Below are 72,089 nucleotides of genomic sequence, written 5' to 3' on the forward strand. Positions count from 1 at the left end.
AAAATACTAAAATTTGCCCTTATGAATTTTACCATTCCCTTTTCATTGCTTTCTTGCAATATCAAGCTTACTGTTTGTGTCATATATGGGCATATGTATGTAATCAGAATCTTCCATAGATTTTATTTCCAGTATATAAAATGGTAAAATATAATTTCTTTTTGGTGTATCCATGGCAACAATCTGCATTTATTTGTTATGAAATATTGCAAAAAGGGGGGGAAAGATGTCACATATTTCCCCAAAATTTGGCTAAAAGTAGAATTTCAATCGCTTGAAGTAATACCTTTTCTGAAACTGTGTACATATATCATTCAGCAAATCCAATGAAAATCATATGTCTTTCGTCTCATTTTTTTGTAAAATTGCGTCAAAAACTTCGTGTAGAAAAAGAGTGTTTGTAAACAGTACATTAATTTCTGGACCGATGACCGGTCTAGCTATGAAAATACGGACTGTCAAACAGAAAACAGCCCATAAAACATGTAAAAAATAATCTTGATGCTCTTATAAACCACCTTTGAAGGCTAAATTAGCACTCATCTGTCTAAAAATGAATTTTATTACACAATAACTTTCCTATTTGAAAAATTCACAGGGGCCATAATGCGAAACTAAACCCCTAACTGTGTATTGCTACCTTAATAGTAAATATTTTTTTCAAAGTCTCCCTTTTAACTTATTTTCTGAGTTCTGCTAGCTAAAACGAGTAAAATGGCCTTTTATTTTTGAAAATTGGTTGAGTAATGAATATTTTATGAAGGTTAGCAGTTGACCCTGAAACGCGACAAAAACTGATTTTAAGAAAGGTGCCAAGTCAAAGTGTAAAATCTTGTCTCTACCTCAATTTTTAGCCAAATCTTAAAAACTGTACCTCTTTTGTCAGTTTTTTAATGTTGAATATTATAATAAGATCTCTGATGATGCAACATTGTACAAAATTTAGCAATTTTAAGCATAAAAATGTTAATCTTTATGCTTATTGCATACAAAAGACTTGATTAAAAAAATTGTTGATAGGGAATCAATTTCTTACATCTGATTTAATTATACATTTAATATATGCCAAAATGTAACATGAAATCTTGATAAAAACAATAATTATATATATTCGCAAGAAAAAAACCAACGCGTTAAATACTTGGGCTACTACATGCAGTCCAATCCATCAGAAGCAAACGTTAAGCCGATAGAGTACAAATATAAGCCTAGTGTCAAAATGTCTAATTTTGGTTGCTAAGGACTGTAAACAATAAAATTGACACATATTGTCATTGTTAAACACTTAATTTACTCAGAAGTTGATTTTGAATCTAAAAATCAATAGATTTGTGGCATGAAAAGTCTTAAAGTATACAATTCTGAGCTTGGTAAGTATGCCATAAGGTAGCAATAAACAGTTAGGAAAAAATACTAAAATTTGCCCTTATGAATTTTACCATTCCCTTTTCATTGCTTTCTTGCAATATCAAGCTTACTGTTTGTGTCATATATGGGCATATGTATGTAATCAGAATCTTCCATAGATTTTATTTCCAGTATATAAAATGGTAAAATATAATTTCTTTTTGGTGTATCCATGGCAACAATCTGCATTTATTTGTTATGAAATATTGCAAAAAGGGGGGGAAAGATGTCACATATTTCCCCAAAATTTGGCTAAAAGTAGAATTTCAATCGCTTGAAGTAATACCTTTTCTGAAACTGTGTACATATATCATTCAGCAAATCCAATGAAAATCATATGTCTTTCGTCTCATTTTTTTGTAAAATTGCGTCAAAAACTTCGTGTAGAAAAAGAGTGTTTGTAAACAGTACATTAATTTCTGGACCGATGACCGGTCTAGCTATGAAAATACGGACTGTCAAACAGAAAACAGCCCATAAAACATGTAAAAAATAATCTTGATGCTCTTATAAACCACCTTTGAAGGCTAAATTAGCACTCATCTGTCTAAAAATGAATTTTATTACACAATAACTTTCCTATTTGAAAAATTCACAGGGGCCATAATGCGAAACTAAACCCCTAACTGTGTATTGCTACCTTAATAGTAAATATTTTTTTCAAAGTCTCCCTTTTAACTTATTTTCTGAGTTCTGCTAGCTAAAACGAGTAAAATGGCCTTTTATTTTTGAAAATTGGTTGAGTAATGAATATTTTATGAAGGTTAGCAGTTGACCCTGAAACGCGACAAAAACTGATTTTAAGAAAGGTGCCAAGTCAAAGTGTAAAATCTTGTCTCTACCTCAATTTTTAGCCAAATCTTAAAAACTGTACCTCTTTTGTCAGTTTTTTAATGTTGAATATTATAATAAGATCTCTGATGATGCAACATTGTACAAAATTTAGCAATTTTAAGCATAAAAATGTTAATCTTTATGCTTATTGCATACAAAAGACTTGATTAAAAAAATTGTTGATAGGGAATCAATTTCTTACATCTGATTTAATTATACATTTAATATATGCCAAAATGTAACATGAAATCTTGATAAAAACAATAATTATATATATTCGCAAGAAAAAAACCAACGCGTTAAATACTTGGGCTACTACATGCAGTCCAATCCATCAGAAGCAAACGTTAAGCCGATAGAGTACAAATATAAGCCTAGTGTCAAAATGTCTAATTTTGGTTGCTAAGGACTGTAAACAATAAAATTGACACATATTGTCATTGTTAAACACTTAATTTACTCAGAAGTTGATTTTGAATCTAAAAATCAATAGATTTGTGGCATGAAAAGTCTTAAAGTATACAATTCTGAGCTTGGTAAGTATGCCATAAGGTAGCAATAAACAGTTAGGAAAAAATACTAAAATTTGCCCTTATGAATTTTACCATTCCCTTTTCATTGCTTTCTTGCAATATCAAGCTTACTGTTTGTGTCATATATGGGCATATGTATGTAATCAGAATCTTCCATAGATTTTATTTCCAGTATATAAAATGGTAAAATATAATTTCTTTTTGGTGTATCCATGGCAACAATCTGCATTTATTTGTTATGAAATATTGCAAAAAGGGGGGGAAAGATGTCACATATTTCCCCAAAATTTGGCTAAAAGTAGAATTTCAATCGCTTGAAGTAATACCTTTTCTGAAACTGTGTACATATATCATTCAGCAAATCCAATGAAAATCATATGTCTTTCGTCTCATTTTTTTGTAAAATTGCGTCAAAAACTTCGTGTAGAAAAAGAGTGTTTGTAAACAGTACATTAATTTCTGGACCGATGACCGGTCTAGCTATGAAAATACGGACTGTCAAACAGAAAACAGCCCATAAAACATGTAAAAAATAATCTTGATGCTCTTATAAACCACCTTTGAAGGCTAAATTAGCACTCATCTGTCTAAAAATGAATTTTATTACACAATAACTTTCCTATTTGAAAAATTCACAGGGGCCATAATGCGAAACTAAACCCCTAACTGTGTATTGCTACCTTATACTTCAGTCTTATAAACTGGGTGGCCGGACATATACACGGACACAACCGGACTCCCGGTAATTTTGTGTTGCGGGATTCGCACAACGCTGATTATTGCCTCCCGTTTGCGACCAGACACCGTTATGACACGAAAAGTAAAAAAGTCGGATTACCATCCTCAATGATCTGGAATGTCCTATTATTGCCCGAGATCTATAGTATACGTTCGTAACATATTCCTACGACTCGGAGAGGTCCAAATGAGGTGACTTCTCGTAACATTCAGGCAAACTTGATTTTGAGTCCAGATTGCATGATAAAGTCTTTGACGAACCCGTTCCGAAACAGTCCCGTAATTAATACCGGACAATTACTGAACACGATACGACTGAGTTTAGACAAAGCCGGTTGCAATGTGGTACAGCAGACTGTGCTAGGATTGCGTTCCGACAATACCTGAACACAAAAAATATGGCGACAGCCTTTTTAATTTAACGGATATCTCCCGTCGGCGTCGGTTCACTGTCTGATGTCCGTTGGATACCATTCGACAGAAGAGGGGCGCTGTCGGGATAAATTTGGTTGTTTTTAACCATGGGAAAGATGCAAATCGATTAGAATCGGATTGAAAACGGGATATATATAACCGGAAGAAAAGTGACTTCAGGAACTTTTACTTTAATTTGCAAAGTGCTTTTTAGGAACTCTCGTTTTGAATTGAATATGTATATGATTTCTTATTTCAAATATCCAAAGAGATTATAGATTTACTATTTTACAACTTAATCCGATGGATGTCAAACGTGCGAGATATATAATACATGTATCTAGCACTTGAACTACAAAAGCAATTATCGCTATTTTACTAAGTTCAGCCGGAGGACAATAATCCTATTATTATTACATAACATTGGACAACTATATCTATATTTTATGAGAACCTTTTATAATGTTTTAATACTCTTATCTTTGACTTTTTATGTTTTGTAAACTGTTGCTTGGGCAGTCTTCCCCTAGCTTTCAAGCTGTAAACTTGTGAATAAATTTGTATATATATTTTATACGGTCTTGCGTTTAAAGCAGCCAAAGTGTCAATTATAGACCTAAAAACTTTAATGTAACCCGTGCCGAACTTCACGGACTCATGCCGCAAGTTCACGGGGTTATATATATATATAATTGGGATAAGTTCGGATGGAACCTGCTGAATTTGGACGCTTCTTGAACAATATCTGATTATTTTCATGATTAAATAAATGTTATGACTATCTCTCGTCACTAGTCAGCCATTTATCGTCCCCTTCGGAAGAATTATCATTATTTCTTAAGACCATTCTCGCAAAAAATTGTGTCAATGGAGAGCCGAAAATTCTGTCCCTGGAATTTTCTTCCCGGAACAGTGTATGTCGTTTGTTTTTGTGGTTCATAAGTGTTTCTCGTTTTTTTGTATATAGATCAGACCGGTACCGTTGGTTTTTTCCGTTTGGATGTTTGTTTCACCAGTAATTTGTAATCCCTTTATAGCTTGGTGTTCGGTGTGAACATAGGCTCCGTGTTAAGGACCGTACCTTGCATTGACATATAATGGTTTACTTTATTAAATTGTGACTTGGATGGAGAGTTGTCTCATTGTCACTCATACCACATCTTCCTATATATGTGAATATTTTATCTGCACACGTACAACCTTTCATAAATTAAGTCTTGTAGCGGTCATTTGTACTCGTGCATGTGCATGGTTAAGTATAGGAATCAAAAGCGATCGAGATTGGTAGCGTCTAATATAGATCAGGTTTGGATTTATTAATAGTGGTAATAGTCGGTTAGTGATCCAGAAGCATTGTTCGAGTAAATCCAGAAAACAGATAAAACACAGATTAATGGCACTGAGCTCCAAGTGATCGTATATAATTATTTATCAAGTACAAATCAAACTAATCGAGTACTGACCAGTAATATATGTAGGACAGAAAGTCACTAGACTAAAAAATGTCACAGACAAAAAGTCACTTGACAAAATAGTCACTATTTAGTTCTGAGATGAATTTTCTTTGAAAAAATCACTTATTCAAAAAACTAAATGGGGAATGTGTCCATGGGCCACATGCAGATAATGCCCTCGCTTGCATAAAACGTTACAAAGGCCCATAAATAAACAACATTTAAAGTGACTCTACCGAAGCAAGTGTGTTCCTGATGTGAGTTTTGTGGCATTAAGCATTTTTAAACTTCATAACATTTGGTTGAGGCAAACTCGAGTTAGAGAAGGGAAACGAAAAATTCAGCAATTTTGCCTGTAAAAGACATAACTCTAGAACGGTGAAATTAATGAGACCAAAATTCAAACTTGATATGTGTTATGTAATAATAAGCATTGTGTATGAGTTTCAAAACATTTGTTTAAGGTGGTATGGGAGTCTGAAATAAAAATGAAAGAATTTGTTCATACTTTGCCAAAATGTAGTATTTATTGATATATGTTGAAAAATACAATTAAAATGATAGGTCAACGCGCATTTTCTCAAGCTACAGGACGTGACAAAATGACACATTTTGTATGGATTATACAGGGGAAAAAAACATTTTGTGATTAGAAACTAAACAAAATGATAGAATTGTTAAATACTTAATGAAAATATAGCTTTCAGACAATGCTTAGAGAATTTCAAAAGATAAGATAGGGTCACCGTGCGTTTTTTCCAGCTAAAATACAAAATAGGAAAATTCCATGTAGAACCCTTTAGAAAAAGCACTGTTTTGGAGTTACCTCCCCTTATATTGCCAATTACTTTCTTCTTCTAAAAACAACCAAAAATAATCAACATTTGCAAAAATGTTAATATTTATAAGTTATATTCTTATAAATTGGTTCTTTTAAATGAAAATTCAAATTAAATATCTGCATTCCTGCATCAAATTTTGCTAACGTGATAGAAAATCTGGACCTTTGGTTCTCTGTTTTTTGCAAATCAAGATGGAGGAAGACACCAATACCACCTTAAGGCAAACCAAAGTTAAAGAACGGATACATTTTTTTGAACGTAAAGACGTAAATTAGTACATTTTTACGTATGCGTACACGATCGGACAAGGTTAAATTAAATGCCTACTCCGTAACGGCGTGACTGATTGTAAGTGTGACTGTTGGTTCTATCAAATTTATGACTTTCCATACCCGTAGCCAGGGGGCTCGGACGAGTATACACAGTTATTTCGTAGTGCATTTCTTTTAGACAATAAATGAAAATTCAAAAAATCCCACCTGCGCTTTCTCAATAATATTTTTACAGTGTGTTGTACTACTTTTGGGACAAATTATATCAAAATTATAGAAAACTTCATCAGCTCTTACTTAAAATATGGTCAATTTTATGTTAAGGGGGTATTGAAATCTGTTGACAACTTCCGAAGTGCTAATTTTTTACCTTTTTCAGCTGGACCTAATCACTACTTTACGTCAATATTTATGACCCAATTTTTTTTACAGCGTCATTTCATCCACCAACTTGCTATATGAGGCATAAAACATGGAGAAATAAATTTGGAAGGGGTATAACAAACATTGGCATGTAACACACTGTCCACACTAAGGACTATATTCGTGGACAACGAAAATCAAACGAAAATTATATCAAAGGACGATAAATGTGTACTCGGACCAAATACACATCCCCCTTTGAACATTCCTGGCTACGGGCCTGCTTTCTGTCTTGTGACTTTTGTCCTGTGACTTTCTGTCCGTTTACCTAAACTATATTTTTATGATGACCTATCTTGATCTCTCTCTGTATGTACTAACATTTCCCGACGAATATCTAGTGCATGAATTCTTCTTCTTGATCCCTATTCGTATTGTATTGCCTTTCAACAGTTATCGCACAGAAAGTTGAATCAGTGCCATGTAAGATAGACACCCGAACGTTCGTTTTCGTTAAAAGAGTAAAATCAAGTCTTCTGGTGGCTTAATCGATCTGTGTTGATTGAGTCTGATCGACAATGTGAACCTTACTTTGTTACTAAATTCGATACTTCTCTTTTCTAATTCGATGTTTGACTTTAATATTGATAGGAACTCGATGGTGGGCTCTGTTTTATGATGAACCCTACCTGGACTAAATTTTTAGAACTTTTTTGGCAGTCAAATCGGCAATTTTTTAAATAAAATGTAAGCCGAATTTAGCGGCCCAAGAAACCCAAATTAGTAGTTTAATTAACCACAAAGGTGGAAGAAATATTTTATAATGATAATCTTTTTTGCAAAACATAATACCCAGACGGGTTATTAAAATGCAAACATAATTTATGCATATAACTACACGACGATGTGGTTTGCTACGGATCGATAACGAAGCCGTACAGAAACATACATGTAAATAGATACATGTACAGTTTCGATCAAATTCTGTCGATCTGCGTGCATGCTGTCATTTGAAAGACCTATATATATATAGTTGTTAATGTCTGTGTCATTTTGGTCTTTTGTGGACATATCTTCTTTTTTATAATTCCTCTTATATATTTTCAAGGAATCCCTATTACGGGGCGCCGAATGGGACTCTTGTGGTTTTGTACAAAATTCAATTCTGTCATCACAAAATCATTTTTGTCTTACAAAACTATGTGCTACAGACTTGTTTTGTGAGAACTTCAATTTTGTGATGACAAAATTCATTTGTGTAGACAAAATTCATTTTTGTAGACAAAATTCATATTTGTCATGACAAAAGTCAATTTTGTCTTAAAGGTATGCAAATATAAATATATTTGCATACAAAATTGACTTTTGTTACCTGATATGGAAATTAAATCACAAAAGTCAATTGTGTACGGTAAGATTCAATTTTGTGAGACAAAATTGACTTTTGTGAAACAAAATTAATTTTTTGGGGACAAAATTGACTTTTGTGAGACAAAATTGACTTTTGTGAGACAAAATTGACTTTTGTGAGACAAAATTGACTTTTGTGAGACAAAATTGACTTTTGTGAGACAAAATTGACCTTTGTGAGACAAAATTCAATTTTGTCATTTTTGTTGAGACAAAATTCAATTTTGTCATTTTTGTTGAGACAAAATTCAATTTTGTCATTTTTGTTGAGACAAAATTCAATTTTGTCAATTTTGTTGAGACAAAAGTCAATTTTGTCAATTTTGTCTCACAAAAGTCAATTTTGTGTAACAAAAGTCAATTTTGTGTAACAAAAGTCAATTTTGTGTAACAAAAGTCAATTTTGTGTAACAAAAGTAATTTTTGTTTAACAAAAGTCAATTTTGTGTAACAAAAGTCGATTTTGTATGCAAATTAGTTCACAGAAACCAAACTAAACTAATGTAAATACAAAATTGACTTTTGTCGCTCAATTTTCAAATTAGGTAACAAAAGTCAAAGTCTGTGTAACAAAAATGAATTTTGTCATGACAAAAGTGACTTTTGTCCGCTGATAGATAATTTTGTATGACAAAATTTCAAATTTGTAGTATGATACAAATTTTGTTAAACTGAACTCATTTTTGTTGAACAAAAGTCACTTTTGTCCGTACAAAATTGAATTTTGAGTACAAAACCACAAGAGTCCCATTCGGCGCCCCGTACCTATTGCCAGTAAGATTTTATTGAAATATTAATGTTTATCATATAGATATCAAAATAAATAGACATTTCAAAAAAGTTTTCCCCAAAACGCCCTTTAATTTTGAATTTAATTTGTTCATTTTTTGCAAAATTGGTGCAAATTTCAAAATACTGCCGGAAACATCTGACACATTTCATATGACAAATGTGGTTTTAACCGCAACACAATAAATATATATACTAGCATCAAACACTTAATAGAAATAACCCTGACCGTTTTAAATTTCCCACCCTTTTCATATTTTAATGAAGCTTGAAAGACTTATTCAAGCTATCCCTATAATATTTGCAACTGCATAGTGACAACTCTTCAAAGTTTTGTATTGTATTTTAAAAACACACTTAAATTGACATTGGAAGATCGTGAAAGGGTTTAAACATGCTTGTGACTAAGAAAAGTTAACCCCACTGCTAAAGCAAATATGATATTCTGACCTTGTGGAATGTGCCGTTAAAATTATTTCTCTGCTTTATTACAAATGTCTATTTACTGAATTTGCAAAATGCTTTGTCTAGAATTAAAAAAAAAAGAATTAATGTGCATAACTTATTTCATCGACACAAAGTTGTCTCATGCCAATACAATTTCTATATATTTCCCCGGGTGCCTTTTCTTTTCCACGGGCGCTTTTTCTCTTCCCCCTGGCGCTCTTTTTTTTTGTCTCCGGGCTTCCCTGTGCGCTTTTTCTCAAATTCACCCGGGCGCCCGAGGGCGCCTTTTAATAGGACCCTTCTACCCTAATATAACACATGTTAGATTAAGGTATGTGTTTTGCACATAACTATAATGCAGTTAATTTTTTGTTTGATGTCATACGGACTGCTTACAGTAATGCCTATAGGTCTCTATCTATCATCATTTTTACGTATTATTTTAACTACATGTTTGCGCAGATCTTATTCGAAGAAGGAGAAAAGAATTGAGCTGATTTCCAGACTTTACACAAAACGTTAATAGTTTGCGGTTCCCATCGTTTGCGGAATTGATATATGAAAATGATATGAGGGTGTGTGTGTGTGGTTAACAGTAACTGACAAAACAGACAAAATTAAAGCAAAGATTCTCTAAATATATTCGAAATTTCAAGCATACAGAAATGAATTCAAGCGAAGACCCCCATCAAAAATTTCAATCACTACCAACAATATATCCAAAACTTCAATTAAATACACTGGAGTGGGTTTTTTCCGGTTTTTTTTTTTTTACATCGCTTGCTTACCTATACTAAGGTTCATGTGGACCCTATGGCTAAAATGGCTGCATTTTCACTCGAGTAACGTGCGGCGGAGGACATTTGAGCGCATTGATAGGACATTTTAGGGAGAACAAAAAAGGACGTTTGAGCTCCAAAGTCGAACCTATTTGAGCGCCAGAATTTTAATCCATTTTAGCAAAAATTAAAATTGCCGAAGCCCATTTTAGCGAAATATTTTTAACCCTTTTTAGTAAATAAATAATATATAATAAATAAAAAAATGTTATATTAACCCAAGACAGCACACAATAAAACAATATAAAACTTTTCAATTAAAATTATACAGGGCTCAAAGTCTAAAAGGTTAACATGGTTAAATCAAATGTTAAAAGTCTGTTCTAGCCTGGGATTTATAACATAGAGAACGCGCGTGATGGGCTCTAGATATACCCCCTGTACAATACTGTTGATAGAATTACCGTAGGAACTGCTCTTTCTCTTTCTCTTTCTCTTTTCTCGGTTGTGGTGCACATTCCTCTATACTTTGTTTCTTTATTTATGTTGTTTTTTTGTAATTTTATAGTAGTATCGAGGAAAACGTAAATTGCTGGGTGACAACTATTTCGCTAAAATGGGCTATCGAAAATACAGGTGAGCGGATTAATCCGGCGCTTGAATGGGCTCTTATGTCGGGACCCAAATGTCCCCTAGTAATTTTTTTTCTCTCGCTCAAATGTCCTGCGCCCGGTAACGTGACAGTTTGAATCACCAATTATTGTCAGGTATCTATTGTCCACCTATAATTGTCCACGTCAATTAATACAGCTCACTTCAAATATTACCTGTGGGGAAGTTCACAAATCTCTTTCCCAAGGCAACATAGTTAATTTTGGCACCTTCTGGAGGAATGGAAAAAAGTGCACTGCCCGCACTGCAAAATCATTTGAAAATTTTGTTTTTCTAATGACATGTAACAGATTTTAAATTTATTTATCTAGGGAATGCTATGCTTTGAAACTGTTCCAGATGCACATGTTTGTCTGTACTCGGAGCAAATTTTGAGGTGAAAATGCAGCCACTTAAGCCAAAGGGTCCACATGAACCTTAAATAACCAGCGAAATTATCCGCAGTCTAGCTTATTAGCTTATGACATTATATTTTACGAATTTATGACATAATGTATTCATAAATAGATTTTTTCCTTGCGCTTATATAATCAGAGAGATTAACGAGGACGTGTCAAACATAAGATTGTTCTTTTTTCAGTACTTTGGATTTAGAGATAATTTATCACGGTCTTAAATAACGTCCGTTGGAGCGAAATGAAATAATCGGTCTTAAGCTGTATTCTCAAATCAATTATCTCCCCTGATTATCATTTGGCTAGCAACCAGTTTTCCCCTTCAGCATCACTTTAAAGACCAGTTGAAGAGATGAATTCCTGACAATTTTCAAGTATGACATTATCCCCCAACCCAAAATTACTTTATGTACTTAGCAACATGTTTTTAAAGCCGATAACTAGTGTGAATGACCCAAAATGTAAAACCGGAAACACTTTCGAGGTCAAATATTTTCTATAGATACGGCGTACCTGTCGTACATTATTTGCATATGAAAAGCCACATGCCATTGTGTGAATTTGATGGAAGTTTGTGATCGCTGTTTTACTGGTTTAAATCATTTGTGCACATTCTTTTAATTCTGAATTGTAGATAATATATTTTCAAAAATGTGTTCTGCAGGCTGAAAATGGATTGAAAACAAATATTGACTTGTTTTGTTTATGTTTTCGGTGAGTTCTATATATATATCAGATTTGTTATTATAGGTACAAGGGATGAAAAACAATCTCTGAATTGTTGAACTCTGTTGTTTATTTTTGGCTAGATATGATTGAGGGGACAGGGAAAATTTAAAAAAAGGTATGATCATGCTGATACATTACATGTAGGATGCTCAAGTTGGGTTTCATAACCATGATGAATTATAGTTATCCCGTACCATTGTAAACTCGTACCAACGTCAACTCGTACCACTTTACAAAAACTCGTACCATTGCAAACTCGTACCACTGCTAACTCGTACCAACTTATTTAAATGCATTTAAATGGTGTTTTATGATGTATGTAATTTACTTTCACTCAATACCTCTCAAGTCTGTAAAATGTATATAATTTGAAAGTACAATGACCAATTTGTAACTTATGTTCCCTGTCTATAAAAATTTGGATAGATAATACCGTGGCAGATTTGCTTTGTTGTCTCTTATGAAAAGACTTTTTTAAACTTTTACTGATAATTATTGAATTTAATTTTTAATCATTCCAAAGTAATTTTTCATGAATGAAATTCTTACTTTTTATAAATAGCAAGTTACAATGAAATGTAACCGTTTCCTGTTCCCGAATTTTCCCGCCAAAAAGCACATGGCTTTCAACAATTGTAAACAAAGCATTCAATGTGTGATCATGGATTACAGCATTAATTAATTTAATTTGGACATAGATATTCAACTTAAGGTACAGTTAAAGCAATTTTTTTTCTTTCTTCTGGATTATAACTACTTTGAAAGATAAGCTTAAAAAATAAAGCTTTTTAGAAGAAAAAAAATCGTATTTTTTTCCGCTATAAAATCCAGTATAAAATTCAAGGTAATTCAACATTAGTTTTATTAAGTTTACAAAAAATATTCTTAATATTTTATATATTTTTGATGGTACGAGTTTGCAGTGGTACGACTTTCCTGTGTTACGAGTTAACTTTTTTGGTACGAGTTAACATGGTACGAGTTTCCGTTGGTACGAGTTAACTTGCTTCCACCATGATTACTACTTGACTATAATTTATGTTATTGTTGTGAAATTACATGGATGGTACTAACGATCAAAAGGCAGCGCTCTAACCAATTGAGCCAAGAAAGATCTTCCCTATAATATCAACTAGTTAGACTTCATTTATATCTCCAAGTCTACAACACTCTTCCCCCTTTTTTTTCGGACTGCATACCATCAATCCAAGCAACTTTCAGGTTCACTACTGTTCAACCCCAAGACTTCTACTCGGAAAGCCTCTGGCCAGTTCCCTAGACATGCTAGGTTATGTCGTGAATACCGCGGAAGTCAAGACATCGCGTTTTACTGTTATGTATCTATGGTTGACGTCAGGGAGACGTCGCCTAAGGAGTTCTGATATAATGAAGTAAACGTCAAACTGTATGGTTGTTATTGTTTTCTGTATACGATATTAGAAGTTAGCCTCGACAGGTTACACCTAGAGCTGTCATGGTATCCTATGACTGTCTGTTCAAACCTCATGACCAATTAATTCTAACATCTCACTGCCAGGCAATATCCTATGTACAATGTTTGTACCAGTAGCAGATGCTCACAGTGCCCTTGTTGTGAAAATACATGGATGGTTCTAACGGGATTCGAACCTTCAATCTCAGAATCTAAAGGCAGCACTCTAACCAATTGAGCCAAAGAAGATCTTCCCTAACTCAACTAGTTAGACTACCTTTATACATGTATCTCCAGGTCTACAACATTATACATGCTACAAATGTCCTGTTATAAATACTCATCACGTCACAAGAACTGCAGTTTGCTATATTTTGTGACGTCTGTTTTTATGACCATTGTTTGAGTTTCTTTTGCATCTTTTAGGTCTTTTGTCTTTTGTGACCATTTTTCCTAAGCTTGTTCCACATGTTTAATGGATAATCATGATAATTATAAATCAGACATTCATAACATGTAGATTGTTAGCTGTTTTATAACAGTCCCACTAATTATAGACAATAGCAACTAGAAGAAAAATCAGTTACAAAAAGACAATTTTAGCAATTTTTAAAAAGTTTATTTATACATGTTATAACAGTTGAAAATTTGCCCTTTTGAAAAGATTCAATTTTTATTAGATTAAGTAGGGCTACAGACAATATATTGACGGTTCTTGTTGCTATTTTATGAAACCTGTTTTATGATATTGTAAGTATGTACATTACGTGTAGATCTGCGTGTATTCATTCAGGCCACTTTTGTCTTGAGACCATACTGCATCTTTTATTGATTTGCTTTTGTGTCTGAAGCCTTGCATGTATATTAGCATAATTAACATAATAATTGTATTCTCCCTTTGCCATGGATGGGTTTTGAATTTGCTGTAAATGTCATTGTTGACTGCAGAGTAAAAAATGGAAAACAGCTGATGATTTTTGCCAATAATGTACAGTCTTCACATTGAACTATTAAATCTACAGGCCCGGAGCTCAATTTTTGAAAATTGTTAGTTAGATTCTGTTGGCCTGTAGATATGATTTTTACTTGCCTGAGAGCAATTTTACCAGCATTGGCGTCCACTCAGCGTGAAGACTGAATATAATTCCCAAATTTATGATTCTATACATGTATATATAGTATTGCAGTTCAATTCACTGTAAGTCATGATATACTAGTTGTTGTTTTTTAGAACTACAAAATTACAAGAGTATCTTTTCTAAAGGATCTTTTCAAAAGTTGAAATGTTTTAAAACCCTTAGTACACCATGTACACCACACAAGGAAGTCTGAAGCTGTAATTTCCTTGGTAGAGAACAATTTGCAATATCCTAGGCTGTGAAGACAAAAAAACTTTGTCTTCTTTATTATATTTACTTTTAGCATGTTTAGTTTTACAAAAGTTAAATATACATTTTGTACACAACAGCCCACGTACATGTCGATTTTGCTTTTTCCACTTGCATGGCCAGTGCCCATTCCAATTGTAAATGGGTGGACAAAAAAAGCCCCTGAGCTGTGGTGTATCTCTATATAGAAATATGACATTTTATTTTCAATTAAAAACATGAAAAAAAAATGAAAATACCTGTCTGACCAAATGACTTTTTAATCTGACATTTTGTAAGTAAGACATAGACTTCAGAGTTGGGGTAATTGTAATTGTAATCGTTAATCAGCTGTAATTGATTACATTTTTTCAGGTAATCATTGTAATCATTAATCAGCCAAAAATCTGATTACATGTAATTTAATTTAATCAATTACTTTTCAAAATACCCTGTAATCCTGATTACTTTATGATTACATTCTGATTACAATGAAAAAAAATCTTACACTGTGTTTATGGTCAATAAAGGAAACTTTTTGTTATTCTTTTTCAATTTATATTGAACATGTTTAATTAGATAGTTTGGTTTACTTTTTTTTTATAAAACATGACAATTGTTTTGTATACTTCAGTAAAAATAAACTGTTACAATCTTGAAAAGTCATCAATAGCCAAAGAAGAGACATATAATACAATTATATGTTTCTGGCCTTAGTCAAAGATATTGTACATATATTCACAATTTAAAGATGTACATATATATATATTTGATAATAACTGTTATATTCAAGTAATACTTTTCTTTAACCCTTAATTATAATCTTTTGTTAATGTTGTGATTTTTGTCATCTTTGAATTGACAGGTAGGAAACCAATTAAGGTTTGTTTTTATTGCAATTACCAACTGAGTATAGCTGTAGGACAATATATATGGTAAAAGATAAATCAGACATGTGATTATTTATTCAATTAGTACAAAATTGTATGTATTTGGACTGGACATGTAAAATGCAATGATTTTTAGCACTTGTAATTTGTTTACAATTTGATTAAACTGGTACAATTTCATCCATATTTTAACTCCCATAAACTGCACCTTGAAACAAATATAAATTAAAGTCTAGAATATGTCAGAAGACAAACAGCAAATGCTTTTTATAAAGCTATATTCTATTGAAGTCAAAATAATTCAGAGATTAATGGTGATAAAGTGCAATGGATTGTAACCAGTGACACAATGTTCATGTATGTATGAAGTGAACTTTTGAGGTTTATTAAATATATGAAGTTTGAAGTTATCATTTTATAATATAGCAAACACAATACTTTTAAAAAAATGCTATAGTTATATATTAAACATTTATTCATTGAATTCACATCATGCAAAATGGTTTTTTTTAATTCATTGTAATCAGATGTAATCATGATTACTTTGCCAATGTAATCATTAATTTAATCAGACACTCTCAGAAATGATGTAATCATTAATTTAATTTAATCGTACAAATGACAAAGTAATTGTAATTTAATCAATTACATTGAAAGTAATCGGACCCATCTCTGGACAGAGGTAAGGATATATTGCATTATGTCACTATTTGTTCTTCAACAATGAGCAAAACCCTTACAACAAAGTTTGCTATAACATCTCAAACTAGAATATATACTAAAGGCCTAATTTATGCACAAAACATAATGAATTAAAGACAAATATCATTATATGATATACAGCAAATAAAAACAAACACTGAGATACAGGCTCCTGACTTGGAACAGGCACATACAGAATGTTGCAGGGTTGAACTAGTTTGTTGGCACCAAACCCTACCCCTTACCTGGAAGAAATTGGTTATGTTCTTATAGATTTAAGCAAAACAATGTGCAAATTGAAAAAATATTACAGATCTTCTATAAAACTGATAGATATATAGAGGGGGGATAGGACCTTTATCGGAACTCCGGGATTGGGTGTTTTTAAGCTCAGGATTTTGGGATTGACCCTTTCCAGATCCGGGAATTCTTTTTTCAGATTTCGAGACCTCTGGATTTCGTATTTTTTAAGCCCGGGATTTCGGGATTTCATGTTTTTAACCTCTGGATTTCGGGATCAAGACCCCTCCTATCCCCCTCTATATACAAAATGTATTTAAAGATAAAATAATAAATAATAATAAATCATGTAAATGGAAATAATAAAAAGAACTGAAAAATAAATCGGTTTGAAAACATCTATTTTACCAGACATTGGGTCAATACTTTATTTATCATGAAATATGGAGGGGAATAGGTTTAAATTTAAGCTTTTTCAAACAAAGATATTTTTGTTAAAATTAATTAACACTGGCTGTTAGCCAATTAAATCATTAGTTCTATTAATGACCTGTTGATCAGTGACATATCATAATATCATCATGCACTGTTAAAATACATGACACATACTTTGTGTATTAATTCAGTACTTTGTACTGCAGTGAATTATTTATGGTTTCATCGGTCATGGTACAAATAATGTAGTTCAAGGGTAAAAAATCATGTTTATTTATATTTCCATGATGGACAAATAATGGGTTTATTCCTTGAATGCCAACATCCTTTGATCTACCGACAATTTACCTGTAAAATTATGTTGGCATTTGAGGAATAGGTGCAAGAAGTTATCATAACAAATGTTGATGCTTTTCAAAACAATCCTTCTAATTAATCAGAAAGGTTAATTCCAGGTGATATCCATGTTTGTAAAATTGTTGAAAATTCAGATTTTGCTGTAACTGCTTAAACCAATATGCTCCTTTCCAATTATAAAACTTTGAAATTTTCGTATCACTAAGTCTTTGGACTTTGATGCTTTTTCAATATTTCTATAGGTTTGTGTGCTGTATTATTCTCCTATTTAAGATGATGGAATTTCTCAAAACTTTGTATAATTCTCGCAGCATAACAAGAAGAAAATTTTGAAAAATATATTATTTGTTTGCCGACAGAGAACACAGAAAACAATACATGTAACACAAGTCAACATATAAGCAGATAAAATAGCACTATAATACTTCATATTTGAATATTGTTGGATAGTTGATACAAGTGATTTTCATTTAACAGTCTATTTCAAGTGAAAAATTTAATTAATTGTTCAAATAAAAAGTTAATACAATTTATATTTACTAATAAAATATTCAATATGAAATGGATTTAGTTAATCTTTTTTTTAGTTTGAAATAATTGTATTTAACTAGAATATCTTTAATATTTTTTTTTTAAATATATCTTATTCTGAGAAACATTTTCATTCCCAAAATATATATCTCTTTTAATAAAAATTAATAAAAATATTTTTATTTTCTTTATTTCTTTAGAATTCATGATATTTTATCCCCAAAATCTGCTATATATTCTTATAAAAAACTGATAAGATGTTTTATCAAGTTCTAATTAACTTTTACATTTAAATACCAAGAAAATCATTTAAATAGTTATAAAAGCACCTATTGTTCTTAAATAAACATCTATTGAAATATTTTTGTTGGCATTCAAGGAATAGGTAACATATAAAATGTTGGCATTCGAGGAAGACACCAAATAATGTATATCAGAAACACTAACAACAAACTGATTATAGATATATACAATTTAAAAAAGGAAAAACGTCTTTGATAACAGTGTAAACAGTAAATGAAATCTCTGTTAATTAACTTTCACAGATTTTTTTTTTTTTTTTTTAAAAAGCCATGTTTCACTATGTTTTCACAATGGTAGCCTAATATAGTGGATGGATTTATGCATGGGATACCAAATCTTTGGATTTCAGGTGTAATGCACATTTAAATATTCAGCAAAGTATACTTTTTCAATACTAACTGTAAGACTGTCCTGGCTCATATTCAGACTAAAAATCCTAAAATCGAATATATAAATCTTTTCATGCTAATATATCATGATTATTGAATTGTGATATATATATATATATCTATATTTCAGAGTCAGAAACTTCCTTAACATTTGCCCCAAAAAATTACCTGCATTAATAATTGAATCTATTATATGATCTTATATATCTTATATAGATATGAGTATGTAACAGCTTAATATTCACAATTGTTTTAAGAATAAAATACACATGTACCAATTTTATTCTTTACAGAATTTTGCTGTATTATCAGTAACTGAAAGTATATTTAAGAACATTTTTGCATTTGGTAATATATGAATGGTTTGATTTTGAATGATTAAATACTAATCTTTATCAGGGGTGTGAGACCAAGTAGTAATAATCTATAAACTATATATACATGTATTTTACTCTGAATATGTAATATCAATTAAAGTGGATTTATATATAGAAAAAGGGATGCAATAATTTACTCAAAGACAGGAAAGATTATTGTCCTTTGGTTTGTACAAATGTACATGTACAAAATTATGTACCTGAATAAAAATATGTAACTTAAATTTCAAACAGATAAATCAAGTGTGTCTCTTTATTTTGTAAAGGTAAATATTATATTATTTGAACTTCTCTGATAGTTAAATATGTTAATCCTATTTATATTAATAATTTTTCATGTGGACTTTTAAAGAGAATGGTGTGATACGTTAATAGCTGATTGTCTTGGTGCAGGTGTTTAAAAAAAGGGAGTTATCTCCCCTGTCATTGTGCAAGTGCTTATATATACATTGTATATCATCAACATTGTCATGATTGTTGTAATTTCAAAGGTAGATGGTATAATCCGATTGTTTTCAATTTCATAACTCACAACAGAATTTAAAAGATTTTTGTTATCGTCTTTACAATAAATATGTAGACCTAATGTATAGTTAAACAAGTTAGATAATAAGACCAAATTGATACAGTTTTAAATATATGTTCACATGAAAGTCATTAAACATTATATAATTACAATTCATGCAAATCAAATGGGAGTTTTCAATTCTCAGTAATATGTATACACATGCAACTGTATCAGCTTTTAGTATGCAGTTCCACCATATTTGGTATCAATTTAAAGTTTAATGATCGATTTAACAACTGGGTCTACATGGCCAAAAATGGTAAGTCTCTGGACTCCCCTAAAAAAATTAATGTACATTTCAGGCTAAATCAGGTTCTCTGGATGAAACCCTGGTCGATATGAAAAATGCCAATGAATTAAACTGTATCTTATCCTCTACCACGTCTACCATATATAAATGTTTACATTCACAGTAATGTTTCCATTAGTTGTTTATTAGAATTATTTCATAATAATTATGGTTATAGTCTAATTACACTTGTCCATATATATATAGGAGATAATTTAGTGTGATTTGGCTTTTGATACAACTCGGTCTACATGTACATGGCCAAAATCACCAGTCTGTGGACAATGCTGGACTCCCCTAGAAAATTGCAAATGTGCATTTCCGGCTGACAAATATTGGGATATTAATGGATGATATATATATTAACATGATTAAGGCCAATATGGAAAAGGACATGGAATTAACTCCTGTACTATGTTACAATACATACTAGCATGACTATTTTTCCATGAATTGTTTATTGGAATTATTTAATAATTATGGTTATAGTCTAATTACACTTGTCCATATACATGATATAGGAGATAATTTAGTGTGATTTGGCTTTTGATACAAACCAATATTAACACCTTACTTTTCACTGTGGTTAACCAGCCGTAGGAAGTTTGATGGCTCACATCCTATAGAGAATAGTAAACAAGTAATAATTGATGAAAACTTCAATTAATTATTGATTAATTGACACTTGATTGTCAGGAAGATCCACCTAGTAAAATCTCACCTTATTCTTCTATGTAAACATTAGGAATTTTATAATGGTTGAGCACTTTAAATGATCACTTGTTACTGGGGTACTTTATGAATTCAGGACATTTGAAGTAGGAGAATCATATGGAGCACCATGCAGGTGTGTTATTGTTCAATTAACTATTTATTTCTACTGTAAGTTTACTTTTCATATAATATTCATATCTTTCAAGTACTGTGACTGTGAGCACCTGTATACATGATATCATGTATAATACATGTAATAAGTTATTGGTATATTCGCCTGGTTTAATACTAGATGATGGCCGATATATCCATAAAATAAGTTCCATTTATTTATTGGAACATTGTCCCAAGAGACACAAAATATTTACTTACACAAAGTGCAGAGAAATAGTCTGTGAGGGAGCCTTGGACAATTAACTTGCTATTTTCTGAATAGCCAGCAAATGAGTTTTTATTATAAATGTACAGAAAATACGGGAAATCATTGCATGAAGTCAAATTTGTAAAACATTTTTAAAACTACAAGAACAATGTACATGATGTACAAATGATGAATTGACTGACCAGTAGAAATGTTTTTTTTTCAGATAATTTCGTAAAAATATTAAATTTACATTGTATTTGTGTATTTAGAAAAGACATGCTGATTTTTTGTCGAGCCTTCGACTTTAGTCGAAAAAGCGAGACTAAGCGATCCTACTTTCCGTTGTCGGCGGCGTCCACAAATATTCACTCTGTGGTTAAAGTTTTTGAAATTTTAATAACTTTCTTAAACTATACTGGATTCATACCAAACTCGGACAGAAGCTAGTGTATGATCATAAGATGGTATCCAGAAGTAAATTTTGTAAAAATAAAATTCCATTTTTTCCATATTTTACTTACAAATGGACTTAGTTTTTTTCTGCGGGGAAAAATTTTATTCACTCTGTGGTTAAAGTTTTTAGAATTTTAATAACTTTCTTAAACTATCCTTGGTTTGTACCAAACTTGGACAGAAGCTTGTTTATGATCATAAGATAGTATCCAGAAGTAAATTTTGTAAAAAAATAAATCCATTTTTTCCGTATTTTACTTTTAAATGGACTTAGTTTTTCTGCAGGGAAACATTACATTCACTCTGTGGTTAAAGTTGTTAAATTTTAAAAACTTTCTTTAACTATCCTGGGTTTGTACTAAACTTGGACTATTATAAGATAGTATCCAGAAGTAAATTTTGTAAAAGTATAACTCCATTTTTTCTGTATTTTACTTTTAAATGGTCTATAATTTTCTTCCAGTTAATATTACATACAGTCTGCAATTAAAATTTTCAAAACATTTATAAGATTACTTAACTATCCTAGATTTTTACCAAACTTAGACAGAAGCTTCTTTCAATCAAAAGATAGTATCAAGAGGAATATTTTTATTGATTTTTTTCCTCATTGTTGTTGAGCCTGCGATTTACAACAAAAGTAGGCGAGACACTGGGTTCCGCGGAACCCTTACAATTTTTTTAATATATATGTTGAATGAACTCAATGAAGCTCACAATGTGTTGGTGTTTAAACAGTAAGCATTTGCTGAAACTTCCAGATAGCTAGACGGCTACCAACATACATTTTGTATACGTAGTTGCCCCTAACCTGAAGAAGAAAATGAAAACTGGATTCATTTATTTTCGTGGGTACCAATTTACGTCATGGATTGAGGAACACTTGTATTTTCATGGATATTTGATTTCTTGGTTTTTCAAATGTCTGCATTTAATCATACAGCAAAATTGCAATTCTTTGAACATTTAAATTTGTGGTTTTTGTACCCACGAAATCCATGAAAATCGGTATCCAACAAATAATAATGAATCCACAGTAAGGTCAATATTGAAATCAGGTCCAAAATGTGTAAAACTATTTCTATATATTTGTAGATTGCTAAATACTGAAGAAACAACCATGACAGATTGTGTAGTATGATAAAGCAAGGAGTAGTACAGGAAAAGATAGCTGATCTATCCATGAACCAGTTGCCACCACTCAGTAATCTACCGCAGTGGTCACGCATCAACACACTGGACAGGGGACGCTATCCAAAACCGTTTGTCAAGGTAAATTGGTATATATTTAAGGAATGACTGTAATATTTTTTCTGTCTATGGAAAATTAACATGAAAAATGTGGTTCACACTGAATAATGTGTGTAGTTATTAATTAACTATTGTGCACCACATTTGTTAATGTTATTTCAAATAGACGGAACAGAATATGACAATTATTCCTTATAATTTAATTCTTAATTCCATTGTTCGAGACATAAATAATTAAATTAGTGTTGATCACGTCACAGTCACATGACAAAATTATGTCTATGAGCTAATAAAAAAAAAATTCTCTCAGCCATCAGAAGATGTATTAGGTCCAAAATTTAATTATTTATATTTATGATATATAAATAAGGAGATTTGATATGATTGGAATGAGACAACTATCTACCAGAGACCCAATGAGGTGTAAACGAGTAATTTGTGGTCACTAAAAACAATAAACAAAACATATGAAATAAATCTCTACAATATAAAAAAGAAGATGTGGTATGATTGCCAATGAGACAACTATCCACAAAAGACCAAAATGACTCAAACATTAACAACTATAGGTCACCATACAGCCTTCAACAATGAGCTTAGCCCATACCGCATAGTCAGCTATAAAAGGCCCCAATAAGACAATGTAAAACAATTCAAACGGGAAAACTAACGGCCTTATTTATGTATAAAAATGAAGTTTGGTTGATAAAACTAAATGCATAATAAGTGTTGATGAATATAAGTTATTAAACATTAATCTACTGTAGAGTGTGTACAATTATTTTTCATCACAATGGGCATAATTTTAATATTTGTAATTTTTTTTTAAGGACAAACACAATCCAAATGTGGATGGAAAGAAGGATGAAGAAAGTGAAGAGGATAAAGATGTAATGGAGATGAATCCTACTCAGAGAATCCATCATCTAGAGAGGAGTATTGGGTTCCTTAAACAACAACATCAGGAAGTCCTTAGGTGTTTACATGAGGAAATAGAAGCACTGAAAAAGGAAAACAAAGGTATTAAAACAGGAAATCTTGTAGGAATGGTTAGGATTATTTTACACATACTTGTTTGGAAGTATTATACAAGAATACCAATAAATGTGCACCACATTATATATTATATTTTTAAATAGACAGAAAAAATAAACAGTTGTTTCTTATAATCTAATTCCAAATTCCATTCTAAACCAGAGTAAACAATGAAAAAATGTTGATGATGTCACGGTCACATGACTAAATTATGTCTATGAGCTGATAAACAAAATAACGTCAGCCAATCAGAAGACGTTTGCGTGTTACATCCAAAATTTAATTATAATTACATAAATCAGTCTTCACACGTGTAAAATTGCTCTCAGGCTTGTGAAATTCTTCTATACAAACCAACAGAATCCAATAAAAAATTTCAAAAATTGAGCTTCTGGCTTAAAAGTTCAGCATGAAGTCTGATAAATACATCATTAGAATTGTGGCACTTTATTTTTTTTATTTTCAAATTGATTTCATTATAAATGCATCACAAAAAATAATCTTGGAGCAAATGTCACCAAATTGATGTCCTCCTTTTTATTACAGATCTCCAGTTCAAGATTATAATGAGTCAAAAGAATCAACAACAGTCAGAAAAACGGAGTGCTAGTACTAATAGTCATAAAAGTCGGAAAGAAGAATCTCGTTCACGAGGTGGTGCTGGTATGGATAAAGGTAGATAACTCTCAGAAGAATGTTTGAAATTTTATGATTTTTAATTTTGTATTATAACAGCTGTAAGCCAACTTTAATTAGCTATTTATTGCAATAAAATATCAGAGTCTTATAGCTGTTTGTAGAACCATACTAAACTGATTGTTGTTTTTGGAGTTCCTATGAGAAATTCTGAAAAATAATTCAGACCTTGTTAATTGGAGTTGGTTTAGGCCACACCAATTTAATTTCTTGTTCTACGGATTTTTGGACTCCAAAAATTGGGGCGAGCGAGCGATTTGAAAATTTTAATAAAAAAATATTTAATTTGAAATTTTTTGAGGCGAAGCTTAAAAAGTAAAGGCGAGCGATTATATTTTTTTTTTGTAAACATAAAATAGTAGGTTTTGACTATATCAAAACTTCATTGATCACTTGTACCTTGACATTTCTTTAATTTATGAAGTATTTTTTCCCTGTTCAACAAGAACTAATTGATTAATTCAATCTGGTCTATGTATGTGTCACTGAAAATGAGACAATTCTCCATCCAAGTCATAATCAGGTTCAGAACAATCCCTTAATGTTATGATTATTAACTTATGAATATCCATTTTATGAGGTTATGAATATCCCTTTTATGAGGGGTCAATATAAGTTATAATATATTATTTTTGTAAAAATACTTTAAGTACAAAAGGGCTTGTATTTTCTCAAAGAACTATAATATTTGGCATTAAATGGTCAAAAAATGTCCAAGAATTTTGTAATATTCCTGGACTTTAACCATGTTAACACATTAACTTTAACAGTTTAATATTATTCAAAACAAGTGGACCCATCCCTCTTTTAGAAAAGTTGTTTAAAATGTATTTCTCCTCTTTTTGAGTAAAACATTCTAAGTTGTCAAAGGTTTTGTATAGTAGCACTATTCAAATCTTAAGTATTTCTATTTTCTTTTCTACAACAGTAAACCTGGTAAAATGACCCCTTCAAGGCCAAGTTGTCTGAGGGAGGGTTGGTCCCAACCTGATAATAACAAACATAGGTCAAAGTACGGCCTTTTACACAGAGCTTTGATCAAGACCAACCAGCAAGCTATAAGGGACCACAACTTAGTATTGTACACAATTCGAACAGGAAAACCAACAAACTAATTTATATTTCCAAACGGGAAAATACCAATGAACTACATCAACAAATGATAACTGCTGAACGACAGGTCCCTGAATCAACAGGACAGGTGCACAAACCTGCAGCGTGTATGACCGTCGCCATACATTATAATTACAGTTAAAGGCAAATCCTTCAGAAGTTCTTTGTACTTTATTTTAACAACGAACATTTTTTTTTGTAGGGAATATAAGTTAAGGGGGAAAGAAACCAACGTTTTGTTCTGTACTGGTATTTCCGCTATAATGTATTTATATCGGAGCACTCCCGCTTGGAATAAATTGGTTTCATGCTGAAACAAATATTCTCGCAGATATTTACAGTGTTGTGGGGTGTTGATAGGTTTAAAATCGCAATATAAAGGCAAGACTGTGATTTTAAAAACCGTGAAATGTTGCGATCTTTTTACAATCTCCCATACAGACAGAGTTATCGTCCTTTCCTCCTCAATAGATTGAGGAGGAAAGGACGATAACTCTGTCTGTATGGGAGATTGATCTTTTTATAATATTTACAAAAAAACGGTGCGGGAAATGGACATGTTTTCATTTCCGGATGCGGGAAGCGGGAATATAATAAAAATAAAAAAAATCTGTTTTGAAAAAAATAGGTGCGGGCGGGTCCGTCGAACAAGGAATCAAATTGGTGTGGCCTTACAGAATCTTTTACATTTTACTATCTAACTTATTTATTTATTTGGGTTTGGTTTATTTCTACTTTTTGTTTTATCTAATATATTATATAACAATCTGTACATTTTGTAAGTCATAAGCATACACACATAAATTAACTGTGAGTGTTCTAAATCCACACATTTTTATAAGCATACCACTATATAGCCATGAAGTGGTCTCAGTACCGTACTTGGAAATCAGAGTTACAGAGGCAAAATTGTATAATAAATTCATCCACAGGGCTAACAAGAGTACACCAAGGTTTTGAGATGGGACCCTACTCATGGCAAGTTGCATTTGACCTTAGCTTTAATTTGAAATGAATAGGAATAGTGCCAGTTTTTCTGCCAAATATTGTCTGTTTAATAGGGATATTCTGGGTTCATCTAACAATAAAACTAGCTAACACAATATCAATTTTTTTTTCTTAATAAATATGTTATATGTCCTTCATGATCAGTAAAAATTGCACAAATATTCCTTGAAAACACTTTTGAAAGTAGTGTAGCAACTTAACTGCATTTGCTGAGACTTTTAAAAATGTGTAAATTTATCAACTGTTTAAAATAACTCCCCACAAAAACATAAAACAAATAAGTTTTTGAGTGTAACACAATTTTAACTATTTAACTTTAACAATGACTGCCTTGACATTTTTTTTTATATCTAATCAAACAGTATTGTGGAAAATCTAGGATACTTTGATTATTATTACTTTAATTGGAATAATTTATTTAATTTTTATTTAATTTAATTCGTAAAAATGTATCAGCATATTTTCCACAGTTCTGTTTTCTGTCATTTTAATTTGTTTATTGATTATTTTAACTTTTTTCTAACTTTGCATAAAGATTATTCCACATGTACACTGTAAGAGACAATTACAACTTTTTTTTCTGGCTGTTGTGATCAACACCATCAGTATTTTGAATTTTGCAGCAAATTTTTTTTTTTAACAAAATGATGACAAAAACTGCTGTTGTCAATTGAGAAATTCATAAGTAACTAGTTTCAAATCTAGTGTTTACTGATTTCTTTCACATTTTATGAATAATTTTTGGGATTAAGTGTTATTTGAAAAGAATTTTTTTTGGTATATACTGAGAAAATTTATGTAAGATGTGGACTAATCTTCTAGCTAACTGTTGTAATTTCATTTTAAACAACTAATTATTTGATTTTCAGAATATTCCTCAAATTCTCTGATCTCACAAACTATAGAAATAACTAGCTCTGCTGGACGATCTCGGGGTAAGATTGTTAACTGTTCCTTTATATGCACATGTATATAGCACACAGTGTCAAAAATTCAAGGAACCCATTAGATAGTGCTAAGATAATTTGACTTTTTTTAAAGTAATATATTTTGTCTGTAAATTTCCAATACATAAGTTATTTTTTTTGTATTTAGGCTAAGATTGCAATTCCCTCTTGCAAAGTTAACTTCAGATCTATGGTTTTGCTGTTCTATTTAGTCCATTTTTGTTTAAAAGATTTAGAATTTTGTCTTTCATAACTTTTGGTTTTAAGCGTACCCAATAGGTTACTTTTATTTTTGTTGTGACCCATTTTTATTGAGTAAGGAAAACTTGAATATTTATGGATATTTAATTTCCTGGTTCACCTGTACTAATGCAATCAACGAAAATTGGAATCCCATGAATAATAATGAATCCACATTATTTCTCAAATATATCTCTTATCCACAGTAAATCATATCATTCCCTTTTCATCCTATTCAGCAAATGTGTAGATTTACAGTGTACTGTAAATTCAGAAATTATTGTGAGGTTTTTGGAAAGATTAGAACTTGTTCTCAATCTTTACTTAGGCACCATCCTCCCTAACAACAGGACAGGTTAGCTACTGTTACAAAATGTATTCACACTGAAATATAGTTCCCTATGGTTCTCATGTATGTGCACATAATACACATATAAATTGAAAAAAACTGGGTAAATTATTGGAGCAGTTCATTCAAGAATGTATGTCATTAATGTGTGTTGATATGAAGGCTTTTTAAAAAAAAAAATGGATTAGTTAAGTGGGTATTGATTCAACTAGTATGATTGACAACTGTCATTATCACTAAACAATCAGAGACAAGGTGGACCTTTAATTATTTATGGGAATAATGTGACTGTGTGAGTATCGCAGTAATAAGAACTTGCATTTTGATATCCAAAACATACATCTGTATGGTGATTTTCTTGAAATCACTTTGATTAATCACAGTTTTGTCCACTCTTGAAAAATTGCACTAATAAATGCATGCAATAATTTCTGGATTTACAGTATTTATTGAGCCTTTCTCACACATTTTCACAATAAAATCCTTTGTATGATAAATTCATTGTAATTAAAAAAAGATAAATAAAATTTTGCAATTGCAAGATACATGTATCATTGTTTTGTAGAAGAGTTTTGTTTTTCTTTAATTGCTACATTTATCTAAAAGCAAAATACACATTATGAAGGAGCATAAGGTTGATTTATTGTAAAAGACTTTCTTAAGGATACATAAATTTGCATGAATTTTGGCAAAGGATTCAAAATAAGGATCATTGGTAAGAAGTGAAAACCTTGAAAAAAAAGAGGAACTAAATATCTAACCAAGGCATATTTTGTGTTTTACAGAAGAAAGAATAGATGAGTTGAAGATTATATTTTTAGAAGAAGAAATCAAAGAATTAAAGCATGCATTACGAGAAGCAAGGAATCGTAATACTTATCTGACTAACTTGTTAGAACAAGCAGAGGATGTTAAAAAGAAACAGTAAGTAACTGTACATTACATTAAAACAAATATTCTGATATCATTCATGGATACTGAAATTTAAAAAAATTAAAAAGTAGAGATGGACTTATATCAAAGTTCAGATTGAGGTGATGATAAGAAAAATTTACATACTGCTGGCTCACAGGCTAAATATGTCAAAATGTCTCAATAAATAAGATTTAATTTTCTGATCGCACATTGGTTAGATATGTCTCCTTTCCTCAGCAAAGAGAATAATTCAAATTGAAGATGATATTGTTGTACACCAGACATATGTATGATGTTGTTTATTACTGGCTCATTGATATTTATTTTTTCTCTTGCAACTGTATTTGTCTTATTTTATTTTACCTATAGGTCACAGAAGATAGAAACTTTACAATATCAGGTCACACAAGGTGGAGGACCTTTAGCTGAACAATTAACTTCAGGGAATATAACTCTCTTCAATAATCCTCAGCGACCTCCAGCATTGTCTGAGTGTGAAGCTGTTATACGACATCTTCAACATGTAAATGAACAACAAAAACATGAGGTAAGGGCAAATAACTATTAACTCAGGGGAGGCAACTCTGTTTAATAATCCTGTCCCTTAGAAATAATGGTTTTATGGAAAATGGCCCTGTGAGTACTGTCACTGGTACACCTATTGACAGATTTTTATAAAACTTATACCAGTACTATAGGTTGATACCAGCAATATCTCAGACAAGTTCTAAAGCTAGGAATGGCTTTTTTTAAAAGAGTTATGTCCCTTGGAAATATTAAATAACAGCAAATGTGGGAGACATTTGAACTCTGTTCTTTTATATACCTAGATATGACTGAGTTTGTCGGAGGCTGCAAAAGATCAAACCGCTATTAAAAAAGAGGTAGAAATTTTTCTATTGCAGCTCAACTCCTTGAAGATGACCTACACTGACTCTTAAAAATTGATGTTTGAAATAATCTCCCTGTTAAATTTGCATTTTTCATCTCCTTATCTTTTATATTGATCTCCATATTACATATATGTTTTATTTTGCAGCTGGATTCTTTGAAGTCAGATCTGAGGGATGTTTTGTATTCCCATAAGTGGACACCTGATGCCTATCTCCTTGCCAAGGCCTATATAGCAGAAGACGATGCCAAAGAACAAGATAAAACACTACCTAAATTAACTCTTAAAAATCCGTCCAGAAAATTGTAAGCACAAATACTTAAAATTTCAGAAGACACCACATGCTTTTTTTTTTTTTACATAGCAACAGGTTTCACAGCATACAATACATAGATATTCTTGGATCAATAGTTAACAGACTGTCATATAGATATGAAAAAATGATATAATAGTGTTATATATATATAGGAAGGCTACTAAAGGATCATTGATAATTATTATGTATACAGTATTTCTATATTTTTATGGTTTCAACAATGAGAAAATGGTATATAGTCAGTTATAAAAGGCCCATACCTAATTTAAATAAAGTAAAACAATGACATTGGAAAAATTAACAGCATGATTTATGACAAAACAGTTCTTGAAATAAAATATAGTTATAAACAGATGAAAACCAATAAAAAGTAAAATAACAAAAATACCAAAATCTGATGAAAATTCAATCTGAAAGTCCATAACTAAATGGCAAAATCAAAAGCTCAAACACATCACACTAGTTAAGCGATGTAAAAGATTCTAAAGTTTAAAATTTGTTTGTTTCATTTTAGGCCAGATATAGCTTACATAAATCATGATTCTGTCGTCCTCCCAGCGCTAAAACAAACCGTAGGTAATAAAGCTGCCGAAAGGAGAAAGAGAACACAGATTTTACAGAAAGCCAGATTACGAAAGGAGGTGTTACCATAAACCATTGTTTGGCTGTGATAATGTTGTGTGTTATCATGTGTCCATTCTGTTTATGTGTGCAAGTGTGTGATTGTGTAGTGTATGACTTACATGTTCTTCATTTTATCATTAATATTTTTGTTTATGAAGTCCTATTATTATTTATGCTACATAAATGATCTACATTCATATATATAGCAAGAAACTAGCTTATTATAATCTTATTTTACAGTAGGGTAGGGCTATTTACTATCAAAAACAGAAAACAGATGTAATTGTGATAAAGATAACATTTATGATATCTTTTGATATCTATCATTCCGTCCTCGACACATTCCTTTATTTATATTTTGTTTGAAGGTTCTATGCTTTTTTTTATAATTTGTTTGTTCTATGTATATTTAATGTTAAGTCAATGAAATGCATGGCCTTTTTTATGAAAAAAAATTTGTCTTGTTTTGAATATTAAACAAGGAATCAAATTTTCATGTTTGTTTACAAGTCAATCCGTCCATAATTTTTTTTTTATATGTATTATCTTTGTCCAGTACAAATAATGTGGTGAATTTGACAGTACATTTTTTTTAAGTTATCAAAACTATTCTATGACCTTTGAACTTGCATTTATTGTATTGAAAAGGTGTGTAATGTGTTCTGTACATATATATAAGTGTACTGATTATATACACCAGGTCAATGCATTTTATTCACTTCATAAAATGTCATTCTCACATTTTTATGAGATTTTGTATATCCCTTGTCGGTCACATCAAGTGTGTTCCAAGAGCTTTTCTCTATAGTATGATTTTAATGAATGTATATATGTATAGTTCATTTTATATTTTAAAACTTAAAACAAAATGAGAACAATTCTTAATTCCAGAAACAATCTAGGCTGTGTATCACAAAAAAAACACCACACAAATTGTTTCTGAATAAACTGAATAATTTTGGCACAGGTCCTTTGTGTAGCAGGCATTTATTTATGATGTCAGTTTATTAAAGTATGTAAAAATTAAGATAAGGGGAAGCTACTAATAACATACTGCACACTTATTCTAGTATGAGATTGCCCTGACATCTTATGGTTTGATTTGAGGTCTTTTTGGGGCCTTCTCACAGTTCAAGTAACTCATCAGTGCAATTTCAGCCTTAAATATGTAGACTTAGAAATAAAATTGTCAAATCTCTTTGACTACAATAATTGATATACTCTTTAGTATTCATTAAGAATATAATTTTTCAGTACAATGTACTGGTTAGTTTCAAAATATTTAAGATGGACCTATTTTTGATATTTTAGGAACCTAACATAAGTTACCCTGTTCTAATTGTCATGAGGTAGTATGTGATGTTTGTCACTAGATTATGAAGCATCCTACTATCAATCCTTGTTTTTTCCTTACTTTTAAATCAACTACAATTATTTTGCTTGATTGATTGTTATGTATGGACAATTTTTAAAAACTGAATTTTTTATGCATTATATGCATTATTATCTGTAACTTGTTTTGGAAATCCTTTTCATTCGGTTTACTTGTTTGTAACTGTTTCATGAACTTTGAATGTTGTTTTTTTCATAATTCAAACAAGTGAACAAGTAAAATTGTGATTTTTATGTGTAAACTTCTAAGTCATTCTGTTTATAAAGAAAGATATTTTAATGATAGTACATTTATAATTGTACTTAATTTTTTTCAGTTAAACTTCAGTGTCAACTTTTCTTCAATCACTGGCAGCTTCTCATTTATATTTCAATATAATTTAAAACTTCCCTTGTCATCTGGTCGTCTTCTTCTTTGAATGAAGTTAAATCTCACCACTAAGATGTTTTTTTCTGTAAAAATAGACAAGTTTGATTTGTAAAAACATTGATTCCTTACACAAAATAGTGTGATTGGATTCAAATGGATGTTGATTGAAAAACAAATCTAATTATAAGATAAAATATGAGAATAAAAATAAGGTTCTACAGAAAAATTCAGTCACCTTTTCTTTCGAGAGGTCTCCTTTTTTGAAGACTTGAAAAGTTGACACTTATCAGTTTTACTGTTATTTTCAATGGCTTTTAGAACAATAATAAAAACAAAATTAGTTGAATTGTTTGTTTCTCATTACATCAGCCCTCTTGATTTATATATTAGTGATATTTAAAAATAAATAAATTGAGAAAGTGTCCGTGGGAAACATATGTCCTGCTTTAATGTACCATTTTAAAAAGGCAAACCTAGAGAACGGCAAAAGTAACACCACCTATATTAGAACTTGATCACTTTTGTGTGTAATAAGAATGTACAAGTGTACGGACGTAATAACACACAAGGGTAAGAATTATTGCCTCATCTGGTGACAGGACATAAATTTTAAAATCACAGAAAAAACTATAGCAAAAAGCAAAATGATGTCTATAAAACATATGTCAGAACACTATAAAGAAAGTGTTACAACCCATTAAAACAGGGGTGAAATTTGGTGATTCAGAAGTGTAAGAAGTTTATATAAACAAATCATTGGTTTAAACATGCATGGTTTACTTTTACAAATTGTGACTTGGATGGAGAGTTGTCTCATTGGCACTCATACAGTATCTATTTATATCTATGGTGTATTCATAAGTTTAAATTCTGCTTATAACTGCTTGTATTGGTTTCTCATTACGTTTGTCTTTTCTTTAGTAACTTTTCAAAGTGTAAATCTGATGAGCAAGCCCTTTTCAACAAATGTAAAGTGTTTGTTCTGTTGTGCTGTAATATAACGTTCCTAGGATAATGGAAAGGTTGAGTGCTCACTAAACTTTTTAACCTTTTTAGCTCAAATGACCCTCTTATTAGAAGTCCATGGGTTGTCTGTCATAAAAATTGAAGTTCAATAACATTTTTATGCCCCACCAACGATAGTAGAGGGGCATTATGTTTTCTGGTCTGTGCGTCCGTTCGTCTGTCTGTCTGTTCGATTGTCCGTCTGTCTCACTTCAGGTTAAAGTTTTTGGTCAAGGTAGTTTTTGATGAAGGTTGAAGTCCAATCAACTTAATTTTTAAGCCAAATTAAAATTTAGACCCCAATTTCACGGTCCACTGAACATAGAAAATGAAAGTGCATGTTTCAGGTTAAAGTTTTTGGTCAAGGTTGTTTTTGATGAAGTTGAAGTCAAAATCAATTTTAAACTTAGAACACATGTTCCCTATGATATTATCTTTCTAATTTTAATGCCTTATTATATTTTTTATCCAATTTCACGGTCCATTGAACATGGAAAATGATAGTGCGAGTGGGGCATTTAAGTACTTTGGACACATTCTTGTTAGTATGTAAAAATCAGGAGATGTGGTTAAGACTTTCAATGAGACAACTATCCACCTTCAATGGTTCAAATATAGCGGATAAAAAGTACGACCTTCAACAATGAGAACAACCTACATCATATTGTCTACTAAAAAAGTCCATTCATCCATTTAAACCTTCCTCACTTTTCTAAATTACTGCAGAACAGAATGACTTCATATTTGTTCAGCAGATTGAGTGATGAGCATTTTTTATAAATGTCGCAATCACCATTTCTCTTAAGTTAGATGACTTATTTATTTCAATATGTTGAATAAATTATAACTCATACAAGATATATGGTTGGTACCACTTCAACATGACTTTAAATTTGGTCAACAGCTTGGCAGAGATGAGATTTAAACGGTTGGATATCCATTACTTGATTCACTGGATTTTGAGTGGGAATATGTTTTAGTCTTTTTGTATGCATTCTTGTTTTATAAATGCATCATTATTTTCTTTGTTGCCAATCCCACTATAAGTCCGATGTTGTTTACCTCATTTATAAGGTTTCATGACTAAATCAAATATTCATTATGCTTCTATGACAAATCTTTATAGAGTTGAATTAGTTATATTTTCTGTGGATTTATTATTATTTGATGGATACCAATATTTGTTGATACTGTTGAACCACGAAATTCAACGAATGACACATTATTCTATAGGCTAGCTTGTACGCAGACTTTAGCAAAAGCACAAAATTTAATATTTACCAACATTATTATTCCTTTATTAAAATTGGTGCACACAAAAATAAATGAATTCACAGTAGTCTGTTAATGTTATCTTGCTCTGAACTATGACCTCATTTTTATGGTTGACTGCACCTGAATTTTTATGCCCCACCTACGATAGTAGAGGGGCATTATGTTTTCTGGTCTGTGCCTCCGTTTGTCCGTTCGTTCGTTCGTTCGTCCGTTTGTTCGTCCTGCTTCAGGTTAAAGTTTTTGGTCAAGGTAGTTTTTGATGAAGTTGAAGTCCAATCAACTTGAAACTTATTACACATGTTCCCCATGATATGATCTTTCTAATTTTAATGCCAAATTATAGTTTTGACCCCAATTTCATGGTCCACTGAACATAGAAAATAATAGTGCAAAAGTTCAGGTTAAAGTTTTTGGTCAAGGTAGTTTTTGATGAAGTTGAAGTCCAATCAAATTGAAACTTATTACACATGTTCCCCATGATATGATCTTTCTAATTTTAATGCCAAATTATAGTTTTTACCCCAATTTCATGGTCCACTGAACATAGAAAATGATAGTGCAAAGTTCAGGTTAAAGTTTTTTGTCAAGGTAGTTTTTGATGAAGTTAAAGTCACATCAACTTGAAACTTAGTACACATGTTCCCTATGATATAATCTTTCTACTTTTAATTCCACATCAAAGTTTTGACCCCAATTTCACGGTCCACTGAACATGGAAAGTTATAGTGCGAGTGGGGCATCCGTGTACTATGGACACATTCTTGTTAGCATATACATGGTGTAGGTTCATGAATCATTAGAAATATTGTTTACAGTTTACTTGATCATGCAAATTATCTGTTGAAATAATCTGGTGGAGAGTGGTCTCATTGGCAATCATCTTGTTTCTATATATAGAATTTCAATAATAACCAATGTCATCTCAATTAAACCACAATGATCATTGTGGAAAAATAGAATAAGAAAACAAAAGAACACAAAGTGCTTAAGATTATTTAAATGAAATTGTGCCAAACGTTTCAGAGGCTGTTGCTGATACAAAATTGGGGAACTACTAACAAATAAACTGTTGACACAAAATTCAAAAAAGAATCTGATGGACAGCAACATTGCTAATTAATTCAAATACCCGGGAGCATGACCTAGGAGACACAGCCTCCACATGGCTGACAAACTGAGAAGTACTGATAGTACTGCAACTTTGAAAAGCTAATTTAAGTCAGTCAATGAACCATGACCTAGGAGGTAGGATCTGGTAATAGTCATTGAACTAATCTGTATATGTATACTGATAGTAAACAATTTTAAACAAAATAGCATTGATCACAAGCAATTTCTATTAAACTGATTTAAGCAAAGAACATTGAAAATTCAGTCACTGGACCACAGGGGCTTGTTACCATTGCCGGGTTTACTATCCATACGAACCCCTAAAAAAACATGTTTTTTTAGGGGTTCGTATGGATAGTAAACCCGGCAATGGTAACAAGCCCCTGTGACTGGACTATGACCAAGGGGACAACACTAGTCAGCAAACTGAAAGTAATGCAACTTCATGCAAAATATCATTATGCTATGAAGACCATGTCAGATAAGAATTTCCCATCAGACTTTAAGCAGAAAACTAAATAATTGTAGATGCTGACACATAGATGGCTCACCTTAGAAAATGCATACAATTTGTAACTGTTTTATAAGTCCTTTGACCTAGAGTCAATTAACAATAAAGTGGTTAAAAAGATGAAATAATGCCAGGTTTAACATGCAATCTTCTTATTCAAATCTCACTGATTTGGCCATGGAATGTTTATTTCAGTTTTTATAAGAAGAACACACATAACAGGATAGTGAAACCAATATCACAATACAAAACGAAGCTGCTATTTTTTCCAATTTTCATTTAGTGAAAATTCAGAAATTATTGTGTGCACTTATTATTGCGATTTTGTCTTTTTAGACTCAAATGCGATTTAAATTTTTACAATATTCATATAAAATATTTCAAAATGCGAGTTTAAATTATTGCGATTATAACCCTGTTGATTTTTTCGCAATAATTTCTGGATTTACAGTACATGCTTTTATAGGAATAATAAGTAACTGTGTTTTACATGTTTTATTTATCACTAATCACATTTGTATAAGATTCCTTCTTCTCTGACATGAACAAAATTTACAAAGATAATCTCAGCAGTATTTTGGATTGTTTTGACAGTTGTACTTTGTATCATTCAATGTTCAGATTAAAAAGAACCACATAATAACAGTAAGATCTGATGGTATTCTTGAGTTTCAAGATGTGACGATTGTAAGTCTAATAAGTTACAATTTCAACTTATAAGTGATGGCGTTCCTGATTTTTTACACAGTCTAGCTAGCATGGCAGCCATTTGCAATAATGAATTTACTCCTTCAGCAATCCTCATATGTGTATAACCTATTTCCTGAAATGAAAAAGAAATGGTGCTAAAAAAATATTCATATTTATATCTATATATATATATAATTATCTTAACAATATTAATAAGACATTCTGATTTTAAAGTTACAAATATGAAAATTTGTACCAGAAGATCTATCTCTGTATGAAAATGACTAAAACCTCAAATAGAATGAAGATATCTTATCTGATGATTATCTTGTAAAAATTTCATCCTAATCAAATTCTAGCTTTAATGTTGTTTTTTGGTTTTTTTGCCAATTCAATGCATTAGCTTATACAGGGTGCACCGTTCACAACAAAACTGTCTCTTAGCCTTAGGTGGGTCTCATTGGGGTCTAAGCATGACACGGGATTGCCGATTTTTTTGTATTAAAGCGTGACACGTGAAAGTCAAATTATTGTGTCACGAAAACAGGAAATGAGGTCTTGCCTGACCCGGGAAATGACAAAAAAAATGAGAATTGCTTATGTATAAAGTGTAAGCGGGATACCGGAATCTGACAAAACAGTAAGCGGGATCAGGGATCGGAACCCCCTAATGAGACCCCCTCTTAGTACAAACTATTATTGCAAGGGATATTTTCTAGCATTATACGTATGAAATTAGTTATAAGTAAGTGAGGATAACAAGAAATTTTCCACTTGACAGTATTGCAAAGAAAAAGGACAAATATTGTACTGTAATAGGATTATCATTGCCCATGAATTCGAGTGTCTTATAATTTCAAGTAATTCTTAAAGCTTACATGTAAAAGTCAATGTTCTTTTCTGAAGCCTTAGTTTTGTTTAACAATATGAAATAAATTAAACAAAGGTTATTTAATCATCAATAGAGTGTTTAGAAGTTGTTATCAGATTAAGGTGTTAGTTATGCAATAAAGCTGTAATATTTGGCTTGTTCCCTTTTGTCCTTTTATCCTTAACAAGATTACTGTATGGACAACTGGTGTTATTTTAAAAATTTGACAGTGCAATTGAAATTATTTATGGTTAACTAGGTAAACATGCAGTAGAATAATCTGGTATTATTTATTCAATTCATTTAAGCTGCATATGTAATCTCATGTAACTAGTTTCATAAAAATATACCTACCAAGCATATGTGAAAAAATAAACTCTACAACTAAAGTAAAATTTGATTCACATAATTTGGACAGTATATGGTATAATCTGAACAAGTTGTTACATAAAATAACAGGCAAACTGTTATTTTGAGAATTTTGACAACAGTTACCTCCTCCTGTCTTGAATTGTGTTGAAATAAGACATGTCCGTTTATGTTCAAAGAAACGATGTCTGTAATTACACCTTTCAGTTATCACAGTTATTTTCATCTGTTGAAACATTAATAGGGTCAGATACTTTCAAATTTCTGTTAAGATTTCAAGTGTTTTTTTACATGTTTCCCTTTATATTATTGTTAGGGCATGTAGTGATTTAATACCAATTTCTTGTATTTTGATGATAATTTTATCTTGAATAAAGAAAAAATTGTAAAATTTATTTAAAATTTTTGGGGATTATTTTAGCACTTCTTTAATACTAATTATAAACTTTAATTTAAAAAAAAAACATTCAAAGGAGATAACTGTCAAAATTCCCACAATAACAGTATGCCTGTTTTTTCTCTAATAATTTGTTTACTCTTTACCCTTGACTACTGGCCGTTAGCAATTCTAACAAGAGATACTCTGGCATACTGGCATTCTTACATTTATAAATTCTAACTTGAGAAAATTCTGGTATGCTGTGATTTTTACCTTTATAAATTTTAACTTGAGAAAATTCTGGCATGCTGTGGTTCTTACCTTTATAAATTCTAATTTGAGAAATTCTGGCATGCTGTGATTCTTACATTTATAAATTCTAACTTGAGAAAATTCTGGTATGCTGTGATTATTACCTTAATAAATTTTTAAAAACTTGAGAAAATTCTGGCATGCTGTGGTTCTTACCTTTATAAATTCTAACTTGAGAAATTCTGGCATGCTGTGATTCTTACAGACTCTGAACACAATGGTGATGATATCTTCAGGAGAATAGCCAAGTCTCCATAAATGTGCCATTGTTTTGTAAGCTTCATCTATATTACCATTAACACAATGTTGTAACATGTCTTTGATGAGAACAGGATGGGGTTCATCACAAACCTGGAAATAAAGATGTGGTTACAATAAAGCAACAGTAAATTAATTACTGTGGATTGATTTATTTTCGTGGGTATTATTTTTTGTGGATTCCTGAAAACTTGCATATTCATGGATATTTGATTTCTTGGTTTTGACAATCTCTGTATATTTATAAGCCTATTATAAATATGCATTTCGTTGAAATTTGATTTTGTGGTTAACCCATACCCATGAAACCCACGAAAATTGGTATCTAACAAATAATAATGAATCAACAGTACTAGGATTGTTTGAACATTCTTCAGTGTCCAGAAACAGGAGGTATTGCCATTAAACACTTTTATTCAAAATATTGCAGAAATGAACAAATTGATAATTCTCTAGTTTTCTAGAGTTATGTCCCTTGAAATATGAAATTAAGAACTGCATTTAGTTCATTTATATCAGAACTTTTTCTAAAAACTGAAAAGAAACATTTTTATTGTAATTGTCTACACATCCCGATTGATTACAGTGTTTTTATTTTATCCATGAAAATAATGATTAATGACCGTCTTCTAACTGCATAAGAAAGTACACACGATTTAAACAGAAATTATGACATTATAATATGCAGCTTTTTCACAAATGATGGAAACCCCTGAATTAAGGCAGTTAAGTTTTTATAATTTCTGATGTGAAAACATCTAAACAGCCAAAATATTTTTTGATTTAAGCTAATAGAAATGTTTCAGTCGTTCATGATGAGGTGTCCCCATACCATTTCAATCCATAATGTACTCAAATGTTGATAGGACAAGGAAAATATAACAAATTAATAAAATATTATATTTGTTATGATTTGTTTGTACAAGTAACAGTGGTCTTCATTCTGATGTGGCGCTATTAATGAATCTTATTGTCCCAAGACCATTGTCAAGTTGTTTAAAATATTCAAAACTAATTACCAAAATTCCCCTGCATCTTTGTCTGCAAATACTTGCATTCTCAATTACAGCTTTCATAAGCTGAACAGGAAATAACACTTTATTACTGCAGTCTATGGTTGGACTTTTATTCATGCAAATTAAAGAAACTCCCAAGACTTCCTTCAATATATAAATCACTTACCTTGAAAACATTTTCACTATTAACATGACCAAAGCCTTGAAATGTTGATTGTATATTGTTTAATGCCTGTAAAGATATGTAAACATAATAATAATTTCTCTTGTAAAATCATTTTACTCAATATCTAAATTTTGCTGCTCCAAATAAGGTTTTCCCTGTATAAGTTAAGAATGTACTTAGGTGAGGTTTTGAAATTTGTGTCAAATGTTTGGACTCCTTGGTGTTTTCCATACAATACAATGTAAAATATTTTGCCCCATAACACCCTTTCATTTTTTCATATAAAACTTAATAGGTCATGAAATATCATTTACCAAGTTTTTAGAAGATTCTTGATTTTCTTTCTTTTGTCTTGAGACCCAAATAATACCGATGCAAATACAAGGTAAAGTCTGAGTCAGCCTTTTCCTGCCATATTTTAAATCTCATATATCTCGGAAAAAGAAGGTCCTTGACCCATCAATATTTTTAGCTTAAATCTTTATCCTTAATTGATGCTCTACCAACTTATAGTATCAATTTTAATTTCTCAATTTTCACCTAACCTCACCTAAGTATATCCTTAAACCAATGTAACTCAAACATTTTTTGTCAAATGAAGATATATATTTTCTGCAATGTATATTAGCATGTAATTCAGTGCTTCTCATTATTGAAGGTTGTATGGTGACATTAAAAGGCTTTTTTCTTTCTTATTTGAACTAAAATTGATAGATGAATCACACTACATCTGCTTATTGTTATATTGTAATGAAAGAATATCTATATAATTATAAGAATTTCTATGTGATTTAACTGTTGATTGGCTTTACACTGGCGTACTGAAAATACACATGGACAATGTCAATATTAAACAATTTATATGAGGGTCAAAGATTTTAAAGTAGAAAAAAATAATAGACTTTTAAGCATCTTGACCTAAATACACATGAAAAACCTTTTAACTTATAAGCAAGAAAATCTGTCTTTTTTAAATTTCTGTAACCTTGTGTGGCTTGTACATGTTGTAAATGTAAATATAAGAAGATGTGGTATGATTGCCTTAATGAGACAACTCTCCACAAGAACTCTTTTCAGGAAAATTTTACTGGTCCAACTATTTTTTTACTGACTCACAAGATAGGACTTGTTGCACATGATTAACTTTTAAGACTTTATATATTTGAGAATATGGGACAAAAAATGTTACTCTGTAAAAACTAAGTGGAATACAATACTAAATTCATTGGTACATTTACAAAACAAAAAAGATAAATTTGTTTGGTACTTCATCACAATCCAGCAGTTAAAGTCATAAGAAACGAGTGACCAGTGAAAAATAATGTTCTTCCAATTCTTGAACCAATGCATACAAACATCATAAACTTAGTCTTCTGTGCTCGAATTTATCATTTTTTTAATGTAAATTTCGTATAATTGTCAATTTTTTTTTCAATCGGTCAGTGTTGCTGTGAAAATATGGCAGGTAATTAAAGTTTGTGTTTTGAAGCCGAAGTTTAACGATTATCACCTGTTTGTCAACAATTGACGAAAAATAAACAAAAAAGCATGGAAATGGAGCACGTGTTTAACATGTAAATTCAGATAAAAGTTTATTTTAAGGACATCCATGCGTATTGTGGTCACCGGATTTTTACGAGATGGGTCACACTGAGGTCACCTTGCATACGGAAAATATGTCGGGGGAATTGCTTGCTGGAAGGAAGCTATTCAAATACAGTAAACTTCTTCTAAATATGAATAGTTAAAGAATTTTCTTCAGAAAAAAGTATAGGTACATAAGTTTTATAGTGAAAACTGTCCATTGAGTTATTAAAATCATATGCATTATTTTTTTTTGATTTGAGGTTTCTTATGACTTTAATACAACACATTATATTTTAAGAAGAAATCCTCACCTGTCTCATATCACCTTGAGCTGTAAACACAATGGCCTCCAATCCATCGTCAGTATAGCTGACTTTTTCTTCTTCACAAACTTCTAATAATCTTTTTAGCACCTGTTGATCTGTTAGTTTGGAATATCTGAGTACTGCACATCTTGACTGAATTGGTTCTGCAATTGTTAGCAATGTAAAATAACCATGAGAATTTAACAAACAGCTGGAAAGCTGAGGTTAATGAGTCTTTTATAACAGAAGCTTTCTTGCATTCTCTTATAACTTTCTCTAATTACTTAAAAACTTTTATCATTTGTGGGGCATCTATTTTTGTCCCCAGATTTGTTCCCTCATCATCACAAATTTCCAAATACAGATAGTAATAACCTTATACAAAAAGCTGTTAAATACCTGAAGTTGCAAGTAATATTTTCTTGTATAATTAAATTTGTCGGACTTTAAATTAATCTTAAAATTCTTGAATTATCTCCCCTTATGCTTCTACAAAAAACATTTGCCTTCAAAACATGCTGATTTTTTTTTCTTTCTGGTCTGCCAACTTCCTTTTTATAAAGGAGTAGGTCCAGTAAGACCCCTTTTTGGCCCCAAAATATAGCAGTTTTACAAAATTGTTAAAATGTAAACTGTTAGTTCTTTATTGAACAGTAGAATGTTTCCGCTTCATAAATTTGGGCTGTTTTTGACAATGCAATGCACATATATCGGGTACTAGCACCATTAAGTCATGCTAAGTTACTGAAATCTTCACAATTCTAGCATTTTAGTTAAATTTAGACGGTTTTCGCGTAAAACAAAAGTGGCCGCATTCGTGTTCATCCTTAATATTGAAATGTAAGTTGTATTTCATGATAATACATAACATATATAAAGGTTGAGGATGAACACGGATGGGGCCACTTTCATTTTTGACAAAAAACATCTGAAAAGTGACATTTTTTGGCATATTTGGTAGATTTTTCATATTTGAGCCGGAATAGGATCGTTTTTGATGACTAAATCCGTTAAAATCTTTCACATAAACTAATTGATTTAAATGAATTAGACACTTAAGTGTTCAAAAAGTGCAAAGTGGTAAAAATCTTTTGTCAAATGAACCTAACATTTGAGGCCAAAATGGGTCCTTACCGGACCTACTCCTTTAAGAGTACAAACCTTTACCTCAAGAACTTAAAGAAATATTGTGTGCAAAGGTGGTAAGTAACTACAAAGCCATACAAATTTCTGTGGAGTCATGTAAATAGGCAGAATTTAACAAAATTATTTCCAGTGCCCATGAAACTATACTTATAAATAGAAAGGATTCCTTTAAAAGAAATACAACAAAACACTCTATTAGAGCAATGTAATCATGAGAAATTCAAGAATGGAAACAAATTTCTTTCCAACTTGTAAAAGTTAAAGAAACCTTAATGACTATGGGAGATTGCTCTGCATCCAAAATTTATTACCTGGACATTCTTATCACTGTTAATAATTTAACATAATAAAACTACTTTCTTCTGGAATTAACTTTAAAATAAATTAAGTTTATACATATTTATAAAATGAGATTGATATGGTATACATATTACCTATTATTTTATCTGAAGCATTACAAGCTAAGGCAAATCTGGTTGTTTTTGAGTAAATTTCCATTGTTCTTCTTAAAGCTTGCTGGGCACCATCTGTCATACTGAAAACATATAATAACATATATATGCTTTTCTCAGGTCTTATTTGATTCAATAAAACAAGAAAATCATGTGGCAATTATCTTCAAGCTAAAATGCCATCAATCTAGTCCATCTTGTTTATCATATTATAACTGTTTGGGCAAAACAATGTGGAGACAGAATATATCAGTTCAAATGAGCCATTTGAAGATAGTTGTTTCAATGTTTATCAACATTGTAAAACTACATAGTACATGTGGAGCATACCAAAGCAGTTAATGTAAATAATAGTCATTTTTTTTTATTATCAATGACTTCAGATTTCCAACTCTTTCAACTTTTTTCATGAGTAATCAACATTTTATTTGATATTTTGTATAAGTGTCCTATAACAGTAAAAGGAAGGTTTAATGAGCACACAATCATTTCAATGTTGTAAAAGAAGAGTTCATACCACATAAAACAAGATGAGTTTGAATTAAACCTAAAGTTATTACAATTATTTTTCTCTGTTAGGTAAATTTTCAGTTTCTGTGCAAAGTCTTACCTATCTGCCTCATCCAGAATGACTATTTTGTGGCGACCTTTAGGCAAGGTTACTTTCTGTTGGGCAAACATTTTTATTTTGTTTCTCACCACATCAATTCCTCTGTAAAATAAGAAATATAAGTATACATAAAAATTTAATAGAAAAATATATATAGAAGATTCAATCCAACAATATGGTTCATATGTTACAATTCTGCACCAAAATATTGTTCAATTATTATTCCTTATATTCCAACATTTCTGTTTTCAAACAAAGTTTTGCAAGAACTTGTAAGTCTGAATAAAATTTTGATAGTCTTGGGCATCAGATAAGTACAAAAATGTAGCAAAATGTGCAGACTATTACTGTGAATTCATTATTATTGTTGGGATACGTCGTTCATGGATTTTGTAGGAAAAGGTTAACCACAAACTTAAAGATCCAGATCAATGATACAACATGTACAACTAAATGTTCTATTGTAGCCCTAAAAAATTCTTAGGTTACTTTCTTGTAGGGTTTCTGCTGGCGGTTGCCATTTTAGCAATTTGTGAAAAATAATAATTAGGGCGATTAAAATTTGTCATTTGCGAAAGAATTTGGCGAAAAAAATATTAAAGTGGCAAAAAATATATTGTTTTGGCGAAAGAGGTGGCGAAAAAAATACTTGACCCAGGAAACCATGCTTTCCTGTCAACTTTTAACATTAAATGACACCTACTCAATTATCAATGATTATGCACCTGTCTTTATTTGTACATTTTTGTACTGTAGATGTTGAATCCGTATCTAACTAAAGAACTCTGGTTGATGATTCTCAACAAAATCAAAGCTTTCTCTTTCAGTGTGTTTTTTGCTGTGCATGTACATTTTTGTGTCATGGATTATTTCAATACCCTATACCTCTTGTTTTTGTATTATACATCATTCAATCAAGTGAAGTAAAGGATTGAGAAATGGAGTGTCTTTTCAAAGTTTATTACTTTTCTCAGTTAGACAGGTTAACTCTTTGAAACACTTCCTTGGACACTAAAGGCAATCATTTGCTCTTTCTTTTCTTCATAAACATTACCTTTCATTAGATGCATTTAGTTCAAGTACTGCATCTCTGAATGAGGTTCCCAACAGGGCTCTGGCTAAACACAGAATACTTGTTGTTTTTCCAGTTCCAGGAGGACCCTGCAAATAGAAATATACTGACAATGTTAAGAATTGTACTGAATAAATTGAATTTCAAAAACATGTCATATCAAATTATTTAAAAACTTTGTTTTAAACAAGTTTAAAATCAACATGTTAAAATCTGTTTTTGAAATTTTTATATCATGAGCAATTTTACAGTTTACTGTTTGTCAAGGTGCCACTGTATGTAGGTTCATGGTCATGGTCCCACTGTACATTGTATGTGGGTTCATGGTCACAAGCGGCATGTTAATGGTTGTGTAAAAACAGATGTTCATCTTTGGTAGGAACATGTATGTGTTTTTAGATACATGACTCACTGATACTACCTTAACTGGTGTGTAAGCCCTCATACAGTCAGTCAGGGGTACTACTTGTACAAGTGTATTTTATTTACTTGAAGAAGTGAAAAAAAATATGCACATATAAGTGAATAAATAATGTTTGAATAATCTCCCCTTAATTTTCTGAAAAATTTACTTGTACAAGTAAATTTTTCTTACAATCCCACAAAAATCCTCAAGTTTTGAGATGTAAAATCATGCCTTTAATGATTTTTCCCAGGTTTGCTCAAATTTTTTCATTAAAGTTCAATGTTTCATCTCATTAATTCATCAAAGAAACTGATTGAGCAAAGATCTTGTATATTTGCACAAGGCAATCAAAAATTGCTCCTTTGGGGCTTGTAAATGAGCAGTGTTTAGAAGATAACCATCTTCGCTAGCCAAGGGTTACGATCCACTCCCGCTCTCTTCACCCTTGGCGGATTGAGCCAACATTTGTGATAACAATGTTGCGCCATCTATCGGAAGATAAAAATCACGCCAATTCCGAAAACATTAGTCTTGACCAATGGTAGCACTTGAACTCTTCAATTTGGAGGTAAAAGCACAGTTGCGTCTAGATTCTACACACTTGGTAAAGCCGGAAATGAAAGCAGACGTCAACATTCATGCATTTGTGCATGAAACTTACACAGGAACTTCTATTTGTTGATTAAAAACATTCAAGTTTTCACTTAATATAGTCGTATTTTTAGGGATGTAAAGGCTTGTTGCACAAAAAACACGTGGCAATTGTTTACAAACACTTTCTACATTTACACGTGATCATGTTATAGGCGCATTTTGATTGGATGCAGTGTGTTTTGACTGCAACCAATAACAATCCTTACCTTGTGTCTCCGAAATTTTAACTCTATACGCCAAGGGTGAAGAGAGCAGGAGTAGATCGTAACCCTTGGCTAGCGAAGATGGAAGATAACAGACAAATGGGACTTTCATTGTCCATGAAATTACACTTGAATGATTAGTAAAGACATCTGCAAAGGGTACACAATTTAAAATTCTATTAGAGCAAAGAAATCTTCAGAATTCAAGAAAAGAAGAAAGGATGATTTTTTTACCTATACAAGTAAAAAAATCTGAATGCAGAAGGGACATAACTCAGCCAATTTTTTTTTTTACCTATACAAGTAAATAAAATTCACTTGTATAAGTATCCTACAAATTTACTTATATGTGTATATTTTTTTTTACTTCTTCAAGTAAATAAAATACACTTGTACAAGTAGTACCCCTGACTGACAGTCTGATAATAACCAAATGTTTTTTTTCATATTCAGCATCCAATATATTTTTATTTATCACTTAGAAATCATAAAACTAATTACCGCTATTATTATGTTTGGCACATTTCCCTCTCTAGCAAAAACTTCTAGTCGGCTAATTGTTTCATCATTACCAACAATGCTGTGTAATTTGACTGGTCTGTATTTTTCAACCCTGTAAATTAAATAAAATTGGCCTAATTGTATAAAAGAAATAGCTTGATAGGTATTTTAGTAAAATGAGTCATACATGTAATTCATGTACATAATGTATATATTTGTAAAGAACAAATTTTAAGTTGATTTTTTTACTTCAGGCCTAATAAAAATAAATATTTGTAATTCTGCAAACCATTTTTAACTTATATTGTTCATTTACTTAAACCTATTTAAAAATGTGCTTCTCTTCCATCTTTGGGCCAGGTGAGCAAAAAAAATGATTGATTTGACCAATCACATTATTTTTTTGTAATGACAGCAACATTTATACCAATTTAACCTAACTGTAGCCTAACTGTAGCCGAAAATGGCTGTTTGTCACCACTGTCCTGATGGTAAAGAGAATTGCTACCCATGACAGACCCTGATGTCATTTAATCACTTCCACCTGGGATGTATTTGATACTTGTTCCTGTTGAATTGTTATATTCAAAAGTAGAATGATGCAAAGAAGAATATTTTCGGTGTTCTTGTATCTAATCCTCTGGTTAGCAGCCTTTTTTTTTGAGTCTTCAAGCCAGAAGCTCATTTTTTTTTTAAATTTTAGTTGGATTATGTTGGCTTTCAGAGAAGAATTTTACAAGCCTAACAGAAATTTTGCTAGCCAATGCTGTCATACTCTTGGTTAAGCTTGAAGACTTGGTTTTCATAGGGGAATACAGATCATCTCCAGGTACATTTTTTGTACATGTTTGCAAAGATCTCAATAATACAATTAGTCCAAGATTACTCTGACGCCCAACAGCTGTTTTGCCAGACAAGCTGGGGCCTTGGGATGTCAGAGCTCGTCCAATATCAAAAAGTGGATATTTGCCCACCCAAAATAGATGCGCTGCTTCGTCGCTACTGCTGCCGATTGACAGCCTTTCAATTATATAAATCAGGCATCAATCTGTTCATTTTTCATTTATCTCAGTTATCATGTTTATGTATGTTACACCTATTATTTTCTCATTCATTTTGGGTGGGCAAATATCCAATTTTGATATGGGACGAGCTCTGACGTCCAACGGTCCCAGCTTGTCTGGCAAAACAGTAGTCCAAATAATTATGACATCTTGAAAGGCTATTATAATTTTTTTCTTTGACGCCTTACATCGAAGTAAGGCGTCAAAGAAAAAAATTATAATAGCCTTTCAAGACGTCATAATTATTTGGACTAGCAAAACAGCCGTTAGACGTCAGAGTAATCTCGGACTATAATACAATATGCATTCAATATTATGTGTAATATTTCATAATTTTCTGTCTTACCAAGGCATTTCATATGTAGTTTTTGGAGTACGCTTCTGGGGAACTGCCTCTTCTGTCTCCATTTCTTGTGTTTCTGCCATGACTTATGCTTTTAAATGATACTGCACAAATCTGTTAGATCAATAACAATAAATTGTGGCCATAAATTGTGTGTTATAAAATTTGCCGCGAATTCTACCGGAAATTATCAAATTCTTGTAGTGTCAAACAAAGACGGTCATCGATAGTTTCCGGATTTAGTAATTTCTTCTTCTTCTTCATGGACATCGTTCATCCAGAGACATATATAATACATATAATTATATGTCTCTGGTTCATCTATTTCACGATTTATACACATATATATATATATCCATAATGGCTTTGATGCCAATCTGTAATCTGTAATATATATTCTGCCAATGTAGGCACACCTCTTCCGAGTATTGTTTTTTCACATCATGAATAAAAATATCTTCCACCAATATCACTATACACTATATACATTGTACATCATATTCTTGACGATAAAATTGGGCTTAATGTCAATATCATCAAATCATTAAATATTTTAAAATCTAAAATATTTATCTAAAGATATCACTGTTTAAGAGTATACAACCAATTGACACTTAGGATTCATAAAATGAAACATAAGTTCTTTCATTAATAGGGTTCATTCATATCAGTAAAAAAAATACTTTCTAAAAAAAGAAACCAGAGACATATATATACATATGTGTATAGTATGTCTCTGAAAAACCCGACTGGTCAAGTTATTGCTATAAAATGATCCGTGCGAGACATCAGGGACTTTCTATACCAGAAAGTCCCTGGAGACATATATAATACAATTGTATTTATACATGTTTAATATATGTCTTATTTATAATTAAAGTAAATAAATTACTTGGAAGAATATCTTAATAGAGGGGGGGGGGCAAGGGGTTTAACTGTTATGCTGTTACTGGACATTTTAATTCTTTGTTATCTGTTATTCTGAAAATATATTTACTGTTAGCTGTTATTGTCTTATTCTTTGTTAGCTGTTATTGGACTATTATCTATTTTGTTATCTGTTATTGCAAGGAATTATATATTTAAATATACAATTCCTTGGTTATTGTGAGAATCTATTTGCTGTTAACTGTTATTGAAAATTGGAATGTTAGCATTTTGACAGCCAATCTTCCGAAGAAATTGAAGATAATTGAAAATTGTGATTTGAATTGATAATAGTCTCATTGGCACGCTTACCATATATGCACATCTTCTTACAATGTATATATCTATTGGGGTCTTTCGGCTGGTAATATATAGGTTTGCCCTGTATTTGCAGAAGAATTTCAGTAACATACATCACATAAACATATCAAAATCAATTGGACCAAGGACCATTCCAGTATATATTATTATTATCCTTTGTAATAAATTCCGTTGTTTGTGAACATATAGCATTGTGTACAAATTATTATTCATTTATTACTTGTACAATAACTTATAGTATGGATTTTGTTATAAAAAAGCATTGGTACACCCTATAGATTTTTTTTATTCAATGACCACATAATAATCTTTATGTTGTACTATTCCACCACTGTATACGTAGGATTGGACACATACTGTGTTGACGCAGTCACATTCTGTATGTGTCTATTTCCAAGTCAGGAGCCTGGATTCAGTGGTTGTAGTTTGTTACTGTGTTAATAAGTTTCTTGTTCACTATTTTGTGGATAAATTAGGCAGTAAGTTGTCTCATTTGAATTGTTTTACATAACTAAGTGGTAGGGGTTCGAATTATGGCGTTTGGAATTATGCAACATCTTTTTGGTTTAGCATTTATATTACAAGTGCTACTCTCTTTCTTTTCATTTACATGATTTACATGAAAGAGAAACCTAACCACCATATTTTTAAAAGCTTTTTAACTGCTTCTCAGAAACCGTTGATGCAAATAAAGATGTGTTTTCAGTTTAATGTTTCGACAAATTCCCTTTTAAAAATCCTACAGCTTCTCCAATGATGTACCCAAATTTCCCATATTCTTTTATTTCACATAAGATGCATGATTGGTGTTTCACTTGGTGTCATCCAAATTTCCACTAGGTCTAATTTCTATTATACTATCAGAATTTTCACTTGAGTCAATTTCTATTATCAGAATAACCCTAACTCAGTAACTGGCAATCGTGTGTCAGTTATACATGTCCTGTCTCCACTAATCTGGGTATTTTTGTATTTTATAAGTAAGTTTTATCATGAGGTCATTAAATAAAAAAAAATATATTGTGTGCATCAATGTTTTTTTTATTACTTGTAAAGTATATATATTGCTTTTCAGAACTTGAAATAAACAATATAAAAAACAAATTGATAATAAAGTGTCACTGGCTTCACTACTTTCAAAAATTAATTAAAAAAACCTAAATCATCCAAAATTGATCCCTCAAATGCACTAGATTAAACATATCCCTATATCTTAAACAGAAACTAGTAATTTCGTTCAGAAATATTCAACATTCATACTAAACTTATTGTACTAGTTACGGAAAAAATCAACCAAGGCAGAACTGCCTCAACGTCCGAAACGTCTTGTTTACACAAAATACAATTTTCTAGGTCCATACCACAAATTATATACTAAGATCTACGAGTGATCTACTGGATTGGTCCTGGACATTTATTTTCATATTTCATTTACTGTTATCTGTTATTGTTCCTTTTCAATTCCTTGTTATCTGTTTGTCACCAAATCTTCATATATGACTAGAGGATTAACCGATGATGATTAGATACAGAGTAGAAATTGCTAATTATATCCCATGAAAGATTACATTTCGCTATACTCTATATTACATATTGTCTCTGATATGATCTCCATTCCTTTACATTTTTTTCTGTACATTTAAATCATTTCGTTGTCATGTTTAATTGTTCATACTAAAGCGAACTTCGATTAGTCGTTACACTAGTCATTGTTTGGGCCCTTATTACGGGGCGCCGAATGGGACTCTTGTGGTTTTGTACTCAAAATTCAATTTTGTACGGACAAAAGTGACTTTTGTTCAACAAAAATTAGTTCAGTTTAACAAAATTTGTATCATACTACAAATTTAAAATTTTGTCATACAAAATTATCTATCAGCGGACAAAAGTCACTTTTGTCATGACAAAATTCATTTTTGTTACACAGACTTGACTTTTGTTACCTAATTTAAAAATTGGGCGACAAAAGTCAACTTTGTATTCAAATTAGTTAAGTTTGGTTTCTGTGAACTAATTTGCATACAAAATCGACTTTTGTTACACAAAATTGACTTTTGTGAGACAAAATTGACAAAATTGACTTTAGTCTCAACAAAATTGATTTTTGTGAGACAAAATTGACAAAATTAACTTTTGTCTCAACAAAATTGACTTTTGTCTCAACAAAATTGACTTTTGTCTCAACAAAATTGACAAAATTGACTTTTGTCTCAACAAAATTAACAAAATTGACTTTTGTCTCAACAAAATTGACAAAATTGACTTTTGTCTCAACAAAATTGACAAAATTGAATTTCGTCTGAACAAAATTGATTTTTGTCTCACGAAAGTCAATTTTGTCTCACGAAAGTCAATTGTGTCTCTTAAAATTCAATTTTGTTGTTACAAAATTTAATTTTGTTGTTACAAAATTGAATTTTGTTGTTACAAAATTCACTTTTGTCTCAACAAAATTGACTTTTGTCTCAACAAAATTGACAAAATTGACTTTTGTCTCAACAAAATTCACTTTTGTCTCAACAAAATTCACTTTTGTCTCAACAAAATTCACTTTTGTCTCAACAAAATTGACAAAATTCACTTTTGTCTCAACAAAATTGACTTTTGTCTCAACAAAATTGACAAAATTGATTTTTGTCTCAACAAAATTGACAAAATTGACTTTTGTCTCAACAAAATTAACAAAATTGATTTTTGTCTCAACAAAATTGACAAAATCGAATTTTGTCTCACAAAAGTCAATTTTGTCTCACAAAAGTCAATTTTGTCTCACAAAAGTCAATTTTGTCTCACAAAAGGTAATTTTGTCTCACAAAAGTCAATTTTGTCTGTCTGACAAAATTGAATCTTACCTCACACAATTGACTTTTGTGATTTAATTTCCATATCAGGTAACAAAAGTCAATTTTGTATGCAAATATGTTTATATTTACATACCTTTTAGACAAAATTGACGTTTGTCATAACAAATATGAATTTTGTCTACAAAACTGAATTTTGTCATGACAAAAATGAATTTTGTCTACACAAATGAATTTTGTCATCACAAAATTGAAGTTCTCACAAAACAAGTCTGTAGCACATAGTTTTGTAAGACAAAAATGATTTTGTTATGACACAATTGAATTTTGTACAAAACCACAAGAGTCCCATTCGGCGCCCCGTACTTATTACATTGTTATAGCGTACTTTTTGGTGTGAGGCAACTTCGGAATCCGTGTTCAAGGCCGAGTACTTTGCTGGGTCTATAGTTGATAAAACTTTTTATACATATTGCCGACGTGAAATTGGCACTCATTCCACATCTTCTTCTTTTTATATTAAGTTAACGAATCTATCTAAATGATAAACTATGTTAGTATTGGAACGATGGCTTCCGTTGAAATTGAATTTGTGAGAAGGCTAGAATTTGAGCGGACTAGTGTAACACTATGCAGTGATCGAAAGTATTGAAATTATTAAATATAATTTCTAAAGTTTATAAATGTATGTATTATTGTTAAACTACAAACGTGACTTTCTATTTGTAAATGTTTTAGCTTAAGGGATATTCAAGTTTATGACAATTGCTTTTTCATTCAGCAACGCGTGGTCATCGTATTTAATTAGACTTTAATAGTTTGGCTTTAATTAACCCAACGTTAAGTATATGAGGCCAAAAGTAATGGTCACTTTTTAGAATCATTTTATTTGTGGCTTTGGGCTTTTTAAAAGTAAGTACCTGTCAAAGGTAGAAACAAACAACATTCTTTCTAAATTCAAGTCACGTTTAAGTCACGTTTGTAGATGTATAAAAGAACTTTCCCTAACAAGACAGTTCAGATTGTAACTAGGCACTGAATAAAAATTAGTTCCTCTTTAGCCATTGGATTTATAGTGCCACACTAGCTTACTTGTCATATTTGCCGAAAATCTGCATTTTAATAGTGGAAAAGCCCGGTCTACCTGTCATATTAATATTTAGTTTTAGGTAAAACCGGAATGTACAGATGTGAAACTATAGGTTCGTTAAACAGCGGTTTGGTGATTGTTTTAAAACATATCTATTTAGAGATGCGCGAATTTTAACGATTCTAATGATCTAGTACTAGTATTAGAAATAGATAACAATCAATCAGACTAAACAGAAAGAATACAATTATATCCCTATATGTATAGTACACAATACGTTGGATTAATTAAACCTATAATAACTAGCCAAAAAGAACCAACAAAATTATATTTTGATCGACTACTGTCAGTGAATAAAGGTTAAATAAATCTGCAGTCTTAATTTGGAAATCTGCAAATTGCAGATTGATTAGAATTTCACCTCTGTTTTATTTTTGGCATTATTGGTCTACATTTTTGAAAATGTATCTGATATACCTGTATTCAATTTCATAATTCATAAAATATATTAAATTTTATTTATATTTGATCTAGTGTTTCATTATGAATATAAGATCAATGGACACAAAAGCCAATGATGTCATCTATTTTGTATCAATTTCTGTCCAGTTCTGCCAACTTCCCTGATCAAATACAAGATATGTCAGTTGGGGGTTTGCATATTATTAAATCTTTACTTATTAGATATTGAAATACGATCCCTGTTAATTTAGAAATACTAATTTGCACCGTTCAACTTTTTACAATGTTAATAGTTCAAAAACCTATAAATTAAGAACTGTCGATTCAAAACAAAGATTCGTTAATAGTAAGAGGAAAGAACGTATATATATTATATACAATGTCAGTAAAATTCAAACGCAAGGTAAATTTCGTTCAAATCCATTTAGCGAGAAAAATACTCTTCGTTTTTCTGTACACAATAATATAAAAAATGTAATGAGATGCGTAATTTGAAAAAAGTCCAATACACTCGAAAGGCAGGACAATTATTGTACATGCTGCACTCAATTAAATCATATCAATTTACTTAAATTTATTTCTTCTAATTATGCAAAATCAATGAAAAAGGTGTCTTTTCAAATTCGCATGGTTCGACTGAAAAATCTACGGTAGAAACCAGCTATAGAGGAAACATCGTTTTCGTCATTGGATGCGACAGTGTAGATTTTTTAATACGTAGCAAAATCTATAAGATGTGAATGTAGTCATTTTACATCTCTTTCAGCTCGGTGCAGTTTGCCTATTGTTGGCATTGATTATACAGAATGAAGGGACTACAATTCCTTCTACAGGTACATGTTATTACAAAAGTTAGCGATAATTTTGTTATTTTGTTATGGCTGCTGATACCAACTTTTATCAACTGGCTGAGGTTCTTGGTTATAATGTGTTCTGCATGATAATAGGCCATACCACACATTTCAACCGTTTTCAAAATATTTTCAACTTTTCCAAAAAAGTAAAGAAAATTTAAACAATTAAATCAAAGACTTTTAATTCGATTGTACAAGATAGCATAAAGCTCGACTTACGACTATAATATGATTTGGAACATTGGGTTGATAAAAACCACCATTAGAGATAAATACAGATGGACATTTGATTAATATGAAAATTTTACACTAAGTGACAGACTAGCACCGTGAGTCGGCTTTAAATATGGTATCACTTGGCAGGAACACATGTATCCTTACCTGGACACATTATGTTAATTTTAATGCCTTGCTCCAAACCGACCAGTGTTTTTTTTATGAAGTTTTAGTTCTTTCTTTCGCCAAAAAAAAAATTATGCTGTTTTTGGTTCGCTTCTTCAATATTTGGTGCTCACTGTAATATTTGGCTATTGCACGCCACAAAGAGGGTCACCGGGACAAAGATTAATTTCGCAATAGTAATAATAATAACAGCGAGGTTGCTGATAATAAGATATCACATATTAAATGCTTTATTCGAAAGACAACTAAAGGTTTTTGACAATCGTGAATTTATGTCATACAGACCAATTCTTGTAAAATCGAAAACAATGTACATTTTTCGACAAGTGACAATACAATTTGAGATAAACTAAAGATACTATTCATCTCTTTTTGTTTTAAGTATCATTGGAAAAAGAGAAAGCTGTGTCATTTTTAAATTCAAATTCTAAAGAAACGAAACAGTCCGTACAGGAAATGTGTGATGACGACTACTCATTTTGTTGGAATAATCAAGGAACATGTCTGGTAAGTGTTGATACATTTTTCTGCCATGTATTTATATACATATAACCATGACATATTATTACTGGATGAGCATGTATACTCAACGATTCCTTTTCATTCAACTGGCCAGTTCATCTTTGGGAGAATTATATTTTTGAATATATCTTGATAAATAGAATTATATGTCCGTCAAAACAAAAGTGTGTTCGTTTAGAAACGAGTGTATACATGAAAGGAGAAAAAGCTAAGACCGAGAAACGCCGTTTGGTAATTTACTTTTTTTAGTGGTCTTTTTCAGTATGAAGATGCTTTTGAGTACAGATGTGATAAATGCTCGATCTTCCAGTCGTGTTATGCAGACTACTCAACTGGAAATTTTCATGGCAACACCAACAATTGCAACGATTGGGCACCAAGTTTCTGCCACAGTAAGTAGATATATATATAAAATGGGAGAAAACAAGGAAAGATGCTCTCAAATCATGTATGTTTACAAACTAGTCTAAGACATAACTGAGGAAATTTCACAAATAAACAAAATCACGTTCTTCAGTTAGATCTTTGATATATACCGGTAATCAAACATTTAAATTCGTATGAATGATATACTGTGTGATCCTAAAGAGTGTTAGAAGTTTTGCTATTCAAACTTAGTGTATTGTATTTTACGTAGGAAGTTGAGCCATCTACATGTATCAAATTGTACTTTTAAATAGTCGACCAGTAGTCAGAATATATTATAATGTGCCCATGTAGCGTGGCATACTTTGTCGTTTTAACATGTTTAATAGTTTGAGAAATTCAATTATATTTTGTGAATAAACGAATAAAGAAAAGCAAATACGAATGAGCTTGCTTACTACTGTTGTCCCAAAATTAAATCATTTCAGTTGGATGATACATCAAATTTACATACACAAATATAAAACACATGCCTTTCGAGAGAAAATATCCCAATGTACGATATCTTCCAGGACTGCAAACGGCCTTGGGTTATTTTCTACTCTTTGGTCGGGTTGTCATATCTTTGACAAATTTCTTATTTCCATTCCCAATTTTGATAAATTATCTTTCAGATGTTCCAAGTTTTAAACAGGGGAAAGGATCGTTTGTGATTCTTATGGTCCAGACGTTTATTATACTGCTGCTGATTATCACCATCGTCATTGTATGCGTTAAATGCAGAAAAATAAAACGTCAGAAAATATCAGATATCAATGAAAACGATGCAGACACAAAGGATAATGGTATGGTATACACACATACTGAATGTTCATGTTCAACAGTCAATTACATCTTAGCGAACATTTTCAATGGTTAGCTTGAATCATCATTAGACGGATGTGAAAACTAGATTATCCTAATAATGCCACTCCTTTTTTTTAATTTTAGAAATTGTGAACCTGATTACAATCACCATTGATCACAACTTTATATTTTTTATATCAAATTAATACTTACGCATTCCAGACATATACAATTATAAAAAGACACAACACATACTTATAAATCCTTAATACTACAAGTATGAAATTGAAAGACGTTAATTGTTTGTCAACGCCTTGTGACGTATTTATACAGAAATAAAATATGATATTTAATGCATCCAAAACAAAATCTGAGCCAAAAAGTAGAACTTAAGCATTGTATTTAATTACTTGATGTATATTTTCTTTCAGAACGTCAGGTCATTCTTTTTCAGAATCAACCCGGACGATACCATGTTTCAATGGTATATGCTGCAAGGCATAAAAAAATGACCTGTGTAAGGTCATTATTTTCCTTGGTACATGTAAACATGCAATCTATGGTTTACTTCAAAATGTTATTCGTCTAATAGTTTTTTGTTGCCACTTTAGTGTTGTCGGTAAAAAAGGATACTAAATTTTACAAATCTTTATAAAATTAATAGTTTTTGACGGTATACAAGTCAGATAATGCATATTTTAAGGTTTTTCTTGTCGTAGAACACACCTCCCTCCGGTCGGTCTTTCATTTGATCAATCCTGACACCCCGAGGTGTGTTCTACGACAAGAAAAACCTTAAAATATGCATTATCTATAACATAAACACCCTCGTATTAGCCAATCAAAATATGGTATTTTACCGTGAAGTATAATGATTTGAATTGTTACCGCTGATAGCGTGTGCAGTCAAGGCTTTGTATTATATTCGATAACTAAATATAATCTTGGAATGCCTCTCAGTTATTGTCAGCTAATCAAAAGTACTAATTCTGATCGATTCTTATGAAAAAAGTAAAATCACAAAAAAACTGAACTCCGAGGAAAATTCAAAAACGGGGAGTCCCTAATCCATTACAGAATCAGACTTTAGGATAAAACACATCAAACGAATGTAAAACTGTCATATTCCTGACCTGGTAGAGGCATTTTCAAATGTTCAAAAGTTGGTGGATTGAATCTGGTTTTAAAGCGCTAAACCTCTCACTTTTATGACAGTCGCATCAGATTCCGTCATGAAAGATGCATAATGGGTAATTGTTAAACCATACTATAATTATAATCTATTTTAAACATTTTATTAACAATTGTTGTTTTCGTCACAGACACAAAGTTGTCGAAGGAGACCAAGAGAGGCGAGGGTCAGGTCTACTATGATGCTTCAAACGGTAGGTTTAACTTAAGACGGACACGCAACATTCAACATGTTCAAATATTAGTATATTATACAATAATACTGTGACATACAATCTGCATAATAAATACTAGAAAATAAATGCAAATTTGTTTAATGATTTATAGAGAAATATTTTATGTTGCAAAGTTCTTTAAGAAGGTTGGGTAGGGGAAAACCACGAAAACTGCACACGTCATATCTTTTGGTTTTTGTTATAGATCGCACAGATATAAAACGCCAACCGGAAGCTTGGAAAGAGACTGTCGTAGTTCCGGATGAGGATTACCCCATACCGGCTCACAACATAAAACGAAACCAAGTGGCTCCTGGTAGAACAAAGACATGTTAGTAACAATAAATCAATTTCGATAGGAAATTTACAATTTATTTTGAAAGTAAACTAAATTCGTGTGATTTTTCTTTAATATAGAAGCAAGAAAGAATTTGAAATGACATTTTATTTTTTTAGAATTAAGGACACTTCTTAAATTTTGTGATCCCCAAAACAGCAGAATATCAGTACGTTTAAGGCAAATCTTTTACTAAGGGAATCGCTCTCTCAGTTTAAGTTCAGTGTACAAAATTTATATCTTACTATTGTCAATTTAAAGTTATGTAATTTTCTTCCATTTTAGATAACTACATGGATGATAACTTTGAAGATCAACAGTCGGTACCCCCAGTAAGTACTGAATATAGACAGACTGGTAATAGACGATATGTCAAGACTCCGAGGTATGGTCGGAATGGCGAACAACGGACACATTACCATGATTCTGGGAACGCCATAGAAGTTCACCAAAATGTGCGTGCATCTGACCAACCAATAATGGTCCAGGAAACCCACAACACCGTATCAAATATACCACAACAAAACCAAGTTGCCTACCAACAACGACAACCAGTTCAAACTGTTGTAAGCAACAGTTACAATCAACCACAACAAAATATTCAACAACAAGCAGCACCACTACAAATCGTCCAACAACCAACAATGATTCAGGCACAACCCAATCTACAGCAAAACATGCCACAACAATTTTTGACAACCAATCAACAACCTGCAACAAATTTTCAACAACAACAGAATGTACCACAACTCCAACAACAACCAACGATGATGGCAGTTCAACTCCCACAGATCACAAATCAATATCTACCATCCGTACAACCTCAACCTGTTATTGGAAATGTTACAACCCAACAACAACAACAGGATTATAGCTCAGGATTCGTAGCCAATAACCCTGTTTTACAACCACAAGGAGGCATTCAAAATGGTGTCCAGAACACCGAGTTTCAATAAAATATTGATTGTTGGAAATCTCGCAATGCGCGCGTAACTGACATATTTTGAGAAAATCATAAATGTATATTCATTGAAGACGTAACCACACGTATAAAACGTTTATTAATTCATTTTATTTTTACAACAACGAGTTATGAAACTCAATGTATATAACGTGTATTTTAAAAATCTGTTTTGTGTTTGTGTGTGTGTAGCTATGCACATAATTTCAACATGTTCTTTGTTATAAGTTGGAACAAAGATTCATTCATTGATTGACATGTGTCTATTTATCTGTTTGGTTTCTTAGATGTTGAATTATTTTTTCTGTCATTTGATTGCTATTTTTATAATGTTAATCATAACTTTATATTGAAATTTGCTAAATGTCTTTGAGCTTTTCATTTTGCCATTTGACTACGGACTCTCCGTTTTGAATGTTCCTCGAAGTTCGGTATTTTTACTTTTGATATGTGTATGAACAGTCAACCGATTTTTAAAAGAAGGGAAAGAGTTCCTGGAGAGAACCTTATGTAGGCGAACTGGTTGTTCTAGTCAGTCAAACGTAGGTGTTGATATGCAAGCGAAACAACAGATGAACCAATTAGTGAACTATGCCACGAAGACTTCATCGATTCAAGTCGATTCAATCTAGCCGAAACTCTTATCAACAGTAGTAAGTTTCAATCAAATTGAAGTCTGAGTGCCGAAAAAGAAACACCGGCCTTCCGCAGGGAAATTGACAGGGGGTAATCCTATCGTACAATGAAAATTTAAAATAAATGTATCTGTTATTACATAAATATATTAACTGTTTACCAAGCATTGTTTTCATTTGAAATACGAACAACGCAATTACTCATAGGGCTTTATATGCTGAAGCGGTTTTGTTTGTACTATTGTATTACTTTAGGCAACAATAGTTTATGGATGGTCAGGATTATAACACTATTTAGAATTTTTCGAAGACAAACCAAAGTAATAAATATAAATTATGAACTTAAAAAAAAAACATAGCCGTTTTCATGTGCGATAACTTGAATCAATTCATTATTTTTTTGTGCATATGCAACACTGCCTCAAAATGAGCTCCGCATACATTGAAATTTGGAACAGTATGGCCAGCATAAGCTAACCACAGAAGGTAAACAAAATTAGTAAATTTATAAATGACAAGTAAATAAACTCATCTTATATACCATACTTAAAATTTTATACGTCAGTTGCGTGCCTTTGAAAGACTCAAAGGTGACTAAAAATTAAAATACCAAATAAATTACGAAGTCCAAGGATTTATATAATCTGAACATGCCACATCTGTATAAGACACGGGGGTGGTATAAGATGATTATTAATCATGTTGATAGAAACATTTTTCTGCAATATGACACATATTTGGAATTTTTATATTTATAGAGTCTGTAGGATGCATTTGTGTCAGTTATTTTTAGAGGCAGGTTTTACCGGCCTTTTTTTTGGGACGGAGTCCGTGAAGTATGTAGGCCAATCTTTTTGAGGTATTTTAATGTCAATAACGCATGTAAAATGTTACTTAAAAGAAAGAGTCATCTAAATAAAGAGTTTACCATAGGGATTCAATAAACATATTACGCAGTTTGACTGTTTTTAATTCAAAAAACAAATAAAATTCACACGTACGCGACATAAACGAATCCACGATAGACTGCGATGTGCGAGCCATCTATATGAACTATGGTATTATCGCCCTGATATTCTGTCCGTTACGTTATATGGAAGGAGGTACAGAACGAATACGCGGCTTTCGCACTGAGGACAATGTAAAACGCTGAATTTTAAGTAAAGCTAGCGCTTTTACCTACAGAACGCTGAAATTTAAATATTTGAAAGTCAAGTATGTATAAGAACTGAAACAATTGGGAGGTGTGTGGTCAAAAGGAAAGTTAAATATATCAAAATCCACCTAAGGGCTACTTTGCCCGAGGGAGTTTAAACCTAAGATTTTTTTTTGTAATTTGTATATTTACGAACTATTTTAAATGATTAATTGTTGGTTGCTAATAGCAAATATGTCATGCATGTTCAGGACGATAACAAATTAACAATAAATCAAATACGTATGTTCTGTAAAAGTCCGTTCAGGATGAAAATCGGCAAATTTAACTGCCACTGGCAAATGAGGGTATTTTGAATAGGGACAGAAATGTTGCCTTGCATATAAACAACGAGTTACTGCAGGGTTCTTAACGCGAAGAGAGCTTGGCACTCTTTCTACACGCCTCATTCTGACTAGACTTCGCTGCGTACTTGTACTTTGATCAAAGTTGATTGTCGTGCGATAACTCAAAAATACGGAACTATCACAAAAAAGTCCCGTTTCCTTATTCGATATTTAAAAAAAGACGTGGATTTAGGACCCCTAATGGAGCTACATATTTGATAAATGCATATACGTTTTACAAGCATCAGTCCAAACGTTGTCTAAGGAAGCATCCATTTAACTTCAAGGGGTTGGGGGGGGGGGGGGGGGAGGGGGGAGGGGATGGATGTTGTTTTGTCAGAATTTTTTCTTCTCAAAGAATTTTCTTTTCTTTTTCCATGCTATCAATCGGTCAGTTTTGTTGTGAAAATATGGCAGGTAATTAAACTTCGTGTTTTGTAGCCGAAGTTTAACGATTGTCACCTGTTTGTCAACAATTGACGAAAAATAAACAAAAAAGCATGGAAATTGAGCACATGTTTAACATGTAAATTCAGATAATAGTTTATTCTAAGGACATCCATGCGTATTGTGGTCACCGGATTTTTACGAGATGGGTCACACTGAGGTCACCTTGCATACGCAAAATATGTCGGGGGAATTGCTTGCTGGAAGGAAGCAATTCAAATAAAGTAAACTTCTTCTAAATATGAATAAATTAAAGAATTTTCTTGAAAAAAAGTACATGTACATAAGTTTTATAATGAAAACTATCCATTGAGTTATAAAAAACATATGCATTATTTTTTTTTGATTTGAGGTTTCTTAGGACTTTAAATTAGCATGGAAATTGTTGTTTTTTTGTCAGAATTTTTTCTTCTCAAAGAATTTTCTTTTCTTTTTCCATGCTATCAATTAAATTATTTTGTTCAAAATTTAACAGTAAAAGGTATGGGGAAAATCTTGATTCAGAATTTTTTTCTCCATCAAATTGGTAAAAAAAGCATACCCCCAACCCCACTTGATGTTAAATTGTCGTTCCCTGACTAGGCCCCCATAATTTCAAATTCATTGATCTGTACCGGAAAAATGTACCATTATAGAAACCCCTCGTGAGTATACAAGTCAAAATTCATTTCAAATCACGGTTTCAAAATGCCGACACCTACAATTGGATATATAGGCGCTTAATGTACAGCGGCAACTATTTCATAAATATGCAGGCTGAAAAGAATGTTTATTGTATACATTTAATTTATATGTCTGTCTGTATTTACAAAACCAGAGTTGGATGTTAACGTTTACTTTATTTGACTTTCAGTGGCGAAGCAAGGCCTTTTATAAGTGTAGTACGAACCTCGACGAGGGGTCTGAATGACCCCTGATGCTCACGGCAGATGACCCCCGTGTAGAGGACGAAACCCCTGGAGCCTCACGTGTTATCTTGAAAAGGATACCATTTATGTACGTCATTCAAAATTCATCATTAGAAACATACTTGGTCGGTTGAAAACAAAACTTTTCTACATAAAAGATGATGTCAGCTTCCCCGGCCAGTTGTGAACTTTCCATTTCTATGTAGCAACATTCCAATAGAACCTGCATATTGAACTACTTACATATCTCCTAGTTGATACGATATTTCCGAACTATTTTCCAGCATGATTTCCTTGAGTGTGGTTGCTTCTTACAAGGAATCTATTAAATCAAGAGTTCCAAGTGGTGACGTTGAAAGCCAATGATCCCTTCGAAAATTTCAAGTTGAGATCGCTATCATGAGTTGGTCGACTGTTTCACTGATGACGATTGACATGTTCCATTTTTGTTACCACAATTCCGTTCTCTTTTCCTTGAATTTGACCTACCGAATTAGACTTATCACAAAGTTTTTACTTTACATGAGCAACACGACGAGTGCCACATGTGGAACATGGATTGCTTACCCTTCTGGTGCACCTGCAATCAGCCCTGTTTTAGCGTGTCACCAGCCCAGTAGTCAGCACTTCGGTGTTGACATGAATATCAATTATGTGGTCATTTTTATAAATTTCCTGTTTACAAAACTTTGAATTTTTCGAAAAACTAAGGATTTTCTTAACCCAGGCATAGATTACCTTAGCCGTATTTAGCACAACTTTTTGGAATTTTGGATCCTCAATGCTCTTCAACTTTGTATTTGTTTGGTTTATTACTATTTTGATATGAGCGTCACTGATGAGTCTTATGTAGACGAAACGCGCGTCTGGCGTACTAAATTATAATCCTGGTACCTTTGATAACAATTAGGTGGGATTCGTATTGCCTACTTTTTACTTTTCTATGCTGTCTTTTATGCACTGTTGTTTATCTTTCGTCGTTTTTTTTAATCTTTTGTATATAGATATAAGAAGATGTGGTATGAGTGCAAATGAGACAACTCTCCATCTAAGTCACAATTTATAAAAGTAACCATTATAGGTCAAAGTATGGTCAACACGGAGCCTTGGCTCACACCGCAAAGCAAGCTATAAAGGGCCCCAAAAATGACTAGTATAAAACCATTCAAATTTGAAATGGCATTTTCAGTTGATGAGTTTGGATATACCTTTGGTACCTTTCGCCTCTCTTTTAAAGTATGATTTGGGATTTTTTTTCATGTTGATCTCATTGTATTGACTTGAAATCTAATGGTCTTTTGTTATGGAAAAAAATGTCTCAGTGATATTGTTTGCCTTTATTAAAGTCATAAAAAACGAGTGACCGTTGAAAAATAATGTTCTTCCAATTCTTGAACCAATGCATACAAACATCATAAACTTAGTCTTCTGTGCTCGAATTTATCATTTTTTTCGTGTAAATTTCGTATAATCGTCAATTTTTTTTTCAATCGGTCAGTTTTGTTGTGAAAATATGGCAGGTAATTAAACTTCGTGTTTTGTAGCCGAAGTTTAACGATTGTCACCTGTTTGTCAACAATTGACGAAAAATAAACAAAAAAGCATGGAAATTGAGCACATGTTTAACATGTAAATTCAGATAATAGTTTATTCTAAGGACATCCATGCGTATTGTGGTCACCGGATTTTTACGAGATGGGTCACACTGAGGTCACCTTGCATACGCAAAATATGTCGGGGGAATTGCTTGCTGGAAGGAAGCAATTCAAATAAAGTAAACTTCTTCTAAATATGAATAAATTAAAGAATTTTCTTGAAAAAAAGTACATGTACATAAGTTTTATAATGAAAACTATCCATTGAGTTATAAAAAACATATGCATTATTTTTTTTTGATTTGAGGTTTCTTAGGACTTTAAATTACCGGAGAATAAAGGCTTTCTCTCCTGGAGAAGAATCCCAATTTGAAAAAAAATGTCTTAAAATTATTCCTCAAAAAACAACTTTTTTCCCAAACAGTGCAGTCTCAGTAGAAATTATGGATGAATACAAACTGAAAAACACTAATTTAAACATTTTTCATGCCTAAATTGACTATATGTGCAGATTTCAGGGTCTATTTAGTATCATCACTGGCAATAAGGGGTCTTATTTTAAACGAGGGTTACCTATTGAAAGGGTGTCTGCAAATTGAAGTTCCAGTCAAATTCATGGTTTATCATAAATTTCCATATTTGATAAAAATGACGCATATTTTCCCAATAAAAAAGGGTAGAGGTAGTTTTGAAAAAAGTCAACACCATCACTGTGTCTAAACCAGTTTCTTAGGAGTATGCTCAAACGATGATGTTAGGTAATTCAATCAATCGACCAAACAAAACAAAACATCTTTATATAAAAAACCATGTTCTAGATTTTTTTTTTATTTCATATAATTTTCACAACTTTTCATGGGAAAATTTCGTTAATGGACGCATGAAATCACGAATTTTCGTAGATGGTTAGATGTCACACAAAAATGCAAGCCACACTTATTGTATCCCACCAGACAAAAAATTACTTTAAACAATAGTAATCTGATTTGAATATTCACAGAAGATTCCAAGTTTTACAGGTAATGACGAAATATACAATATCAAGGATTTGTATATTGAAACAGTTCCTTTAATATATTTGGATCAATATATTTTCCCCTAAAAAATTCATGTGCACGCCCTGGCGTTTTGACGTTAACGTAGCTACTACCCTAACTTTATTTGGCCTTTTTTAAGGCAATATATGGTCGTCATGCTATCGATAAAAAATGTAAACAAAACGTTAAAAATTGCATGCGTCCGAAGCGCTTTTCTGGATCGACCTTTATCAGGAACGCTTAAAGCCGAATATATTTAAAGTCCAACAATTTATAAATACCGAAAAACATGAAATAGTTGATAAAAGGTTAAAGATTATCGTTCAACATGTGCATTCAAAGATTTTATCTATCAACATGATTGCAGAAAGTATGAAGTCGTAAAGCAAAACAAAACAAAAATCAAATCAAATTTGATCGAATACACGTGTTTTGAATCATTTTATTGCTTAAAGTTCAGTGGAAAATATATACATACTCAACCCTACCATACTATTTGGTCAGTTTTCACTGTTACTCCTTAATAATGGGAACTGGGAAACCCAAATAGTTCTGAGTTATTTATCTGAAACGCTAAGCTTATGTTAGAGATTTTTTAAAACGTGTATCAACTTGTTTGAAGCAGGTTTAAAAAGGTTTAAAATTATTTTTTACTCAATAAATGCAAAACCTTAAAAACTTCAGGATACTGTTATCACAACTGATGTCCAATTTATTTTAAAAAATCATTTATTTTGCAATTAAAAATGTTTTGATATATTTCTTGCTTTTTTATTCCTAACTAAGAATGATCTTAATCAGAGCCAGTTTTTTTGTTTTAAAATGAATTTTCCGCTTTTGAGAAATATTTATTTTGTTATCCAATTTCCACCGCTTACAACTGTGCCTTTGGTTTTATTTTATACATTTACTTTAAAGTAACGGTAACTGTTCATTTCATTATCATTTCTTTTCGTTTTCGTTCGTTTCGTTCCGCTTTTATTCCGTTTCGCACTTTAAGGTACTCCTCTTTTCGCCAGTTTTCTGTTTTTGATATTTTAATCAAAAATAAAAAAATCAAACTTTAAAGCGAAATAATCAAAACTGCACGGTAAGTTTAGCACTTTTAAGTTTGATCAAATATCTTAACTTAGTCTTTTAAATTTAGAAATGATATTTAGAATTTCAAAATTTAATTATTTAGTGAAAATTTCAAAATTTCAAAAATATTTAAAAACGATTTTTGGAATTTCAAAATATTAATTATTTAGTGAAAATTTCAAAATTTCAAAACTAAAAAAAACCATTGGAATTTTGATAATTTAAAACAATGATAAAAATATTTTTTTTATTATTGATAAGTGTTACACGGACCATAATGGTTTTACTGCAAATGGAAAAATGTTCTTTTAAAAATAGGGTCATTCATGTAAGTGAAAATCAAATACTTTCTGAAAATAAACCCGACTGATTATTGCTCTAGGGGAGGAATAAATTACTGAAGAATATCTTAATTCTATGAAACTGATAAGGATAAGCCTGGACATAATATGTTGACTACATGATTAAGTAAAGTAGAAATTGCAAATTACCGCATGAAAGATTAATCTTTATTATATCTCAGTTATCATTTTCTATATAAAATAAGTACACAATATTTGTATTTATTGTATTAATCATAGATAAACCACTTATATCACTCGGCCACGAAGGCTCACTCAATCAATTGGATCGAATCAAGACTCACCTATAATCAACATCAGTTTCAAAGCAAACAAAGCAAAACAATAGCTTATTTAATAATGCAACTACAAGGAATATATAAAACGTGTATCTTGAATATTATTAAGTATACAACAAAAGTACATAACTATATCTAAAAGTACATGGTAATATATTGATATAAGGTTGTTCGGTTCTTTCATTCCTGAATTTTTGCCAGATACTTTGAATCCTCTGGTTTTATTCATGTAGTGCCATTAACAAATTGTCCACGCAACCCTTACTTTTCTTTTTATAATTTTATTACTAGTACATATAGTTTAATATGGTTATTATCTCGAAAACAAGCACATGGACCCTTCATATTTTTCTGTTATTTGTTAGAACTTTACTTTATTTATATACTATCAATTTATAACAGTCTTTTAAAAAGCTTGTTATTTTGAAACAGAGCAGCGAACATCCATAAATGGACAGATTTATCCGAACAAACCTAGAATGTAACAAACTCCATCGTAAATAAGTTTACACACACGCCTAAACATTGAGGTTTTCCCTTTGATAAAACGATTGTCGGTATTAGCAATCTCGTTAATAATGTTGTCCGCTTTAGTCGGGTTGAACAGGCAGTTTTTCACTGTGTTTCCATTTTGATCTGTAAAATCTGCAAAAAGTGTAGATGAGGTGGTTTGTAAAAAATTCTGTATTGTGTAAATAAAAACTGAGGAATTAGCTTTGTTTTCACCTATAAATCCCGCGGACCATCCTTCTTTACGGAGGTCGCCCTTCGCACTTGAGGAATCGCAGCATACAGCTGTCCAGTAGTGACTAGGTATATTAACTCTTTCATTACTGATGAACTGATTTTTACTCGGTAGAACGCCAGTAATGAAATAACGTCTTGCTCCTACAAAGTTACAATACTTTTTTGAGATGTTATACAGAGTGGTTTCAAATACATTCCATATACCTTGATTAAATGAGGAGACTTGAGGTGCAATATTGGTTAAAGAATTGGTTGCTTTTCTACTGTCTTCAGTTTCGCAATTGTATAGCTGTGGATTCAAATGTCCCCTATCATAACCGCTACGTGTGTAATCGACATTTACTGCTTGTCTAATCCCGAAAGTTGCTATATCGTTGTTTGCCATGCTTATGTCTACCATACTTGGATCATTTTCGTTGGATAGTTGAGGCTCAACAAACCAACCTCCAATGCGTCTGCCGCGCCTATCAAAGGATAATGTGTTTGCGCTATAGTACGGAATTCTGTTAGTTGTGTCATATTCAGTAGCGTAATAATATTGGTTTCCGAGTCGTTGACAGATTTGGGTTGAACCGACCAGTCCTTTCAATGTTGGTGCAGTATTCTGGTAGAAAAATCTATCTTTACATCTTGTAAAATTTGGAGATACTTCTGATTTCACAAAATTAAAGGATAGAATAATCACAACGAATCCAAATATATGTATCATTGTGTACAATATAAAGCCCGCCTGAAAAAGAACCCGCCAATAAGAATATTTGATATTTTGAACATTGATACATAAAATACAATAAATCAATATCTATTTATATTATTATTTTAATTTAATCTTCAGTACTTTTTACACAGTCAACTGTTTTGTTGGTTTTGTTTAAAAAAAGAAGATAAGTTGGGAATACATCACTTTAACAGTTTCTGCATGTTAAAGACGCAGAGGAAGTGATGCAGGTAATATCTTGAAAGGTAAAATTTTATCTCAGATACTTTCCTCTTTTCACAGCTTCTGTACATTTCACGTTTTGCGATCTGATAAAACGATTACTAATTTAAGTATTTTTCTCTATTTTAAAAAGTTATGTTCGCTTGACTGCGTTTCAACAAGAATACTTATTGCATAATTATTTTTAACATTGTACATGTTTGTTTCTAAATTTGGAGAAAAGTAAATTTATTTACCTATGATAAACTGTGTCACTTCATTCACTTTGTTTCGCTACGAGGCTAATAATGTGAAGAAAGCACCATATCTTTTTATATATTAACCGATAGTCACATGCATAGACTGATGGTTATTAATCTTAATCTGTGGGGGCATTCTGTTGTGAATATTTACGTAGGAAGATAGTTCTACGAACACAAAGGGACTTCGGTGAAGATGGCTTCTTGGAATTTAATTTCTTCAAACAGTACGATTTGTACGACAAAATGTGCTCTTCAACCTGATATGATTTAAATATCGGGACACTTCTTACAGTTTGAAGAATACTTGAACCAAATTGATTCTTTTGGCTATTTGATCAGGTTCTTTATGTATTTTTAATATAGATTTTCTTTAGACAAAATAATGAATATTGTCATTGCCTTTTTCAAGACTGTTTATAATTCGTTTTCATTTTTAGTGTTTTACTCATGCGAGGTTTTCCTAGAATCGTCACCTTTTTTCAAAGAAAGAGTCACATGTGTTAATATAATCTTCTGTCATTGTAATGGTCATAATCATAAATTGACTGTTTGTCAAAACTTAGAATTTTTCAGAATCTAAAGAAATTCTATCCCTGGAATAGATAACCAGAGATGTGTTTAGCAAAACCATTCGGTATTTTGGATCCTCTTTGTTCTCCAACTTCTTACTTTATTTGGCCTTTTCAACTTCTTTGGTTGGCGCTCCACCGAGGAGTATTTTGAAACCAAACGCACACCTTGCGTTCAAAAGTCAAATCTTGGTATCTATGATGGGTCACTTTGGTGTTCACATAAACAACTTGTATCAATATTATGCTCGTAATTATAAATCAACTGTTTTAAATACGAAACTCTATTCCGAAATACTAATGTTTTTGTTTTTTTTTTACCTTAGTGATAGATAACATGAAGCCGCTTTTGGCAAAACATTTCGGAATCTTGTGATCTCATGCTCTCCAACTTCGTACTTTATTTGTCCTTTAAATTTTTTTTCAACTGCTTTGATAAGATCGTTACTTGTGAGTTTGTTTTATAGAAAATCACGCGTCAGGCGTACACAATTTTAATCCTGGTATTTTGATGAGTTTATTTGGAACAACTAAGTCGATGCTCATGCTTGTTTTTCCTCAACAAGCGCATCAACAGCCTAGTAGTCATAACATCTATGTTGACATGCATTATCATTGCTTTGGCCATGATTATAAGTTAACTGTATACAAAACAAACTTTAAATTTTCGAAATTCAAAGGATTTTCCACCACAGGAACTAATGAACTTAGGTGTAAATAGCTCTTTTAAAACTTATGAAGCATAAGTAGGAAAGCGGCATTCATAATACAAAAAAGATGTGTTTTCATTGCCAATGAGACTTCAACAATAAGCAAAACCCATATCGCATAGTCAGCTATAAAAGGCCCCGAAATGACAAATGTTAAACAATTCAAACGAGAAAACTAACGGCCTAATTTATGCACAAAAAATAAACGAAAAACAAATATGTAACAAATCAACAAACGACAACCACTGAATTACAGGCTCCTGATTAGGGCAGGCACATACATACAGAATCCTCCGCCTAACCCGGGACAGTGGTGTAACAGTATAACACAAAAACGAACTATAAAAATCAGTTGAAAAAGGCTTAACTCATCAGATGGATACACATAACAATACATCTAACAAAACACAGAGTGGACGTGGCCGGGTATATCCCAACAACAAAAAGACACCAAATACTGAACTGAGAGTATTCAAAGTTACTGACAGCTAGTTCAAAGCCACTAACAACTAATAAAAAAATATATTTTATGTCTTGATGCGAGTATATTTTCCCCATATCCTGACTATACTTCTTTTCATGTGTGTGGCATTGCGGAATGCAAACTCGAACTCGATTTTGTATTTACACTGAGAAACTCGACATGTTCCACTAGTGGAGTAGGCTCAGATATACCTAAACCGGTTTTGTTTGACGGGTTCAGGTTGTTTAATCTTTAGTTTCTCCGTACATTGATTTGTCTGTTATTTTTACTTCATCG

The 72,089-nt window shown here is 31.6% G+C and overlaps 4 protein-coding genes across 6 annotated transcripts; 2 read left to right on the forward strand and 2 right to left on the reverse strand.

Moving 5' to 3' along the window:
- Positions 1–11,617: 11,617 nt before the first annotated feature.
- On the forward strand, positions 11,618–32,983 carry LOC134680772 (coiled-coil domain-containing protein 74B-like). 3 transcript variants are annotated; one of them, XM_063540000.1, is made up of 9 exons: positions 11,618–11,723; positions 22,585–22,761; positions 23,571–23,760; positions 24,322–24,450; positions 27,462–27,527; positions 28,914–29,052; positions 29,413–29,590; positions 30,083–30,240; positions 30,766–32,983. In XM_063540000.1, the coding sequence occupies exons 2-9, from the start codon at positions 22,627–22,629 to the stop codon at positions 30,902–30,904; spliced, it is 1,134 nt and encodes a 377-aa protein (XP_063396070.1). In that variant the 5' UTR covers positions 11,618–11,723; positions 22,585–22,626; the 3' UTR covers positions 30,905–32,983. The 3 variants fall into 3 exon arrangements, with proteins under 3 accessions (XP_063396070.1, XP_063396069.1, XP_063396071.1); XM_063539999.1 differs by lacking the exon at positions 11,618–11,723 and adding an exon at positions 11,842–12,063; XM_063540001.1 differs by lacking the exons at positions 11,618–11,723; positions 27,462–27,527 and adding an exon at positions 11,842–12,063.
- A 4,035-nt stretch (positions 32,984–37,018) lies between these two features.
- LOC134681808 (replication factor C subunit 2-like) lies at positions 37,019–49,077 on the reverse strand. Its single transcript, XM_063541447.1, has 9 exons — positions 48,946–49,077; positions 47,536–47,647; positions 45,754–45,860; positions 44,700–44,801; positions 44,072–44,172; positions 42,498–42,655; positions 40,600–40,665; positions 39,316–39,510; positions 37,019–37,361 (listed from the first exon to the last, which is right to left on the reverse strand). Exons 1-9 carry the CDS (start codon positions 49,023–49,025, stop codon positions 37,248–37,250), a joined length of 1,035 nt encoding a protein of 344 aa, XP_063397517.1. The 5' UTR covers positions 49,026–49,077; the 3' UTR covers positions 37,019–37,247.
- Positions 49,078–54,922: 5,845 nt separating this feature from the next.
- LOC134727544 (serine/threonine-protein kinase Wnk-like) lies at positions 54,923–60,232 on the forward strand. Its single transcript, XM_063591925.1, has 8 exons — positions 54,923–54,946; positions 55,310–55,376; positions 56,182–56,306; positions 56,584–56,713; positions 57,362–57,532; positions 58,856–58,918; positions 59,145–59,270; positions 59,562–60,232. The coding sequence occupies exons 1-8, from the start codon at positions 54,923–54,925 to the stop codon at positions 60,230–60,232; spliced, it is 1,377 nt and encodes a 458-aa protein (XP_063447995.1).
- An 8,215-nt stretch (positions 60,233–68,447) lies between these two features.
- LOC134681809 (endonuclease domain-containing 1 protein-like) lies at positions 68,448–70,083 on the reverse strand. Its single transcript, XM_063541448.1, has 2 exons — positions 70,045–70,083; positions 68,448–69,598 (listed from the first exon to the last, which is right to left on the reverse strand). Exon 2 carries the CDS (start codon positions 69,575–69,577, stop codon positions 68,582–68,584), a length of 996 nt encoding a protein of 331 aa, XP_063397518.1. The 5' UTR covers positions 69,578–69,598; positions 70,045–70,083; the 3' UTR covers positions 68,448–68,581.
- Positions 70,084–72,089: the final 2,006 nt, after the last annotated feature.

Source organism: Mytilus trossulus, chromosome 8 (genome assembly GCF_036588685.1).
Source record: "Mytilus trossulus isolate FHL-02 chromosome 8, PNRI_Mtr1.1.1.hap1, whole genome shotgun sequence".
NCBI lineage: Eukaryota > Metazoa > Mollusca > Bivalvia > Mytilida > Mytilidae > Mytilus > Mytilus trossulus.

Bases quoted from the DNA above. Each gene is read 5' to 3' on its own strand.
- LOC134680772 (XM_063540000.1), top strand. From the start codon at position 22,627: ATGATAAAGCAAGGAGTAGTACAGGAAAAGATAGCTGATCTATCCATG. The intron at 29,053-29,412 runs GTAAGTAACTGT...TTTTACCTATAG, and splicing joins GAGGATGTTAAAAAGAAACA to GTCACAGAAGATAGAAACTT. The intron at 30,241-30,765 runs GTAAGCACAAAT...GTTTCATTTTAG, and splicing joins AAAAATCCGTCCAGAAAATT to GCCAGATATAGCTTACATAA.
- LOC134681809 (XM_063541448.1), bottom strand. From the start codon at position 69,577: ATGATACATATATTTGGATTCGTTGTGATTATTCTATCCTTTAATTTT.
- LOC134727544 (XM_063591925.1), top strand. From the start codon at position 54,923: ATGTCAGTAAAATTCAAACGCAAG. The intron at 56,307-56,583 runs GTAAGTGTTGAT...GGTCTTTTTCAG, and splicing joins ATAATCAAGGAACATGTCTG to TATGAAGATGCTTTTGAGTA. The intron at 56,714-57,361 runs GTAAGTAGATAT...ATTATCTTTCAG, and splicing joins GGCACCAAGTTTCTGCCACA to ATGTTCCAAGTTTTAAACAG.
- LOC134681808 (XM_063541447.1), bottom strand. From the start codon at position 49,025: ATGGCAGAAACACAAGAAATGGAGACAGAAGAGGCAGTTCCCCAGAAG. The intron at 47,648-48,945 runs GTAAGACAGAAA...TTTAATTTACAG, and splicing joins ACTACATATGAAATGCCTTG to GGTTGAAAAATACAGACCAG. The intron at 44,802-45,753 runs GTAATGTTTATG...CTTATTTTACAG, and splicing joins CTAAATGCATCTAATGAAAG to AGGAATTGATGTGGTGAGAA.